Genomic DNA, 59,206 nt, shown 5'->3' on the forward strand with positions numbered 1-59,206 from the left:
TTGAAATCATAGACTATATTGCTTTGTTGAAAAGCAGGAAGAACATCTTTGCGCGTTGCAGGAAGCAATTGTTTGGTGGTAAACACAACATTAGTTTTTACGTTATCGTAACAGCGATTTACAGCAGAAATCAATTGTTTTTCAAACCGGGAAGAGACGGGGCCCAGCCACGGCAAATGTATATATACGTTTTCCTCAGACCGTGTGTTCGTGTTTTGTGATTTGTTGGGATTGAAATTACTGAGTTTTCTGTCCACAGAACTTTTGATGATGTGTTCGGGGTAGCCGTTATCGATTAGAATTTTGCGGATATATTCTAGCTCCGCGTTTAATTTTACATCCGAACAAATCATCAAGGCTCTGTGCACCAATGTGCCAATCAAATTTAGTTTACGGCGATTCGGGCTAAAAGAATTCCAGCGTATGTAATGCCCTGTAAACGTTGGCTTCCGGTAAACCGAAGTGACAAAGCTAACACCCCGTTTTTCCACCAGAACGTCTAAGAATGGTAACGAGTTAGCACGCTCTTTTTCAAATGTGAATTTTAAAGACGAGTGTAGAGAGTTCAAGTTAACGAAGAAATCATCGAACTCCGTCTCATTTTGACAGATAACGAAGGTGTCGTCGACATAGCGACGGTACATGAATGGAGGCTTGGATTCATCTGCGGCGAAAAGTCTGTTTTCATGGAATCCCACAAATATATTGGCTAAAATCGGGCCAAGAGGGCTACCCATAGCTACACCGTCGGTTTGCATGTAGATGGTATCGTTAAAACTAAACTCAACAGAGCAAGTAGCCGTATTAAGAAGTTCAACGAACACTTTACGCGAGAAGGAAGGTAGTGCTAAATCACCACCACCATATAGCGCGTCCGCACAGATATCAATGGTCTCCTTCAGCGGCACGTTCGTGAAGAGGCTTACGATATCATAAGAACCGAGAAACATATTCGGGTTTGGAAGGTCGGTGGTTTTCATCTCGTGCGCGAATGTAAACGAATCAGCGACGCAATGCGAATCATACATGGAACGCACTGGTTCCAAAACATCGATAAGCCACTTCGCGAGCTTGTGCTGCACCGATCCAATCATAGAAAGAATTGGTCGAACGGGCACATTGGTTTTATGAGTTTTTGGCAGTCCGTACATACGTGGCCTCTGTGCCCCGACCGGTCTGATGACCGGCCTTATTACCCAACGCTTTGGTAACAATGCTAGTCCTGACGGGAAAAATATTGTTAACTTATCGGACTACAAGCTCACGTCCACTGAAGAGTTCGTATTGTCTCATGGTCTCAACTTTTGTTTACCACCTACTACCATCAAAAGTGAAGAGGTATTCGCAGAATTTGAAGTGTTAATGGCTCAACTATATCATCGCAAGGCGAGCTCCGCTGATAATTTGCCTGCCCTCAAAGCAAGATTGAGTGATTTGGCAGATGCCTATTGTGGATATCCTATTGATTCGGAAAATTTTTTAATGACGAAGGAATGTTTTCGTGCAATAAGAGCATTGCGACAGAATCCAGACATTCACATTAGCAAGCCGGATAAGGGCTCTGGGGTTGTAATCCTAAACAAACGGGATTACATACTCAAAATGGAAGCAATCTTGGGTGACCAATCAAAATTCAAGACACTTGGTCCCGCTGCTGAATTCGATAACATCGCCAAGATTGAAAGACGGATACAGCGCCGACTATTCAGCCTCAAGAAAAACGGCTCCATATCACCTGAGGTCTATGCCTCCATCAGACCGGTCGGGGCACAGAGGCCACGTATGTACGGACTGCCAAAAACTCATAAAACCAATGTGCCCGTTCGACCAATTCTTTCTATGATTGGATCGGCGCAGCACAAGCTCGCGAAGTGGCTTATCGATGTTTTGGAACCAGTGCGTTCCATGTATGATTCGCATTGCGTCGCTGATTCGTTTACATTCGCGCACGAGATGAAAACCACCGACCTTCCAAACCCGAATATGTTTCTCGGTTCTTATGATATCGTAAGCCTCTTCACGAACGTGCCGCTGAAGGAGACCATTGATATCTGTGCGGACGCGCTATATGGTGGTGGTGATTTAGCACCACCTTCCTTCTCGCGTAAAGTGTTCGTTGAACTTCTTAATACGGCTACTTGCTCTGTTGTGTTTAGTTTTAACGATGCCATCTACATGCAAACCGACGGTGTATAGCTATGGGTAGCCCTCTTGGCCCGATTTTAGCCAATATATTTGTGGGATTCCATGAAAACAGACTTTTCGCCGCAGATGAAACCAAGCCTCCATTCATGTACCGTCGCTATGTCGACGACACCTTCGTTATCTGTCAAAATGAGACGGAGTTCGATGATTTCTTCGTTAACTTGAACTCTCTACACTCGTCTTTAAAATTCACATTTGAAAAAGAGCGTGCTAACTCGTTACCATTCTTAGACGTTCTGGTGGAAAAACGGGGTGTTAGCTTTGTCACTTCGGTTTACCGGAAGCCAACGTTTACAGGGCATTACATACGCTGGAATTCTTTTAGCCCTAATCGCCGTAAACTAAATTTGATTGGCACATTGGTGCACAGAGCCTTGATGATTTGTTCGGATGTAAAATTAAACGCGGAGCTAGAATATATCCGCAAAATTCTAATCGATAACGGCTACCCCGAACACATCATCAAAAGTTCTGTGGACAGAAAACTCAGTAATTTCAATCCCAACAAATCACAAAACACGAACACACGGTCTGAGGAAAATGTATATATACATTTGCCGTGGCTGGGCCCCATCTCTTCCCGGTTTGAAAAACAATTGATTTCTGCTGTAAATCGCTGTTACGATAACGTAAAAACTAATGTTGTGTTTACCACCAAACAATTGCTTCCTGCAACGCGCAAAGATGTTCTTCCTGCTTTTCAACAAAGCAATATAGTCTATGATTTCAAGGGCCACTGTGATTGTCGGTACGTGGGAAGAACAACTCAGCGCTTGCAGGAACGCATCAAACAACATGTCCCTAGCGTTATTAGATCACGCATATTGGACTCTCGCGAAGACGCAGCCGTAACTGATCTCCGAATACTAGAACGTAATCAGGCCATGGCTATGAACTCTGCCATCGGCAAGCATTTGGCTGAGAATGCAACTTGCGCTAAAAACTATCGCGATGAAAGATTTTCGATATTAGGTAGAGGCCGCACTAATTTCCATCTGTCTGCACTGGAATCGACTTATATTAAAATCCACCGACCGCGCTTGTGTCAGCAGAAGGAATTTGTAGTGAATCTAAAAATTGTCCACTAGCTGCGCTCGCGGTTTGCCTGTATTTCATGTTGTTTGTTTCTATGACGTCATAATTGGTTGTATGCAATGTAGCTAGATGCATGTTTTTGAAATTCTCCATTTGCTGACGATTGCCCTTGAGAAGTGTCAGCTCGAAAAGCTTCGGGTTTTAATATGAATATATTATTAAAATGTATATTAAAGTTCTGTACCCCAAAGAGTCTCTCCATTTTTGATAATATTTCTAATTTCGGAAATTACGTCGCGGGCCACTCAAAACCTTCTCACGGGCCACGGGTTGGCCGGCCCTGAATTACGATGTATATTGTATATACATGACGCAAATTCGCTAGGCGCGACGTTTCATAGGCTAAGTCCCGTATTCAGAGTGACGTCTCGATCTCAAACTCAAGTCGTGCTCAACGGAAATTTCAGGAGAATCTGTAAATAGCCTACCCAGCCAACGCTAAAGCCCCTACGGCTTTGTAACATGATTTCCTTTCTGTCTAATAGGCCTATTCCGGGGTGTATCTCACCGTTGGAATTGTGAATTCAGTTAACACACATGTTCACAGCACAATTTGCACAATATATTCACGTCCAAACCGTCAAAAAAGTTAATGAGTAAGGCCTTGAGTCTGCCCACGGCTTTATTTGGAAAACGCTTGCTCAAACGCCCCATTTCCAGCTCAACTCCAACCTCACACCGTCATTGAATGCCAAAGCCACAACATCCCAACTCGCGAGAGCGCTAAGTACGACTCCAGCCGAACTAAAACCCGTTTTTCGCTTCGCTTTCTGATACCGATTCTTACGCAATGTTGACGCAAAATGAGTTTGAGCTCCGAGTAACGTTTCTTGAATACAGGCCGGACAAGACCGTTTCGTGTTTTATGGGGTTTTGTCGATGTCGCACTGTGTAATTTAGTGAGCAAAAGGCCACCTATGGTTTATCAAGTCTTCTGGGGACTGAATTTATGCTCGCGCAGGTCCACAAATGCGTCGATTTAAAAGTTAAACACTTCTCAAATATCATCTGCTATGGACATAATATAGACCAGAGGTTACATATATGGATTACATCGAACCTTGAGGTAATCAGTCTTTATAGCAACGAAAAGGCTCATAATTTGTTGAACTTGTATACTTCGCTTCGAGGCGCTTCGTCATCGTGGTTAGGGCTATTCAAAAGTAAACGTCGTTTCAAATTTAACCGGCTACTTGATAAAATTGTTCGGTTGCCATCGGTCCCATCGGATGGGTCCAAAGGTAGCCAAGAGTGGATCAATTACATTATTTCATCTCAATTACAAATAAAATTACAATTACTCCTTGCTAAAAATATCAAATTACAATTACAATTACATGAAAAAATGTAATTAATTACATTCAGCCCAATTACAATTACAAATAAATTTCCAACTCTGGATTTGAGAACTACCTGCTGTTATGATGTGACTTCTCAAGTTTTAATTTGTACCTTATTTGGTCAATGGAAAATGCCAGCAGCTTCACAGGGAAATAATCTGGTATTTTACGACCAGGACCATTTGTACACAAGCAAAACACCGAACATTGAAATAGCGCTAATGAAGTAATCATATTTAGTGAATGACTGCTGACAGAACTAATCCGAAATCGACAATCGGCTATGGAAAAACTCATCACCGCGGCTGATGAGCTAACATAAAATTACGAAACTATTAATCTCTTCGAAGCGATTAACGTTATACAGCATCAGGGCAGAAACAGCACTCGTCAGCCCCCCCAAAAACGTTGGTCTTTGCCCCCTCTATATGGTGATGGACCGAACGTCTGCGGGACGCAGCCACCCAGATCCCCCATTGGAATGGCCGTTTTCACTACTACTTGTGTTCGACATTTCATATTGGTAATCAACAGTGAGTTTAGACGTCCTCATCGCACGAACATTTTCTATAATTCATGATTGAATTGGTCAATAATATTGGTCATTGCATATATATTTTGAAAGAAATATTTCATCCTCTCTGACCCCACGTAATCAAATTTACCGTTAGAACTGAGTGAGGTGTTGTCTTAGAAAATGTAGGGCACGTAATTAATAAATAAACATATTCGAGCCGGCCCGTTGATATAATTACTTACTGCCAGTTCAAGAGACCCCAACTGGTTGGTCGTTCGGCATCCCCCTGTCTGTAATGGTTGTGCGTCCGGCTTCTTGATCGGTAGGTCGTGGGTTCGATCCCCGGCCGAGTCAGACCAAAGACGGATAGCATGGAGGAGAAAAAAAACGGGGGTGCAGAGTAGATGACCTTACTATAAAGGCCGTACCGCATCTCGATGTTGCAGGCGAAAAAGAATACCATCTCTCTTTCTCTCTCTCTTTCTCTCTCTCTCTCTCTCTCTTTCTCTCTCTCTCTCCCTCTCTCTCTCTCTCTCTCTCTCTCTCTCTCTCTCTCTCTCTTGAAATCGCCCAAACGTACTAAACTGAAAGACCCACACGATTTCAAATTGGTAATTTTGCTGGTAAGGAACTTTTCTCGGAAGGATGGTATTTTTCCTGTGCTGTTCAGATTTTCGGGACTTAAAAATTAGGCGCCAGCTATTCAGGCAACCATGGAAAATTATAAATGTATGTATATATATCGAAGTTTTCGGTCAATATTAGGTCAGTCCTTTTTGGCCAATGTTTACCCGCTGCCGATGTTTTTGGTACATTTCTCAGAGTCCCATGTTTGCCTATAAGCTTCGTGTCTTGACACACCGTGGCGCAATAATGGCCGATGCCGAAATGCCTATTTATATAAATCATGCATAGTTTTTCATGGGGGAAGAGTACCCAAAAATCAATACACTTAGCAGCATTAAATCGGCATAAATTGGCATGATTTCTTCAAAAATGCTCTATATTTCGAGATCATTAACGACTTAGTTTTGAGCCCTCTTCGAGCTCGGGCTTCCCCCAATTGGGGAGTTTATGGGTGGGGCAGTGTGGCAGCAAATAGCCCAATAATTATTCACACGGCATCGTGGCTCAAGCCCTAAACGGTGCAGTTGGCAAGCTTAAGCTTTTTTCTCGCTTGACACATAAACCTTGAAATTGTCACAATGAATGTGTACTATGTGAATTTGCTCGTGTACCCCAGTTTGATGATCCCTGACCTAGACGATGTAAAGAACAGGCATGTACTGTACAGTTGTACACAGTGAATGAAAAGCAACAGAAGATGACATAAAAGCAAGCGATGGAAAGGAAGTGGCATGTGTAGGAACCCTAATCTTCCACCCGTAACCCTAATATCCCGCACCCACAACACCAACGCGAAAAACAATTATTTTAACGTTTATAAGCTTTGACATGTTGATGGGAAACAGTCATTAGTGTCACGGTGAACACTACGGTTGGCTGTGATCGTAAAACGGAGAAGCGTCAATTGTTTTTTGCTGTGCTTGTCAGGTCTCAATAACAATGTACTGTAATTGAAATTGTAATTAGGCCAAATTTTATCAAATTACAATTACAAATAGAATTACAGAAAATGAAAATGCTTCAATTACAATTACAATTACAATTACATGAAAAAATGTAATAATTACATTCAGCTCCATTACAAATTACAATTACTCCAACTCTGAAGGTACACGACCTGGGGATATTTAATGCTCTCAAACATCTATAATATGTTTCAACTTTTCGTGCTATGTAGGGCAGACCGGAGACAACTGTAACACTTTTTGCAATTTTCATGATTGATTGATGGTTGAGTTCCATTTTAGTTTTTATATCAACTATCGAGTTGCTGGCTTCTTTAAGTAAAATTTCCATGAGTAAACACGCAATGTTGGAAAATGCAAAAAGTGTTACAGTTGTCCTCGGTCTGCCCTACACAGCAAGAAAAGTTGAAACATATGAATGTTTGAGAGTACGTAATAAAGGACCCCAGGTCGTGTACCTTTGGACCCATCCGATGGGACCGATGACAACCTTACAATTTTATCAAGTAGCCGGTAAAATTTGAAGAAACGTTTATTTTTGAATAGCCCTATAGCCACGATCACGAAACGCCTCGAAGCGAAGTATACAAGTTGCAACGAATTATGTGCCTTTTCGTTGCTATAAAGACTGATTACCTCAGGGTTCGATGTAATCCATGTAACCTCTGGTCTATATTATGTCCATAGCAGATGATATTTGAGAATTGTTCAACTTTTACATCAACGCATTTGTGGACCTGCGCGAGCATAAATTCAGTCCCCCAAAGACTTGATAAACCATAGGTGGCCTTTTGCTCACTAAATTACACAGTGCGACATCGACAAAACCCCAGAAGCCACGAAACGGTCTTGTCCGGCCCGTATTCAAGAAACGTTACTCGGAGCTCAAACTCATTTTGCGTCAACATTGCGTAAGAATCGGTATCAGAAAGCGAAGCGAAGAACGGGTTTTAGTTCGGCTGGAGTCGTACTTAGCGCTCTCGCGAGTTGGGCTTTTGTGGCTTTTTTGGCATTCAATGACGGTGTGAGGTTGGAGTTGAGCTGGAAATGGGGCGTTTGAGCAAGCGTTTTCCAAATAAAGTCGTGGGCAGACTCAAGGCCTTACTCATAAACTTTTTGAACCCCGGAATATTAAACAGAAAGGAAATCATGTTACAAAGCCGTAGGTGCTTTTGCGTTGGCTGGGTAGGCTATTTCCAGATTCTCCTGAAGTTTCCGTTGAGCACGACTTGGGTTTGAGATCGAGACGTCTCTCTGAATACGGGCCTTAGCCTCTGAAACGTCGCGCCTAGCGAATTTGCGTCATGTATATACAATATACATCGTAATTGATCAGACGCCGGGTGCCAAAAGCGATGTTAACAGCGCTTTAATAACTCCATTAATAATTATTGGGACTGTCTCAAAGCTATGTGAATAATTTTGATCATACGAAGACTTGACTTGATCTATATTCGCGATTACGAGACAAAGTGTCGTTCAACATATGCGACCTTGCGTTTGCGCTCGCAGAGAGGCCGTCGACTATGAAACATAGGCACAATATGATTGACGCATATTGGTCGAAGCTTTCGATATCGATAAGTCCAGGCGCCGAATAGTCCATTCCTTGCAAACTGAGCCCAGCGATATACAACAGGCCCGTAATATAGTCAAGTGACAATGTTATTGACCTATGACCGCTTCGCGCGGCTAGTGGCCCGCGCAATAGTTCGTCAATCAAATGTGGCCCTTTGGCTAAAAAGGTTGGCCACCCCTGTCGTAATTGATCAGACGGCGAGTGCCAAAAGCGATGTTAACAGCGCTTTAATAACTCCATTAATAATTATTGGGACTGTCTCAATGTGAATAATTTTGATCATACGAAGAATTTGACGTAAGCAGGGGCATTTTGTTTTTTGATAGGCTCATGTGAATATGTTAATCGAGCGAACATTGGCAGGACGTAGGCTACACGTCTAAAGCTGTCAACATGAAGACCCAGCTGAGAATATCACTACCGAAAATTTCCTCGTCTCAGAATTTATTCACGATGACGATTATGCATTTACGAGCATTATTATAATCAGTGGGTGACGCTGGCATACATTTAAAGGCCAGTCACTTGGTTGATCCAGCTTCTCGCTTCCGGGAACGCGATTCTTGCGTAAACGGCAGGCGTAGTTGTGCTGCAGCTGCTGCTACCCCAGGAAACGGCACCGATCAGAGTCCATACTCCGTTAACTTGTTGTACGAGAGGACCGCCGGAATCACCCTGAAAACCACAGATGATAAAATCAGACAGAACAGCGGAGAAACGATTTATTGCTTTACCATGCAAGAAGTAGCACCGTCACCTCCAGCGCATTGCATTGAGTCGTCGATTCTCTGTTGGTTGGGGAGTACAGTCCAAACCGAGTTACAAGTCTTGGAGGCCACCAGTGGCAACTGGGTGTATTGGAGATTGTTCGGGATAGTATTGGGGTCTACGAAAAAACACAAGATCGCATGTATTAGATAGACTTTCCCTTAATTACAACAATATATCTGGTCAATATTATGTCGTCTATTCGTGGCATTCATTCACCAGCTTATTGAGTGGTATCGGATTGTCGGTATTCATACGCTAGAGTGGGGGGTAGAGAAAGTTTGGAATTTGGTATATGCTATAGGCTACTCACTGCTTCCACCGTTGATGTATCCCCATCCGCTGGTCACGGCAGTGCCCGTGAACGTTTGGCCTGATGAAGCCAAAGCGACGGCAGCAACCTAACATACACAAATTCATCAGGTTTCTGTGATGTTTTCATTTTTATAACTGTTTTGTGACAGTTACCGTAGATCCGGCGGTTGCCCTAAACGCAAGTTTGATGACGGCGTAATCGTTGCTGATTGTATTCGAGTTGTAGTCGGGGTTGGTGGTGAATGTACCAGAGATCGTCTCGAGTGGGTTGCTGATCGTGGTGCTTCCGATGGCAACATTTACGTTGTTGAGTCTATAGATATATGTTCACACTGAAGGATTCCAGGCAAGGTAAATAGGTGGCTGTGTTGAGTATTTCTGTTGGCCTACTTCAAGTTTTGAATTTTTACTTATTAGCCAAAGACATGTTAGTTGCACATGCCTTCGAAATGCGATGTGTGAGTATATCCGCCACAGTAAATTCGCAGGTCAAACTTACGTGCAGTGAGCGGCCGTCATGACCCAATCCATGGAAATCAGAGATCCTCCGCAGAAATGGCTGTTTCCGAGGGACCTACGAAGTGACACCTGGAAAGAATTCAAAAGTTTGCGAATGTCATCACCGGACAGAGATTGTGACAGTGTTACTTACTTGCCAGGGATAAGCTCCCGAGGCAGCGTTTGATCCACCAACGATTCGGTTTGCTGGGGAAGCTGTAAATAACAATTTTGTCCAGAAATGCCACGGCATATTGTTTCAATATCGCATTCTTACCTGCTGCTACGGCAGCGAGAGCGAGGATCATAAGAAATCTCATCTTTTCTTCTAGGTTATCTCGAGATTGAGCTTGAAGAGGATATGAGCATTTGACTTCGACTTCGCGATATTTATACCATGTCGGGCTCATTTTGACTCGTTCGATCCTATTTTTGGCATAGAGATATCGCTTCGTGGGAAGTCGCACGTGCATGAGATTTCCGCATGTGATGGTATCCTTTGATAAAGGAGAGTTGATAAAATTTTTACTTTACATCCCCATATCGTTCGGGTCAACAATAATACGCACGCATCAAATTGCAAGAAAACGAAATCAACTGGTAAAGACGATAGCAATATTTCTCCGTCACATCAAGAATTGCCTAAAAAGTATTTAATCCTTCGCAAAAGCTACATTGAAATTTTGACAGAATGTTTTTCTTAAAAACTCCGCCATCCTGGTGTTGGTCAGGTTATCAAAGATTCTAACCTTCGGTCTGTATAGTTACTTCTTTTGGTCTTGTCTGCTTGCTTGGTGATTTGAACTACTCGCTCTCTGGATTTGGGAACATGCCGAGGCCGCTGATGCTAGGAACAGGATCACACATAAAAATTAATACATGTGCGTCAAGTAGTCATTGATGAGACTGAAGTGCAAGTTAAAATGTTGCAGTAAATAACTATAGTCAATCTCTTGCTGGAATAGCGATTCCGAAAGCATGCCAACGCTAGTTCAAGTGGAAGTGGCGAACGAAAACTTATAAAATTACTCAAGTGACTAGGCCGACGAATTCAGGATTCGGACTTTGTATATAGTCCATTTGAACAAATAGGCCTGCTACTCGAGTAGTGGGCCTATGTCTTTACTGAGCCTGCACACGTCCGCATACCAAACGTAAATATTATAGGCTTAGATATCATTCTTAGTATTTGCTAGCCCCATGTTATACACGTCGGCAGGCTCGTCATAGAGCAGGATATTTAGTTGGCATGTGAAAATGACAGATGTGTGTACCAATACCTACCTCATCACAACGATTTTTTCGATAAAATATATTTATAAATGACATAGTCTTTCCGTAGGCCAAGATATCTCAAATGACGCAATAGTCGAGAACCAATATTTGTATTTATACATTGATAAAATGGATCAGCCCTTATCATTTCTGCTTGCTATATAGCATGGATAGTGAGCGTTCATGATGACATAGCAGTAATTATGCAACTTCAAAGTTATCGAATATTGTTCTACTATTACCTACAAGTATCCGTACAAGAAGTTTTCATTACTACTCACGTAAACGTAATGAAGGGTAGCTCATGTGTGAAATGTCGTTGGTTAATTGCTGTCCTAAACTAACCTATTTCGTATAATAAATATTTGTGATAAGTAGGGCAAGTTTTTGCAACTTTTGCAACTTTTTTTTACAGCTTCCGAACTACTCAGAAGTTGTGTAGTATGGTGTTTTAAGCTGTTTGGAGGAATCCTATAGAACAACTTTTTGCAACTTTTCTCCATTTCTTCAGGTACCAATTTTCAACTTTATCGATATTTTATGCAACTTGCTTCGATTTTGATGTAAATTTTTGCAAGTTTTTTCGATTCTGTAGGCAACTAACGTTTTACTGGAAATATTCGGCACTATACGTAAATTTAGCCTGCAAATTATTAATATATCGCTTGATTATTAGCCTGCAAATTAATAATATATCGCTTGATTATTTCACTGTCGTTTAAATTTGAGGTCCTGTCTGATTTGACGTACATTATATATTTTCACTAGATCAATTTTTGCAGGCTATTGATTCTGTTGAAGTCGCCAACATTGAGTTGTGTTACAGTGCCTTGGATACGGAACAATTCGAGTAGGCTATCTCATACTCTAATAATTTCAAAGGACTTGCCCATAAATGCAACTTTTTAGTGCAACTTTTGTGCAAATTAAATGCAACTTTTTACTGTAGTTTCTGTGAAAAATAAGTGCTACTTTCCACGGATTTGACTGCAACAAAAACTTCCCCTAGTAATGATTGTATGTCTGCCACGACACCCGCTTTCGAATCAGGCTTGTGATTACGTAATAATTATAGTTCGCAAATATTAATTCACTACGGCTTGTGAGAGACAAAACTATTGTCAAAGCTACGAATAGGGGTCCGTCTTAAGTCAAACATGTTTTTACAATCTACAAAGGCTAGGGAGCCACTGCCCCGGAACTTGCTATTTGGTTCATTTGAATTATTCCACTTCCGAAAAATTAACCATTGATCAATATTATTAATACTGTCAAATATGATTGGGTGACTCCGGCCTTGAAGACTTCGGTCATATCGGATCTCCCTGTCCATACCGTGTAAAATATTGTTAAGAAAATATATATCAAAATATGTGCTATCAGAGGTGAATGTTTGTGGACATTGCCTATTTTATATTTCATGGTTGACGAATAAAAGAATTCTCTCTCTTCTGTCTCTCGCAAAGCTAATTCACAATCCGGATGTCGCATTAGCCGGGTACGAGTTTGATTTGGGTGCTATGACATCACAAGCGATCAGTCACGCCCGTTACGTTGTTGGCTGCTCCGCTGGGACCTGGGACTTGTAAATTAGAGATGGGCTTAACCGATATTTTGCAGTAGCAGTTACGAACTGCTACTTTCGAAATCTTAACTGTGATTTTTAACTGTTACTTTTTAGCAGTTAAATTGGGGTAAAGCCTACGTCACAATTGACCGCTATTTAGTCGAAAAAGTGGAAATGTATTAGTTCACTTCTAAACTCGCCGATATCAAACCTCAACTTTAAACTAACAATTGATTATGATTGAAACATAATCATACGGAGTCGTCTAGCCTCATCTTACTATTACGCTTGCAGAAAATTCTTTCATGGAGTAAGTATATTTACAGAAGCGCCCACCTTATGCCCTTCATGACAAACATGGATTTAATTTAGCAACCGAAGATGTTCAGTCAAATTGGGTAGTGGTTGAGGATAAGCCCTGTTATTGTCACGACTCACGAGTGTGATGTGGTTTTCTGGTTGAGACTGTACTGCAGTGACACTCATTTCTCGAACGATGAAACAAACCAGAGAACTACCGGGATAAATGTATTGAATGTCAAGGCTATGTGCTAAGTGCTATTCTGTTAACTGTGATTCGGGTTAGCAGGTAACTGCTACTGCTACTTGAAAAGCTTAACTGTTACTTTTTAACAGGCTGCTATTTTTTTCACATCTCTATTGTAAATACAGTGCAGTGCCCTGATCCGAAGGAGTGCAATTATGCCGTTGTTATAATGTATCACATCTGAGTCAGGAATAGTAAACACTATCAATTCCAAATGTCGAAGAGGCTACTTTTAGCCGTACTCTTTCTTGCCGTCGCATATGCATCAACAAACGGTACCGATACTGGTAAGTGTACTGTAGGGTTCAGTCACGATTACCGATATCTCTGTACTTCTTTTCAACATATTTTGTAGAGTGATGAATCGAGTCGCCGTCTTAGTTCGTGAAAGCTCATGTACAGTTTTCGAAATGTGCTGGCAAATAATAGTTGTATTGCTGCCATTGCATGATCTGGTGACACACGTCACACTCACACTGTACCGGTATCCCTTAGCCTACTTACTGTATGACTCGAGGCCGTATAGTCTGGTGCAAGTTTGACAGCAGAGATTTGGCGCTCTGCGGAGTGGAAAACTATATTCAAAGTGGTTTTAATTGAAATTTTCTTTGATAGAGTACTGTACTGATTCCAAATGCATTAGTAGCCTAATATTTTGGTCTGAACATGGCATTCACATTGGAATGCACCAAGATGTTGCATAGGTTACCCATTGTCTGGCAAAGATCTGACTAATCAGAGTTAAGCGGTTCTCTCATGGCTCCGAATTTGTCTACATTAGGGGTGCCAAACTCAAAGTGGGTCGCGGGCCGGGTTCAAGCCTACAAAACGGCCGCGGGCCGGACCAGTCAACTGATTTCAACATGTTACATCGTGCCTCCCCTTTTCACTTGAATACTTTATTATCAAGCATAAAAATAATAATACATGGCTCATAGGGGTTTTATGCTTGCAAGTCGCAATACACTACTTCGCGAACAATGGAATTGGCTTAAATACTATGATTGAACGGTGGAATACAGTTGAGAAACAATAAAAGTGTGGTGCTAACGACGATCTAAGTTGGCATATTTATATGCTCCCTTTGCTATAGCCGTAATCTGGCGGTAGCCAACGTATACGTTGTGTGGAATACAAGATATTTACCTGTAAACATGGACTTTGGAATTTGGATTATTGTCATTAAATCGCAAGTCGGGTATCTCCTAAGTCCGGGGAACTATTGGGTGGAAAGTGACATAGCAATGTTAACTTAGATATTTGAATTATATATTTTCTAGCCAATATATATTTCCCATGTAAACTGCATATAGCCGTTCCGAATTGGCGTTTTCGCTGTTGTGAATAATTACTTGTTAGTCCATTTTTCCATAAAACTATGAAGTCAGTGTGCACTTTTGCCTTTTCGAATTGGAGTGTGTAAAACCATAACACCATAGTCGGGTGGTTGTAATGTGGCCTATGAACATGCTCTACATTTGCTGTCTTGAGGGATTATTTAATGGAAGTATTTCCTGCAAAAAAATCTCAACATTTGTTAGAAATGTGCTGAATAATGTAACAATTTTACAATCTACTCAGAATAGCTTCGCGGGCCGCATCCGAGCCGTTTGTTTGATACCCCTGGTCTACATCATATAAAGTATGATGTCGAATGGTATTATATAATTACCGGACTGTAGCATGGTAACTGGTTTTGAAGAGTACAAATATGTTGCTCAACAAATTGAAGAGAGTATTAGATCCAAGGACAAAGGGGGGGGGGGGGGGGTGAGGGCAGTGCAGAATGGAGTCATTGCCATACCTCGGATCTTACCCCCAGAAATCATCGTCGCGGTTATGATCTCCCACTTTGATGTGTATTCAAATAGAGCGATGGCTGGTAATTTGATATGTGCATGGCACTTTATAGACATCGCTTAAAGCTGGTGAACTGTTGTGCGAATGAAATTGCATCTTTGTTTCTCCTCGAGTTGCTATAGTATACATGTGGGACTGGAGCTTATACAGGCGTTCATCAAATACATAAATTCAACAACACCAAGAAGTTTGTCTGATACATGTATGACAGGAGTTTATGCATGCAACCCATATAAATGGATGCTATCTTGGTAAATTAGAAATATTTTCGAACCTCCTCTTTTTTCAGCCCTCTTTCTTCTCCGCTGGGCAAATGCCTGCTTGATAGGCCCGTATTAAGAAACCTTACTCAGTGCTCAAACTCATTTTGCGTCAACATTGCGTAAGAATCGGTATTCAGAAAGCGAAGCGAGAGTTTCAGTTCGACTGGAGTCGAACTTGGCGCTCATTCGAGTTGTACTTTTGTGGCTATGGTTTTCAATAACGATATGAGGTTGGAGTCGATCTCAAAATGCGACGTTTGAGCAAGCGTTTTCCGAGTCAAACTGTGGGCAGACTCAAGGCCTTACTTATGCCCTTTTTAACGGTTTGTCCGTGAATATTTTGTGGAAATTATGCTGTGAGCATGTTTGGTGCCTGAATTCACAATTTTAACTGTAATATAGAGCATTGTTATAAGAAGGAAATCAGCATGTTCTAGCGCCAGATGGCTTCATCGTTGGCTGCGTAGGCTATTCCCAAATCGGCGGACATTTTTCATCAGAAAGGTTTCCAATGGATTCGCAATAGCAGTTAATTCCTCACAACGCTCTGTTTTATCATATAACTATAAAACTTAGCATAAGGATATGTAAAGACGAATGGAGGATGAATGTTACTGTAAAACCACAAACAAGCTGTTGTCTAAAAAAGCGAATGTGCAGCGATGCGTACAAATGCAATACACGATGGTAGATGACCTGGCGCTTTATGAATGTACGCAATGTTAGATCATCGCAATACCGTTCATTTAAACGGTCCGTCCCCGTGTATGGCGGAAATATCAACAACACGGTACCATTACCTTTACCCATCATCAGTAATCCAATAAATACCGTAGCTTGTGCTTATGCCTGAAGACTTCAAGATGAAGTCAGATGTTTCATCATTTGAAAATATTTGCTGTGGCTTCTACAGTATGTCAAATAGTCAAATTGTTATTGAGCGGTGTTATTTCGCCTATACATCCAGCTTATAATCCTAATATAATATGTTGACGTAATTAAAGGCAATACTAGGCAACCAACATCACATCTAGGGTTGGATTATCCGGATAACGGTTAACCGCAGGTTTTTTTATTATCCGATATCCGGATATAAATCTGCCGGTTAACCGGATAAAATAGTATCGTTAATATTGCATTTTACACTTTTAGGAAGCTTCAATAAGTCGTATTATCAGTGTTGCGCGCGGCCAATCAGCGAGAAGCGTGTCGCCAATTAGCAAGATACGTCAATGCAGTGTGTAACGCGACGCAATTTCCCGCTGAGAAGATCGCCAAATTAGGTCATTGATTGCTGCGAACTCGGCTATCGTTGCTGGCCTGATTTTTCGAGTCTTCAACAAGCCTATAGTTCCGCTGGTAGAATCACATATCTGCAATAGGCTCTGTGGACTTTATACCATCACTGGTCCACATAATCGCATCTGCATTGGCTTGGTGCTCATGATATTATCGCTGGCCTACACAATCGCATCTGCAATAGGCATGGTACGAACGATATCATCGCTGGCGTAGCCATCGAGTCTCGGGCCTGGCATGCGTTGGCTCCTATCTCTTGGTGGCTTGGAGACAATATGCCACTAAGACTATTATGATCCGCGATTGTGATTAATGAGTGACATCGCGAAACTGAATGACATCGAATGTTCGCATTTCGCAAACATGTTCGTGCGTGCAAGCGTAATTGATTTCCGCTGATACTAAATTCGAAAAAAAAATCGAAACCCCCTCGTTTTATTTAAAACACCCCTTGTTTTATTTCAAACACCCACCCCCCTTATTTTTCGGCTGGCTACGGGCCTGATCATGTGAATTTCCCATGGAGGAATTAGAGCAAGCTATCATGTCGGCCTCAATTCCAGTATCAGCTACTCGTCCTTGCAGTACTGGACACCTAAACAGAAGAATGGGCAAAAAGGAAGCGCTGCTTACTATATTCAGCCCACTTTGTGGAAGCAGAAAGGGCATTTAATACGTGTGGACTCTTTGTTACAAATCTCCGGTCCCGGCTACAGGATACCACTATTGATGTAGTGATCTTTATAAGAAGGGAGTTGCAGAAGCAGTGAACATTAAATTTGCGTGATTTTTCTCGTATTTGCTCGTACTGCGCGTGTACTTATAAATCTACCATAACACTGTGTAATGATTTTGCGATCCATTTTTCATGCAGACCCTCGTGAAATCTCACTTAGCATTCATTATCCGGTTAACCGGTTAGCTAAATTTCAAATATCCGGATATATCCGTTATCCGGATAGTGAAAATTATTGATATCCGAACTAACCCTAATCACATCTAAACCCACAGATTGCCAGATCGCGAGCAATTAACAAAATCGCAGACGTCTGCAAGCAGTCATCAGCTGTCAAATCTAATGAGTGAAGACTCAAAACTGAGCAACGCTCGAAATCCTAACCAAATACCAAACGCTCTCCCGAATCGAGCTGGACTCATCCTTTGCTCCGTCGAGCACGACTTTAGTTTGAGATAGAGACGTTTCTCTGAATACGGGCCTCAGTGTCATAATTTCCTCACCATATACGAGTGACGACTGTAATTGATGATAATAAATGCTTGTCGGTCGATCTCTAATACTAATTATTTGGCATTTACTCGGCTTATTTGTGATGTCATCGATCTCGCATACCTACGGAAAATTAGCCGTCGCCCAGGCTTCTCCTTAGCCAACAATGAGTGAGGCAAATTAATCCTTGCCTCACCTGGATACGCTTTCTCTGCCCTGTCATTGTACGTAGCAAAACCAGATTTTACATTCACTGGTCAATTTTAGCGGATTCTGGTTCTCTGATATTAATAATATTTAGCTTTTCGGAATCAGTGCGACAATAGCATTCGATTAACAGCAGTTATTATTAATTGCTGTTTATGATGAATTGCGCATCACAGGTGAGGCTTGGTCCATCTGTTCCTCACCTTTGTTCTTGCAATTTATTTGTGAACAACAAATATGCAAATCCGGTGCTTTTGGATGTAAAAATGTTGGAAATTTAGTCATTCATGAACATAGAACGTAGAAAATACCCATAATTATTCGTGTTATAATCATGTATCCTGTTTTCTTTTGCCCTTTTTAGTTTATCTAATTGAAAAGTCGATATATATATATATAATCATTGAAGGTTTTCACACTTTTCTTTTACTCATCCTGACGACAGGTGAGGCACTGCTATAGTGGCGGTGGTCTGTAAAAACATAGGCGCCGAGTTACGGGGTGGCGCAGCCACCCCATGACATAATTATTATGTGGCGGCCACCCCATACAAAATGCTTAAACGCCCGGCGTCTGTGCTGTCAGTTAGCGAGTCTGTGATTATCGCGTAAATGCCAACTATTTACTATTAACCGATACGCGGGCGAATAATTGAATACGCAGCTTAAACTAGTGCTTAAAACACCACAATAAATTGTTACTCGTGATTAGTAATCATACAATCGAAGCGACCTCGTTTACGACGTCGATTTCGACACGCATGCTGTGAGAAACATGAGCTCTCTCTACCGGACGAGCGAATTCACGTACTACTTCTCATATTCTCATATTCGTTTACAACATAATTCTTGAGTTAGTTTCGTGATAGTCTTTTTAATTGGAGCGCGAAATAGGACAGTGTTTGTGTATGCCTGCGAATTGAAAGAAATTCCTGCGCAAAGTGAGCATATTCAGTGCAAACAATTGCCGCGATGTCAGACTCGGAATCCCATTGTGCTATGCGCAAGTTGAGGAATTTCTGATTCGATGCGCGCTTTATCGTTTGCTATCATCTCTAGGCTACTAATTCTTGTCTGCTTTAAACACTCGTATTCCCTCGGAGACACTTGTCAGTGTTTGATTTGTTATTAATACTGCACATTGTGCAGTGCACGGCGTTGAATTACGTTGTCAAATATTGATGCAACAAGAGATTCTCGGTGGCGGAAATTCTGAATTTATTCGATTAGTTTGAGCGGGACCTTCTATGTTTCAATAAACTTCGTTTCTGGGCGGAGTCTATCGGGCGCAACCATGTCGCGGATCGAATTTCAAAACATCGGGATTTGTATTTCTCTTGATAAGGTTGCGGCATGCGCCCATATTGCTCTTGCTGCAATAACACCTATATAATTAAAATCACACCATTTCACTATAGAAATTTCTATAATTTCACGATCAAATTCGACTGGCTAATCGGGACTTGCGTAGGCCGTAGGCTTCGACGGATATTAACCAGCGCGTTGTCGGTATTAAAACCCTAGGTGCGTAGCCCGTGAGTTTTTCATTTAAAACTAGAAATCCAGTCCTTTTGAAATGCCAATTCACCAATTTGTATTATCGATGCTGCGTACTGCAAATAGCGAGAATCATTTGTATGCGAAATGGGTCATTGATATCTCATGTGCACTATCGGCGGTGGTTTGATTTAGCGCGTCCGCATGCAGGCCTACTACCGTCCGCAGATACAGTTTCGCCAAACAGTAACAATCTCTGAGTGTAATATTGTTTGTGTTTATGTAGGCTTACCATATTTTGGAAATCTAAAACGAGGACACTTTTTCAGAAATTTGAGACTTGCAAAACCGGAGAAGAATTCTCAAAAACCGGTGAATTTTTCTCACTTATCTTTCCGTTCAGAGCTCAAAAATAACTTTTTTCTCTCCGCATTGCTAGGTGGATGACTAAAAAAAAAAAAAAAAAGGTCAACTTTTCGCGCAGAGCTAAAATCACCGTTTTTCACTCCGAAATACCCGCCGGTGCGTCACTTCTGTGGTAATTTACGGCATATCACTCGCAATTTACTCTAAATCTGACCTAACTTTTCAAAAAAGAGGACAAGATCTCAAAAAAGAGGACAAAAGGGCGTCCTCCGAGGACACTTTCAAAAAAGTCAAAAAAGAGGACAAATCCTCTTAAAAGAGGACGTATGGTAACCCTAGTTTATGTATCTTTTTGATTAAAACTTATGTCCCCGTCTGAACAAATTGTGCTCGTTGCCATTGCCGAATCTGGGTTATGACTACCGCACCCTGTATTTGTAATTATTGCAGGTTTGCGGCATGTCTGCAATTTCGTTATCAGTGCAACCTTGCTGGCCGATTGTACAGTCCGATAAAATTGATCACTACTAGTATTTCGCGCAGCGTACTGATGCTGATTTCACCAAACTAACGATCCTTATTAGATGTATAAATTCGACCTCTTTGTTAGAAACGTGGATTTCATCCGCGCACTCTGAGAAACACAACCTCCTATCGTGATTTTACGTTCACCTTCTACAAATTAAAGCGCATTATTTGCATCGATGACGGCCGCAAGCCGAGTTTAAAATATTTTGTGAACCATATTTGTGATAAATATTCTCGTAGCGCAAAGTTGAACAGTGTTTTATGATGTTTGCCTGCTAGTTGGAATTTATTCCAGTGCCCATATTATTAATCCGATTATGCTTTGCGAACGTAAATCGGGAAATGCAGCAATGCAGTCAAAATCGATGTTTTAATCAGCAACCAATTGTTGCGATGCGAGCTACTCAATACTAATGTATAAAAACATATTGTGATGGCGGTAAGGGATAATTACTGATTGGCCGCGCGCGTTTGTAATCATCATTCTTGCCTTCTTTCGTGTTCCAGAATTGCCGCGCCGAATCTCGCTAATTGGCCCCGAGTAACACTGATAACACGACTTGTTTAATTGCAACTGAATATTAGCGTCAGAATGGTCATTTCTAAAGGACGAGATTTTGCGTTTCAAAAGGAGGGGGTTTCGACACCCCCTGGCTACGCGCCCGCCGCCACCCCATGCAAAAATAAAAGTCGGCGCCTATGTGTAAAAAAATCCAACTTTTTTGGAGTGTTCAAACTAGGCTTTGCGTACTCGCAGTACTTATTCAATGCTTCTACTTCTACTCAATAATTTCCAGTTTTAGGCAAAAATATGCCTATAATACTTATGTTTGTATGCATTGGAAAATCGTTACTTCTACTTGTAGTAGAAATTTGCAAAGCTACTCCAAGTAACAGAAGTCATATCGTTGAAACAAACCCCACCGCCACGTATTCATTCGCCGTTCAAGCAAAAATGTGCAATGGTTTGGCTCCAGGCCACCGTACAAGCGGGCAATGCATGACTGATTTTGCTGGTAACTTTTAGGACAGATTTTTTTACATCAACATCCTTGGTTTGCGACAGTAGGCAGTAGTTGGGGCAGTAGTTAACACTCTTTTTTAGCTTGTGGCGCACTAGAAAAATTCAATAATGCACGCGACACACAGAAAAAAGTAGCATTTTGATAAGCGATATTTGCTTGATCGCGTCGCACAGATGCAGATCCAGTGGCGAGTAAAATTATTTCGGGTCTTTGACGCAAATGATGTCAGTTAATCTGCAAACGCATCTGCTGATGGCGGGGACTGAGAAGTTGTGGACTTATAGAACTGCGTTGCCTCTCGACATCATGCCTGGGGTATGTTCAGGCTGCGTTGCCACTTGGACATCATTTCTGGGGTATGTTAGGACGATGTTGCCACTCGGACATCATGTCTGGGGTATGTTTGGACTGCGCTGCCACTCATACATTATGTCTGGGACCGTATGTTGGGACTGCGTTGCCACCGTGGGTTTACGGATTTCTAAGGCAGTGTGGAATATGAAAATGGTTTCCTTAACTCAAAATATTTTCTGTAATGAGGTTTTCTATAAGACACTGGAAGCTAACTGAACACAACGAATTTTTAGAAGTCTGTCAGTTCTAACTAACTCTACTCACATCGGGTCATTTGAATCCTTCCTATCATTTCATTTTACCTTAATGCTGTGTGATTTTGAACTGGATCTAATAATAACTTTACCCCACTTGCTTTCTCATGGAATGTGCTTTCCTTACCAATCCTATGTTAAATTTCATTAACTTCTTCAATCTTTATGTGTAGTTGTGAATGCACGTGGTGCAATACATACCGTACTGCGCGTCACTTGATTGTCAAGTCAAGTATGTAAATTTTATGCTTTCTTTGCAATCATTGAAGTTACTTATCATTTCAGGCGGAATGAAGTTCCTCAAGTCATCAATAGCAAAGGATGTGGGAGATGCATACAAAGTAAATATCACATGTCATTTTGAGGGTACTCCTCGCCCCACGATAAAATGGGTTTGGAAACGGGATGGTGCCGTTACTAAAATCACGACTAGCAACTTCTTTGTTTATAACACAAATACATCGAATGGAACTGTGGAAACATTAATGATAAGCAATCGAGAATTCTTGGGCAACGCTGAAATTGGATGCTACGCTCAGAATCCAAATGAGACTTCTGAGATTGAATTTACACTGCCAAATTCAGGTGAGACTACCTAGTTAGTATCAGACGGAAGGGAATAGAAGCAACAAACGGTTTTACGCAAGTCGGTTATTTTTTTCGACTTTCATTATTTTCAGATTTGATTTTTGGAGAAAGGCACACCTACCAGTTGGTGAATCAGACACACTCAAGCCATCAATCTTCGTATTTCAATGTTTGCTCAAATATGTCGAAAAACATGCTGCAGATATCAGATAATTATACGCAAAACTTGATTGCCAAACAATTGAGCGTTTGGAATCTAGAAAGTGATGGTATGATTTTGAATCTCATTTTGTAATGGTATAATCTTTTGTGATAATTTCCACGATTTAACCATTGCTGAACAAATTTTGTTTTCATCACTGTGCTCACGCTGCGTAGCCTTGTATTACAAGTTTGGGATGTGTTATCAACGTGCCATTTCCAACTGAGATTTCAAAGTTCCACATTAGGAAAATTATACAATATTTCACATAAAATATAAGGGCTATTGAACTCACTCACATCATTAATTTCATTACTATTTTTATCGATTCAAGATACTGCAAGTATTGCAATATAGTTTTTGAAAGGAATCACTTGATTCATTGTACTCAAAACTATATTTAGATCCGAGTACTCAATTCTTTCTTCCAAACTCTACTAATTTGTGTATTATGTAAATTCCCTTTTCTAGTTATTTTCTACAACGTAGAAATTCGTTGATTTTCATGTTTGGTCATTGGTCAATCATAGTGTATCATCACCTTTGCTTGTATAATATAGCAAATCGTCATTGAAACCAAATCCCATTATGATCACAAACACTACCCTGTGTACAAGTGGATGGAATTCGTCAATGCCGGATTCTTCCATAGAATGTGTGTGATATGATTTCTTGTTATGAATCCTTCTATCTGTAAGACATTTGTTTCTTTGTCAAACGTAAAATTTGACTGAAGGTGACGATAATACCTGTAAAAGTTTCGTTTATCGTCACCTCCATGACAATGTGTAGCACGCACAGGTAGGGATGGTGTGAACCTGAGGTTCACGTTCGCGTTCTGTGTGTGAACCTAGGAAATTTAGAGGTTCGCGTTCACAACAGAACCTTGATAGGTTCTGCACTGTGAACCTTTTGGTAAATTGTAATTTTCACTCCAATATAAGATCTTTGGCTCAAATTTATTGCATTTCAACTGCGGGCCACTCCATGCATGGTGCTGGCAGCATAGAAAATCAACACTAAACGAGCATGCACCATGCACCTCGACAACCTTAAAAGTTTTACTTGCTTTGTTGCAAAAATTTTCTCGAAATATCCAGCTTTCCGCTTGTGAATATTTAGTGACTCTCTGCTGTGAGCTTGACCCGCAATCGATATACGTAGTCAGCGAATGATGCTTATTCAACCAATCAATGACATTGATATCGTCTTCTGATGTAAAAAATCGAACGGTCGTACTGGGTCAATCTTGACTTCATATCTTTACTGTATCAATAAAACCAAATCCGTGGGATTTAAGTTGCTTGCTACTGCTGCATAACTTGTTGTTTGTGGTATCGGTAGCGAGTATAGAACCCAGTTGTACACTCTGCTCAAAATCAATGTAGCAATACTCAGACTTCGAGCACATTGTCCGGTCTGGCTAGGACCGTTAAGGCGCAAGCTTATATTCCTTGGTAAGTTCTCGTCGAAATTGCTGGCAAAGCGACGGACTGTACCGATTTTATGCAATTATTATATCCTTTGATTACCGCAGTTGATACTTTTAGCGACGTTTAAAACGCCGATATGTACTTCAGCATTGTGGCATTATGTGGGCTGAATCTTCGCTAGGTATCGTGTAAATTAATATAGGGCATAGTCTGTCACTTCATTGAAAGAAAGGGTTGGAATTAGCAATATGACGTCACGTGACGTCACGAGGTTCACGTTCGTGTTCACACAGAACCTTTCAAAAAGGTTCGCGTTCACACGAACCTGAACCTTTCAGAGGTTCACACCATCCCTACGCACAGGCACATGTACACTGGTACAGTATTAGGAAAAATCAACTCTCACTACGTCATCATAATTGTTATTACTATATACTCAAATTCCATGACAATGTGTAGCACGCACAGGCACATGTACACTGGTACAGTATTAGGAAAAATCAACTCTCACTACGTCATCATAATTGTTATTACTATATACTCAAATTCCATGACAATGTGTAGCACGCACACTCGCACAGGCACATTTACACTGGTACAGTATTAGGAAAAATCAACTCTCACTACGTCATCATAATTGTTGTTACTACTACTCAAACCAAGTAGCATGTACGTCAGGGGTGGCCATCCTTTTTGCTATTCACGGTTGTATTTCGTTTACACATGGCTACGGCTACATTCCACAGGATGGTCGTAATGAACTAGCTTGATGCTAAATACCCTTGTTAAACTTTCCATGTCCCTTTCCTGTGAATTCCGGACTAATCTATTCATTCATATCGACTTACTGTACGCGCTGAAATCGCGACTGGTCATATTATGGGATTGGTTATTGACAAATTATAAATAATGATGCATCTTTGGGTACGGGCCAATTGTTATTAGTCACTTTGTTGTATGCTGTTATTTCTTGACCTCTCATCAGGATTGTCGCTACAGTGGAAAGATATTGGAATAGCCCAAACGTACCAGAAACAAATTTCTTTCGTAAGGAGCACGCGATTCCGAGTTGGTTTTCTATATGGGATCATCATTTTCCTCTGCTGCTCGCATCTGTACTGTGGTGCTCAGATTGCAAAGGGCGCTATCACATTAAAATCAAAAATGAAGTCGGATTGAATCGCACCTAGCACGAAGAAAATTTCAAGATTAATTAACATCTCTCAAAAATTGGGGAGTCAATTCGTAAATTAAGTTTGCATGTTGACAGCCGCCTACATATAGGCGTTCTGATTGAATTATGTGTCGCGCAAATTTCCTGGCCGCAGGTAGAGCAGTAATGCCGGTATGAAATCCAATTGAATATTATGTATTTCTCAGGGTTGTAACCAAGTCACAAGGTCTCGAGTCACAAGTCAATCTCACTTTTATAGGTTTGACTCGAGTCAAGTTGAATCATTTTCAATTCATCACCGAGTCAAGTTCAAGTCACGGGTAGAGTGCCGAGTCCGGGTCATAGTGTTTTGACTCGAGTCCAAGTCATTGTGTTGACTGTTCAGTTCCAAGTTCATGTCATGTGACACCCGCTTTTTACAACTCTGCTTGGTGATATCGAATGCTTCGCATTCATAACATACTAATTTTCATAACTTTCAACAGTTTCTGGTAGCATTTTCAAGTAATAATAGTGTGATGACTTTACTATTTTTCGAAAGTACAATGAAATGCCTGTGTTGGTAGACCCATCTCGAGTCATATGACTTGGTCTGAGTCATGTGCAATGTCTCGAGTACAAGTCGAGTCAATACACAAATTGACTCGAGTCGAGTCATTTTTCATACTTAAGAAAATGACTCAAGTCAAGTCGAGTCCCAAAACAATCAAGACTCGAGTCAGACTCAAGTCGAGTTATGATTCGAGTCATTACAACCCTGATTTTTCTTTCATCATTTCAGTTCTTATCGACTTGGAAAGGCGTACTGTTAATGGAACAATGCTATGGGTTCTCAGTAATGGATCAACAGTCTGCAATGTCTCTGGCAATGGGGATAGGTAATGGGTTTATCTTCATGACTGTATATATACTTCAATTCTTGATACTGTACATTCTGACATGACTGTGATTGTAACATGACAGCTTAACTATGACTTATGGAATCTTATGTCTCATTAAACTTTTGAATATAGTTCAGGGGTTTCAAACATACTGTCCGCGGGCCGCATCCGGCCTGTCAACGATTTCATCCGGCCTGCGAAGCAATATAGAGTATGCTTATATGATCCAGCACGTGTAAAAAATGTTAAGATTTTTTGTAGGAGATAGTTCCATTGAATAATCCTTCTGGACAGCAAATGTCGAGCATGTTCATAGGCCACATTATAGCCACCCAACTTCGGTGCATGTTTTCACTCTTGTTACCACTGGGAATGAGTCGGTGACATTGACATGCAATTTCGAGAAGGCAAAAAGTGCACACTGAGGTCAGAGTGATATGGAAATATGGAACAAAATGTAGTTATTCATAGAAGCGAAGTGGTCAATGCGAGACTGTTATATCCAGTTCATATATATTAGAATATATTAGTTACACAAAAATATTATTCAAATATCTGTGGTTGCACTGCTTTGTCATTTCCGACTCAAAAAGTTATCGGAAACCCGAACCGTGATTTAATAATAATAAAACCAAATTTCAACATCTGCGTTTATGGTTAAATATCTCGCAATCCTCACGCTGGGCTGACGCCAGATTACCACTAAAGCAGTGATTCCCAACCTTTTTCCACTCGCGTACCATTTCGAGGTTTTCTGGGATGCTCGCGTACCACCTACATAAGTTCCGCCATTTATGACGTCATATTCAGGTATCTGACCTATGCGAGATGTAATAACAAATTCTATTAAACTAGGCATTATCTGCCAGAGTTGATGGGATGCATGGCACTGTTTTTTCGCCACCAGTCACAAGAAGAACAGCATAATGAAATAACAAAAGTCAATATATTGAATGTGATGGTTGAATTTGCTCATTTTAACAAGCTGGTCGATGCGTGGCTCACAGCGCATCGAAAGTCATGTATAGGCGCAACAAGTCGGTTTCGTTTCTTCGACTTGATAGTCATCAGGGATGAAAATCCTTGCTAGCACTCCCACGTGAAAGTGGAAATTAGCAGCGGGGGAATAGCGTGAGAAGGTAGCGTCGAGTATGAGGAGTCCATGCTAAGCCAGCAGTTTATTGGAGAACAATATTAGAGTTTCGTCTAAGCTCTCTGGTCATCCTGTATAATTATGAGTTCCTCTTTCTCTCCGTTTGAGTGGTTTTTATGCAAGTATGTACATAAAATATCAATAATTTCACAACGAAAATCTTGCTCTCCAGTCCCGACAGGCAGGTCGGCTGGATCAACAGAGAATGGATCGGTCATGTAGGCACAACATATCACAGTGGTGAGAAAAAAGAAGTACCTTATCACGGACGTACCATCAGGGCACTTCGTCCCCCCCAAACGTTCGTCTTGCCCCCCCCCCCATAGGTTGATAAACCAAACTTCTGGGGAACTTCCCCCCGGAACCCCTTTGGATATCCGCTCTTTGCTGCTACTTGTCATCTAGATTGGGTGTTCGTACAGTGAGTCAGCTATTCTCGCCCAGACACGCTAAGGGCGAAAAATTTCAATAATTAATGATTGAATTGGTCAATATGATCGGGAATTGCATATATATTGCTATCAATTTTTATCTTCTCTCTGCTCCTGAATCAGATTTACCGGTAGAGCTGAGTGAGGTGTGTTCGAAAAGGTAGGGCCCCTCAATAAAAATTTAACATCTTCGGGCGTATACCCGTTGGCAGGAACAAAACAGCACTTCGTCAGGCCCCCTAAAAATAACATGGGTCTTGGGGTCCCATAGGGTGATAAACCGCCCCCCCCCCCATCACGGTGTTCGCTTTTGCCACGAAATTCGCTATACTGTACTGTTCGATAATTCATGATAAAATCGGTCAATAAGATCGGGAGTTGCACATATATTGCTATCAATTTCTTGTCCTCTCTGTCCGATTTACCGGTAAAGCTGAGGGAGGAGTCTTGGAAACTGTAGAGCCCGCAAATAATAATTAAACATCTTCAGACGGGCTGACTTGTTGGTATGACTTCGTTACATAATGTTATTTCGTGGCCTCGTGTCTACCATATCAAAACTATAGAATCACCCAAACGTACTAAACTAAAAGACGCTCACGATTTTAAATTGTTATTTTCCTGCGGGATGGCACTTTTCTTCTGAGGTTCAGATTGCCAAGAAAGGAACATTTGGCGCCAGTCATTTAGGCACCTATGGACAATTAAACCTTCATGTATTTTGTATATATAACGAAGTTTTCGGTCAGCGTAAGGCCAGTTCTTTTCGGCCAAGGTTTTCTCGCTGCCGATCGTTCTGGAACACTTCTTGGAGTCGCATGTAACATGTCCTAAATCGTTATATATCTTGGTGCGTCGTGGCGTGGTAATGACCAACGCCGATATGTCAATTTCTATAAATTTTGCGTTGGTTTTCTTGGGAGAACAGTAACAAATAATTAATAAATTCGGCAACTTAAAATCAACTCCAAACTAATAACTCTCTTCAGTCAAAAAAAAAGAAATCTACTCGCGTACCACCTGGAAGACCTTCGCGTACCACTAGTGGTACGCGTACCACAGGTTGGGAACCACTGCACTAAAGGAATCATAGCAATGTGCCAACTTATATCGTCGTTAGCGCCACTGTTTTAGAGGGTCATAACCAGGGCAGTCAAAATTTTTTTGCAATCTGCATTTCGTTTGTATCGTAGATGTTTGCACTGTCGATGAACCATAGCCTATATAAAGGCTATTGATGAACTTATCATTTGACAGTTTACAGCTTGTAGCCTACTTTATAGGCATACCGTTGTAGACGGCCCATTGTCTGCTCATTGCGAATCATAAACGGTCAAATGAAACAAATATGGTGACATGGTGTTATGCTGAACATACCGCAATATCCTAACTGGAGCAAGGCTGCGCGGGCATTGGTTCTTGTATCAAGAAGCGTACGATGAAAAATTGTGATGTAGACAACGTTGTCAGAATGAAGCAACACAATGTGTCACCAGCAGTGTACGGACAACTTCAGTGTTGACAGCCAACAACTGCTGCTGTTGAACGTTCTTTCTATATTCTTGACAAGCTACATAGTAAGGACAGAAACTTTCGACCCGAGAATGTAGGAAAGTATCTTTCGTTGTACTACAACAAATTTTAATTATTTCTACCGTAATGCGTGATGTAACTACTGAATTCATAGGTCCAAATTTCGTTAAATAAGTTTTTTCAGGCCAAACTACATCGTAAGGACAGACAGTTTCAACCAGAAATTAAGATAAGTAATACAATTCTAACATGTGCGAAAATACCAAATTTGCATACATGAGGTCAAAATTTTGTCAAAAATTAAGTTTTTCGTGGTAAAAAATGTCCAAACTTTGATATATAGGTCAAAATCATCCATTTTTTAGGTTGAAAAAATTCGCCCTAGTGATGATACGCCCATGTTTTGACCGTCATTGGTAAACTATATTTGGCCCGTGGCCTGGACGAGTTTGACACCCCTGATCTAACAATGCATATCACTGAACTGAATTATGTCACTTTAATGATTTTTCACTCACTCGGACACAACATATAAAAGGTTCACAGCATGGGGAGATTCTGAACCTTCGTCGTTGAGCGGTGATTGTGTCGTTTTGAAGAAAAAAATTGGTTGGCTGTGGGCTGTCGCCAATTGCTCGCAGCCGGGACCATACATATGCCAGAGTTCAGGTACGCAAGGCTAGTTACGATCTCACACGCTTAAATAGTCTGAATAATCATCAAATTTATGGCTGTGACATTAGGGCTATTAAAAAAAACTTTTTCTTCAGATTTTACTGGCTATGTGATAAAATTGTTAGGTTGGTGGAAACAACGCTGCACACCAACTTATGCCCAATTCCAACCAGTAGAAGCAAGGTTCTTGCAGTAGAAAGTTTTGAATATATCAAAGGACCAATCAAAGGCCATAAATTCTGCAATTGGCAAACACTTGTTGGATAATCCCGCCTGTGCGAAAAATTATCGAGACGACAGATTTCGCATGCTCGGAAAGGGTCGCTCACACTTTCATTTGTGCGCCTTGGAGTCGACTTTTATCAAAATACACCAGCCAAGGCTGTGTCAACAAAAAGAGTTCGTGTATCATCTAAAAATAGTACATTGAACGCTCTCGTATTCGACATTTCGTGCTGGTGACGTCATATTTTGTGTTACGATTGTTGATATACGCTGTTCTTTCGAATTCTCTACTAGTTGCTGACGATTACCCCTGACGAGTGTCAGCCGAAAATATTCGGGTTCATTTTAATATGAATATGCTATTCAATAAAAAATAGAAAAATAAAATTTCAAAATTTTTCGGTCAACCCTATAAAATTGTTCGGCTGTCAGTAGAGATGATGCACACCGAATTTGGCTCAATTCCGACCTCTAGAAGCGAAGTTATTTGAATAAAATAGTATCCAAGGTGGCTAACTTGATTATTAACTGTAAAATGATGGAATTAGAAATTTTTCTACTGCAATAACTTCGCTTCTACTGCAAGAACCTCGCTTCTACTGGTTGGAATTGAGCCAAAGTTGGTGCGCAGCGTTGTTATCACCAACCTAACAATTTTATCACATAGCCAGTGAAATCTGAATAGCCCCACTGTGACATCATTTGGTGATACGACTGTTGATATACAAAGTTCTTTTGAAATCTCTACTAGTTGCCCACGATTACCTAAAATATTTGAGTTTATTTCAATATGAATATATTATTCAATTGTACAGTGTCGCATGTATTTGGAAAGGTTTGTGTGTCAACCCTACTCAACTACAATTAGTACACTGCTTACCCCGTGACAAATTGCAAAGACGAGTAGTATTATGCAACACATTTTTTCAGTTGTTGGACCAATGAAGGACTTCCGAGCTGTTGTTGAGGAATGTGAAAGTGAGGTGGCCGTGAGTTTTGTTCCCGGAGACCGAGTGGATTCAGTTACCCACCTGTAAGACACTAGGCTAGCCGGTTGACATAGCTTTCTGTACATTTTTTCTGAAATTCTGCAGTATTGAAGTTGTTGACAACAGGACGAAGGAAACGTTACATCAGAAGCATATCTTGCCAAGTGACTGGAACAACGATACAGTTTCTCAGTCTTTCAACGTCCTAAAGGGATCAACGTATGATATACAGGTATACATTCCTGTTTGACGACTCTTGTTTGAATGAAATAAACTCTTGATAATGTCATAATAGTTTGCATTGTCGATGTAGCTAACATGCTTCCTTCTAATTTAGTCTTGTAAGTCAAGTTTTTGATGCAGGTCACAGTATGCCCGAACTGCCCGAATTCTTATCGCTCTTCGGTGCAAGCAACGACCGATACCCATGCTCTTCCTCAAACTCGCACCCTATCAGATTTTCGCATAACTCACAATGGAAGTGAGTGCATTTTGAATTGGGATGTCAATCAGACAGGAGTTATCGGCTTTCAGGTTAGTTCAGGGTAACTGTGGTTTGGGATTTCTACTTGGCTTTCTGTTTTCACAGCCTGCTAGAGTTTACTTCAGTTTTGAAATGTGTGACTACTGATGCGTCAATTGCAATTTTTTTATTGTGAAAATCGACCGACACCTCTCAACCATATTGTTAATGATGAAATTGTGGATCTGTACCGTTCTAACTGCGGATTGAGATCCATTATTACACTTGATAATATCAATTCACACACACACACACACACATAGCAGAGTATATTACAGCAGACCTGTTCGTACATCGAGTTAAGTATCATACTACCATGAAAGGATTCGGATCAATACCAATTATACCCAAAAACATTAACTCCAACAAACCAGAGAAACCAGAACACTTTGAAAATGAGTCATCCTCACTCATGCTGGGAGACTAAGGTTTAGTTATCAAAGTTCCAGAATATATCAAATAGTAGTACAGTAAACAACGAACACACGATATGTACAATATCTACAACAGTGTAGCAATGTCTCGAGTAATATGACAATCATCATATTCAACCGTTAACATCAATATCAACTGTCAAAATTTCATGGCGCATTTACACCGCTTACGCAAAATGACTATTGGCACTACAAGCTGTTGCCATTTACGATAATATATACAACTGTTATATAGAGGATATTTCACCCAGTCATTTTACAAAATCCTAATAAGTCAGTAGTGCCGAGTAGAAGTAAAAATAACAACGACCAGTTTAGGTAGCAATGTCACTACAAATTGGTGCAATTTACGAAAATATATTCAGTTGTGGTGCAATTAGCATCCAAAGTCTAAAAACTGTCCAATAGACGTGGCTTTAGTCAAAGAGGGGTGCTTGATTGAAAAACTACTCCAATTGGTTTCGATTCCTTCCTGTCTTCTCATTTTACCACAACCTGGGTGAAAACCTTGAAATGGTGAAATTAGTAATAAACGGAACATGGTATCACAGATTGTAGCAACAGAAAGCCCAAGGCTGACAGGGTGGGTAAAGACCAGAGAATGGACAATCCGTCTTCCCCGAAGTAACAGAAGTCATATCATTGAAACGAACCCCATCGGCATGTATTCATTCACCGTCCAAGCTGAAACATGTAGTGGTTTGGCTCCAGGGAATCGTACAAGCGAACAATGCATAACTGATGCGGCAGGTAACATTTAGGACGGATATTTTTTGTATCAGCATCCTAGACCCTAATAGCTGTTTACTCCCTGTTATCTATTACATTTACTAGGTCAAGTAAAATCACGGCACTCGAATGATATGGGAATCCCCCTCCCCCATTTTTACCAGATATTTGTAGCTCTCAAAATGAACATATCGTCACAGTGGTATCAAAGTAGCTTATGTCCAGTTCTCAAATTTTGAAGGTCGATTTTTAAAACTTGAGAAAAATCGAGTTTTTGAAAAATTTTCAAATCTTTTTTTCACCCATATCTAGGCCACGGTTATGTCTGTCTCATTAATTCGAAGTTAATTGGGGCCAATATATGGCTGAAAGAAGATGAAAAATCAATTTTGGCAATGATATATGCAAGGAATGAGTTACTGTATAGAAAAATAGAGCTAGTATACGTTTTTAAGGAACGAGGCCTGGAAAACTGACTGAAAACAACGAATTTCTGAAAGTAGTTCAATACTGAACAACCGTACCGTAGGTGCATGACTGAGAGACTTGACCCGACCAAATCATTAGAATCCTTCCTATCTTTTCATCTTATAGCAATGTTTGTGGGATTTTTAACTGACTGTATTAAGCTCTTCACCCTACTTATCTTACTTACTTTGTTATCATTCCAGAAAGTATGAAATTTCTCAAGTCATCAATAGCAAGGGATGCTGAAGATGGCTACAAAATAAATATCACATGTCGTTTTGAGAGCACTCCTCGCCCCACAATAAAATGGGTTTGGAGACAAGATGGTGCTCTTACTAACATCACAGCGTCTCTAAACATGAATAGCAACTTCTTTGTTTATAACACAAATACTTCGAGTGAGACTGTGGGAACTTTAATGATAAGAAACCGAGAGTTCTTGGGCAACGCTGAAATTGGATGTTACGCGCAGAATCCTTTCGAGACGTCTGAGATCAAATTTACACAGCCAAATTCAGGTGAGACTAGCTAGACATGCTTACTTTCTCTGTTGTAACCCTACATGAAGCTCTTTATATTGATGTGACTTGCTGCTTCCAGTTTCCCAGATTACCCGCACATATGTCGTCTGGCTTCTCAATCACTATACGTTGTGGGTTTGAGCCTAGCCTGTTCAGACCAAATTTACTTGTAAAACTGGTCTCCATATCTTCTCCGCTCGGGACTCCTAGATATTACGGCAAAGAAAATAGAACTGATTTGATAACCTTACTGTTCTTTCATATCTCCATCATCCTAGCACCTCAATTGTACGGATAAAAATATATTAACACCCTTCGTTCGCTTTCCTGTTCTTGTAGATTGGTATTTCTCAACTGGTGGTGCACAGAGTCGTTCCAAGTGGTAGGTCATAAGTTTCCAGTAGTGCCCAATATTGTAGAAGTCATGTGAAGTATTGCAAGAAATTTGGTGTACGCTATAATATCCGCAACGAGTCTTTGTTTATTTGGTGTCCGGACGGCATTTTGAGATTGCTACGAACCTGTGTAACACAACCAGACTACTACTAGACAGGAGTGACTTGGTGTAGACCAGGAGCTAGGTCATGTGTTGTCAATTTTAGTGATACGCATTTTAAGCTAGCATTCTAGCATTGAGCAAAGCATGTTTCTGGATCTCAACTGGTTAGGAATTCTATGGCTTACAAATCAGCTCGTCATTTTAGGAATAGAAAGTTGAAGGTATTGCTAAGTAAGGTAAGGCATTGCCGGAAAGATATCAAACATAGCTACTGTAGTAATTTGGATAGTATTTTCATTCGCTCAAGATGCACAAATACGAATATTTTCGGTTTATTTCAATATGAAGATATTATTAAATTGTATGCCAACTTTAAATGTTTACAGATTTGATTTTTGGAGAAAGCCACACCTACCAATTGGTGAATAAGACACGCACAAGCAATCAATCTTCTTACTCCAATGTTTGCTCAAATATGAGTAAAAACATGCTGCAGATACCAGATTACTATACGCAAAACTTGATCTCTCAACAATTGAGCATTCGGAATCTGGAAAGTGACGGTAAGATTTTAAATCTCATTTGGTATCGGAATATTGTATGTATGTGAACAATAGAATAGCATAGCATGATTTATTGGGCTGGGCAATATTGTGTCCTTGTATGATCCGATTCCGAGTTCAGTACCACTCATAATGTCACATACAGTGAGAAAGATTTCCCAAGTTTAAATACGTACCTATTGTGCGACCACATATAGTATTTACTAATGTAATCTACGATATGATTTATGTGGCTCAATCGCTACTAAACAGAAATGGTGTTTTTGTGAACATACTCGCATTGTGTAGCCTTCTATGGCATGTTTGGAATGTGTTGTCAACTTGTCATTGGCAACTGAGTTTTCCATGTTCGCAGATTAGGAAAAGCATCGATACAATATTTCCAATAATTAATATATTAGTTGTATTAGGAAGACTTCAACTCTCTCATCACATCATCATTTTTACTACCACCTACTCATCTATTACTGTTACTACTGACATCAAGTAACATATATACTCGCAGGTATGGTGTCCAATCGAATATTTCATTGTTCCGCTACCATTTCAGTACTTATCGACTTGAAGAAGCATATTGTTAATGGAACAGTGTCATGGGTTCTCAGTGGTGCATCTCCAGTCAGTGATCAATATGGCAATGGGGATAGGTAATCGACTTTTATCTTCATAACTGTGTACTTCAATTGTGCATACTGAGCATTCTGACATACCTGTCACAAATGAACTATAACTTGTGGTATCTACCTATGTTTCTGTAGAGTTGATCAACTGATTCCGGTCACTGCCCGCAAAAGTCAACCGTCTCTTCACTTCGGAATCTAGTGTAAAATGATTTAGTCGACACGGAAATTTTGCTTCGAGTCACGAGTCAAAATTCAGATGGCTGAAACGCCGAGTCAATTAAAATCAAGTCATGAAGAACAGTGCAACCAAAGCAAACATTGTGTATTTTGAGATAATGATTCAATTTATATCTTTCGCATGTGGTTCGGTCACTATGGTAGATATGTAATACGATCGATTGATGTGACTATGATATTCGTGTGATGAGATTACTCATTTCTTATTTGGATGCTGATTTTCTCTTGAAGTGAAAAATATAGTTTTGACCACATCACATGAGTAAATGGCTTTGATTCAAGTATTCGAGCATCAATCATTATGACGTCAAATCAGTATGAAAGATGCGGAAAGTTCAAATATGTACCTTTTATGCGACCACAAAGTATATAGTTATAATGGCGTCTGCTACAACATATTAAAGTTTATCTGGTAACTTTTCAACCATGCCTATTTCATTGGACTTTGTGACAATGCTTCATGACTTCGCTGATATGTCATTTCCACTAACGTGCATAGCTTTGTAGTTCATGTTTTGTATGCTACAATACGACCGATCGACATCACAGTGGAACATTTTTGCCTGTGGGTTGGATGAGTCTGACAGCCCTGATCTAAAAATGCTTATCAATCTTTCACTGAATTGAACTGAAGTTCTGTTACCTAACTTGTCACTCACTCGGACACAACTTGTAAAAGGTTCACAGCGTGGGGAGAGTCTGAACCTTCGTCGTCAAGCGGTGATTGTGTCGTTTTGAAGAAGAGCATCGGTTGGTTGTGGGCCGTCGCCAGTTGCTCGCAGCCAGGACCGTACATATGCCAGAGTTCAGGTACGCAGGGCTTTTCACAAAAACTGGGTATACCATCAGAGAAAGATTTTAAGACAGCATTGGATGTTAGGGGAGAGTAGGCCAAGATGAGACACTTTTCTGAAATTTCGACGCCACTCGAAGAGTAATGCCTTCTGAGGATTAATTTTGGTACCGATGGAAAGCCTGTGATCTGTACTATATATGACCATGTCTTGAGTTATATTGAACGACATACTTATGGATTTCTTGGCCCTCAAAAATCCTTGCTCAAATGTCTCAACTTACCCCCGGGTGAGGGTAAGACGAGACACACTGTGTTCCAGATGAGACACCGAGCAATTCTTTCTCATGACACCAATTCATCCCAAATGATTAATCAACTAGTAGCATCATGAATAACATATAATAATCATGATCACTTTTAAAAAGAATTATTACATCATATACAAATTTGAATGACATCAAAAACCAATTATCCATGGGAAACAGCAAAAATAGGAGTTTTGTTATTGTTTTGTCTTGTAGTGTTACATTTGTAGATAAATAATCTATTATGTCTGCCTTGAACAGTAAATTTTGAAAATACACTGCTCCAGTAATGTTGTTTTATAATATGAAATACTATGATAGTTATGACCGACCTTACAAACATAAATTCGCATAACTTACACAGACTATGAAAATGTAGTTTTTGGCATTTTTCTGCCCAACCTCAAATCTGTTCGCCTTGCTAATATGGTAGGACTATAGAATGACATCATGGGAACGACATAGTTGAAGGAATCTGTCCATCAGAAAATTTTTCTATGAAAAAATTAGATGTCTCATCTTTCCCCGTGTCTCATCTTGGCCTCCTCTCCCCTATTTGTTGTAGTAAATTGGAGAAAGAGCAGTTTCTACATTTGTCCTATATTTATAGCTTGTTGTTGCTCTCGCACCACTATGGGAAGTGCTGCAGTGCAATAGACAACTGTATTTACCTAAGAAATGCTATATTGTATTGCCAGCTCAGATCTGTATCCCGCCAAACAAGATCTTGTTCACCGCTTGACAGAAAAACTAAATGGGATTTTGTGTTTGCCAATTTCCTGTAGCGGCTGTGACATCAGACTTTTGGCCTCCATCCTAAATCACTATGCTGATTAACAAGTCAGCAGTTGTATTGATCCGTCAATTTCGCAAAAACCATGCTATTACATTGTATATTGAAGCGTGATCGAGAGTTGTGGACATGTTCTTTTAGTATGGCAAGTATTTGGAAATTTTTGTGTGCCCCACACTACAATTTGTACATTTTTACTGCTTACCTCCTGACAAATTGCAACTACGACTAATAATATTCATCGGATTTGTTAAATTTTCAGTCGTAGGGCCAATGAAGGACTTCCGTGCCGTTGTTGAGGAATGTGAAAGTGAGGTTGACATGAATTTTGTTCCCGGGGACCGATTGGACTCAATTACTCACCTGTACGATGCAAGGATCGTTGATTGACATAGCTTTCTATACATTAAACTTTGTAATTCTGCAGTGTTGAAGTTGTTGACAACAGGACAGGGGAAATATTACATCGCAAGCATATCTTGCCAAGTGACTGGAACAACAATGCTGTTTTTCAGGCTTTCAAGGTCTCCAACGGATCAACGTATGACGTAAAGGTAGGTAAAGTAGGCAGTAATAGCCTACTCTTAGTCTGTATTGTTGATAATGTCTTTTGCGGGCGTGAGCTATGTTCAATTGTTCATTTTCCATGTAGGGAGTATGCTTCGTTATAATTTAGAGATGTAAGTGAAGTTTTCGATGCAGGTCACAGTATGCCCAAACTGTCCGACTTCTTATCGCACGGCATTGCAAGCAACGACCGATACCTATGTTGGTCCTGAAACTCGCGCCCTCTCAGATTTCCGTCTAACTCACAATGGAAGTGAGTGCATTCTGAATTGGGATGTCAATCAGACGGGAGTTGTCGGCTTTCAGGTTAGTAGCGAGCAATAGGGAAGAGTGACATGGCTACATTTACAACTACTGTATTTATTTTGACTGTACCTTGTTTTGTGAGTGCAGATAGAAAGAAATATGAAATTTGTGTGGTCAATGTACAGTACATGTCTCCTATTTACGTAGGGTGGGTGTTACTTTGAAAGACAGCTCCATGCTTCGAGTCATTTCAATTTCTCCATTTCATTTTATCTCAACCTTTAGATGTTTGGAAATGATGTAATTAGTGATACATTGAACTGAGTGTGGTATCACAGATTCTCGCAACGGAGAGTCCAAGGTTGATAGGGGAAAGTTCATTGAAGAACAGAGAATTGACAATCCGTCTTCCCCGAAGTCGCAGAACTCATATCGTAGAAACAAACCCCAATAGCATGTATTCATTTACCGCCCAAGCAAAAACGTGCAATGGTTTGGCTCCGGGGAACCGTGCAAGCGAGCAATGCGTAACTGATGTTGCAGGTAACTTTAATGAAGGTCATCAAAGTGGAGAGAAATTTTTTTTTATCTTTCGGTACGACGTCTAGCTCCCGAAGTGGTTTCTGTTCCTCTTCTGATGTCAAGAGACAGGGAAAACAAGGAGCTAGTACCTATCGGGATAGCTATTCCTGATCAACGCAGCGGACCCGTCAGGTATGGTGTCATTTCATGTGAGTTATTTCTGTGTTTGGAAAGTTATAGATTTATGCATGCTGCAACACGTGTACGCTAGGGTTGTTCAAAAATAACTTTTTTTCCAAATCTCACTCGCCTAGTGACTAAATCGTCAGGTTGTCCAAGAAAACGATGCATGCCAAATTTGACTCAATTCCAACCAGTAAAGGCCGGGCAATCTTGAATTGAAATTTTTAATTTATTATTAAAAATTAAAAAAAAAATCTCAAATTTTTTTGCAAACCCCACGAAATTGCTGAGCTGTCTTCAAAGACGATGCAAAACAAATTTGAGTCAATTCCGACTAGTAGAAGCGGAACTATTTGAGTTTTTCGTTGATAATCCCCTGATCAAGGATAATCCGAGAATTATCAACGAAAAACTCGAATAACTCTGCTTCTACAAGTCAGAATTGACTCAAATTTATTTTGCATCGTCTTTGGAGACAGCTCAACAATTTCATGGGGTTGACAGAAAAATTTGAGAATTTTTTTTTTTCTTAATTTTTAATAATAAATTAAAAATTTCAATTCAAGATTGCACGGCCTTTACTGGTTGGAATTGAGTCAAATTTGGCGTGCATCGTTTTCTTGGACAACCTGACGATTTAGTCACTAGGCGAGTGAGATTTGGGAAAAAAAGTTATTTTTGAACAACCCTAGTGTACGCATAGTTCCATGTCATATCAACAACAAAAACATAGTTTGGTCTCAATCAAGTTTCAGATTTTGCTACAATTTGGCTCAAGACATTGTGAAGTATATCTGAATATGTCTCAATTTATTTTAAAGCAATTACATAACTAGTATAACAAGAAGTTTCTGCTCATTCGATCACTTGGTTACGCGGTTTATGACGGTTACTGTCACAGGTAAAGTAAATGTAATTGAAATCCATGATTGTGTGACCGGTGCAAGGTCATTTTTTGAAATATGATAACTTTGCGATCGCCTTCTGCGTCCCAACCCTGACAAAAACTGTTTTAATTATTGCACACGTAAACTACGTTTGATCGACTTATGTGCTATGCCCAGACTATTATTTGCCGGCGTGTCTGTACTACCAATTGAATGCTTCAGAGAATATTGTATTACATCATTTCAGGTAGCTATTCGTATTGTCGTGTTTACTGACCGAGGTGCAAGCTCGGTTAAAAATAATTCTTAATTCTTTTTGGAATCGTTTAAATTGAATATGTATATTGTATATCATATGCGCTTCACTTTTCTTTTTTCTAGCTGCCTTTTTGTTATTGTTAACTTGAACTCAGCCTCCGCAAACGCAAGCAGGACTTACGACTTAGAGGAAATGAAAGAGCTTGCCAGGAAATCGACATCGTCTGAAAACTTGTTGCCCGGTGACGATTATCTTGCCGTAGCTATACCTAGGTGACCTTTGGTTATGTTTTTCTCCTCCTCCTTCACTTAGAATGTCAATTTACCGATTAAAATGGCTTTGACTCGATCTATCGCGGATAATGCTTTCACGCATAGGCTATACTCACCATATCTGAAAACACGAATCCACATAGATTGAGTTGAAGTAAGATTTTGGGCAAAATCAATGATAATTATAGATAGAGAGAACTGAAATATGAGACTGCTTCACTGGGAGTATTGATATAGTTTTTAAAGCTTACAGATGTGTACTGTGCAGATGCTGCCTTTCTAGTTTATTTCATGTCCAGACATGGTAATGGCTGTATAGTGATTCAAATAAATGATGTGAAGCCTTGGAACGCGCCTTAAACTATATTCCATATATTTTGAATATCAACTGAATATATCGAGGTTATCGGTGAAGCTGCTTGTTATCAGTATTGACTCAGAAATGCGATATCAGCCGTGCACTAGAAGCCATCGTAATGACATCTGCTGGAAATCACATAATATTTTAGAACCGACTTCAGCGATACGGGTACCTCAACGTCTGTCATACCGTGGCAGTTGGGCGACGATAGCACAACGCAGTGCGACGCCTCGAACGTTGATGACACGTCAAACAACGGCATACAAAAGCGAGACTTGTCTGCAGAAGTATTGACAGCGCGAAATAAACGAATAGCTGAGGGGAGGAGTTACAGGTAGGAACGTTGCGATGGAAATTGCAGTCTTAGTCTTCTGCCGTGCTCAGTGGCAGTCACTGGTAGGCTTGCTATACGTCCTCTTTTAGGAGGATTTTGTCCTGTTTTCTCAAGAAAAGTGAATGTTCCTCTGAGGACGTTGAAAAATGGGCATATTTCCTTTTTTTCGCATTTCCAGTTAATTGCTTAAACTTTCAACGAAACTAATGGCAGACGTCATGTTTATTTCCTAAAAGTTCTGCAAACTACTTTCAAACTTTTCTTAATTTCATTTCCTTTTTTCCACTTGAAGTAGTTTTGTCATGACTTAGAAATTTCTAATTCTACTTGTAAGTAGAAATTTACGACGTTACTGCGGCTTCTACTTGAGTACGGAAACCATCTACCTTATTTGTACTTTGCAAATAACAATCAATAACATGAATGTGAGTGCTTTCGCAAGACCACTTTAGTCAATAAACGTCCGAACGTATTGTTCAGTTGAGTTTGAATTTTACGCTGGTCTTTGAGTATGTTTCTCTTCCGAGTGACAGTGCAATCATGACAGCAACCAGAACTTAACATTCTTGCCATGCTCAAACCATGCTAAGCATACTGTTCAACTGCTCTCGTCAGTAACTATTAAAAGACGAACAATTTCTCGTAGAGATAGCCGTAGACTGATTTTACTCATGCTATAAATATGTTAAGCTTCAATCATTCAATGTAACACGTAACCTGAAGGTGTGTTTTTCACTGAGGTGGTCAAAGAAGTCAAGAATTCTACTCAAGTACGAGCAGAAGTAGTGCATTTGAAGCATCCCAGGATTTGTTGTCTTTGAAGGCTACTCAAGAAATTGAGTAGTTTTGTATAGCAGTCATCAATGCGCTCTCATGGAATTGGCCTGGAAACTGGCATATACGGACGGTTCATAAAGCTGGGTTTCACGGATACTACATTTACGCTTTGCGCGATTAGGAAGACAACTTAAAATATTGTAGTTGTATAATTTGAAACGTTTTGCTGGGCACTATTTACAGGGATGAAACTATCATATGGCCGACTATACGGCCTGAAATTATAAATAAACCACGCAACCACAACATAAATTATATTAAGCGACCATCGTGCGAGACATGATAAAAAATTCTGGACTCACTTTGCAAACACAGCCACAGAAAGTCTCTGTCTTGGTCTCTCTCTCTCTCTCATATATTAAAAAATAATAATACTGCTACTTGATAAACTTTGAATTAGCGAAAAGTAAGTCAGTCACAAAATATAACAGTGGAAGTAGCGTAAAATTTTATTTATTCGAGTAAGTACTGCAAGTAGAGGTAGAAATAAACTACTTGTGTACTTCAAAAAAGTAGAAGTACATGGATATTGACCACCTCTGGTTTTTAGTTTTATCGTGGCTGCAACGACACCCGGAGATTCAACTATTCATGTGAAGACCAGCGACCCTGTGATGTTTTCAAGGAAAAGTATTCCTCATGTCGCAGACACTGGCTTGTCGGGTAAATTCAGCATCATGTCGTTGTATATGACCAAAAGATTCTTTCAATATTTGTATTTAGATGGTGCGGTAATAGCGATGGTGGTTCTCCTGTTGATGCTTGGGTCGATTGTGATGTTCGGCATTTCATACGATGAGTGAGTTTTCTGTTCAGCCCAATTTATTACTATGTCACACTATCTAATTTACCTTTAAATTTCAAATTACAATATCCATTAGATCAAGTTGAAAAGCTTGCGGGGAATGGGGTTCCGTAAGCTAGTTTTAGGGCAGGGGTTCTTAAACTATGGGTCGCAAAGCCGAAGGGTATAATTTTGGGTCACGACGACACCAGAGAGATCAAATAAATGTATGTAATAATTGTTGAAGTTCTTGCAACGAAAAATCTATTCGCGCTTAGCACAATTTCCTGTGGATAGTTTGTATATTTTTGAGGTCACTGTCTTGGGTACTATAGCCAATAAGCGAGAACTCAGATTTGGGTCGCAGCCTAAAAAGTTTGAGAACCCCTGTTTTAGGAAATCCAGGAAAGGGCAATTCGCTAAGAAACAACAAAACCAGATTACCATTTAAGGATGACGTCGTGAGTGGGAAGTGTGACTACCTTGTATACTCATTAGTTAGCTTATGTTGAGGATTGAATAGCCTAAATAGAGTTGAGATTGATGTGATGAGCTTCCAGTCATTTGCTTCGAAAATATTGCCAACAAAACTTGAAGGGGTCCGCGATCAAAAAAGTAAAAGAACTCCTACCTCAGCGTGATTAAATTTGTGAATATGAATGTACCTCTCTGTACCATGAGGAACGTATCTTAATGAAAATGAATGATTTTGGCTACCGTAAAAATGAGTGCGTGTGTTTAGACTGAGAAAGAAGTCGCTTGATCGCGATGCAGCTGGAGATATGACAGGTTATCACTCGGATGGGGCCGCGAAGTTAATTGGTGAGCAGTTCGATTCCGCTACGAAGGAAACTATGGATCAGCGACATTGTTGCTCGACTTCGGACCAATTCGATACCGTTATACCTATGAACGATGATGATTTTGATAGTGAAGTAGATGTGATGGTGGATGGACAATATAATGGGAAGGATAATGGCATCGATCAGTTTGGCTCTGCCCCATCTAATCTTGAGAGCGCTGTGGATTATGATAAGCTCAGTTTAAGCAAAGATTCTGTTGGTGGCGCATCTAATGCTAATGCGGATGACCAAAATATTGATGAGAGCACTTTGAATACCTATGTTCCTAAAGTTTTCGGCGATGCGTGTGACGTTGATGATCTTGAATCTAATGTCGATATTGCTGTGAAGTCACCTGATGAACATGAGTTCGACTCAAGTGATGGCGGTCCATCAAATGCCGTGGGTGGCAATGAAGCTGCTGTAATCTCAGATATGAATGTTCAAGATATTGCTTCAAATCTGACTGAACATGGAAATCCATCAGATAGTATAACGGATCAAGAACTTACGGTGCAGCAGCCTAATCCTGCTGCTTCTAAGACGGAGAATCACTCAGATTCTTGATAGTATATCCAATTTTGTTTTGAGATTACAGAAACTGTTTATTCGTTAGAAAAATATATTAGCAATAAATGTTCGCCTGAAAGCACTCTATGTTTGGTCATATTGTGAAGTAAAGACGGGGCACTGAAACCGACTCAGATCTGGGCTTCCGAAGAATCAAACCATGGGTACTTGGAATTTTCTCATTAGGTGAAACGGTTTTTATTGAATTCTCACTGATCTTATGAACTGGCTCACGCTGTTCGGTTATTCGCTCACTAGTGATATCCTTGCAATGATGTAGGCTACTTCAGATTATCCTGTCACAATGGGAGAGAGAGAGAGTCTTTATTTTCATCCAACCAAAATACATAACAAACGGCAGTGATGGTGGTACAGAAAATATGCATGCATAGTATTCGGTATGGTCGAAGCTGATGTGTTGAAACGCGTTGCATGTAAAGTAGGTTTGTCCGTGAGCACATTTACATTGCTGTCTTGCACATTACAGATAAATATTGCTATAGTCCAGTGGTTCTCAACCTTTTTGTCTTCGCGGCCCCCTTTTGAAACAGCAACAAAATGACCGTTCTTCAAAATAATTACTATATGTAGAAATATGGATAGACTTTTATTATTTCGAAGGGAATTCTGCAGCTGTATTTCTTATTTCTTGAGAATTCACGCCTTCGATTTGATGAACGAACGCCGAAAATCCATTTCCACAAAGGTAGCTGGCGGCGAATGTAATATTAACGCCTGACGCTTCCGACGACACATTTGAGCACAATCGCGACATATATCGCACCAAAATTAAGAACTGGATTTTTCAATGAAGTTATCACTTCCACACTTATCATTTCAATATAGCAGCTCATCTTCAAGATAATTATTCTGTAATAGTGGTCATGTAATATGTATATCACGTGAGAAAATAGATTTCGTGATGACGTTTTAACCTATTTTTTTTGAGATAGACTAGAAAAAAAAACTATTTTTAACAAACCTAAACAAAACATCTTTAAACAGCAATATGTTTGTATCAATAGGCTATTGGCAATTTGGCAATTAAAATGAGTTTACACCAGGGTTGTCAAACATGCGGTCCACCCAAGATAATTTTATCCGGCCGCGTTGATTGAAAAATTCTTGTCTCATTCAGCAATTTTGTCGCAAATGTTGATTTGTTTTGAAGATAAATACTTCCGTTAAATATTCCCTTAAGACAGCATATGTCAAGTAAGTTCGTAGGCCACATTGTAATCACCTGACTACGGTGTTTTGGTTTCACACTTGTTACCACTGTAGGAATAAATCGGAAACCTTGACACCCAATTTCGAAAAGGCCAAAAAGTGCGCACTGAGTTGAGTTTTATGGAAAAATGTTCCTGAAAGTAGTTATTCACAAAAGCGAAAACGACAATGCTGGATCGTTATATGAGCTTTACATGGACAATATATTAGCTACACCAAAAATATAATTCAAATATCAGTGCATGGTCGCGCTGCTGTATCATTCCTGACTTAAAAGGTCCGTCCACGCAGACTTGGACAACTAGAAAATTTTCAGCTTTTCTGAATTAGATTAGAGTTAGAGCTCCACAGTTTTTTTCAAATTAGATTAGAATTAGAATTAAAGCTACACAGTTTTTCCAAATTAGATTAGAATTAGAGCTACTAAGCTTTTTCCAAATTAGATTAGAATTAGAGCTATTAAGCTTTTTCCGAATTAGATTAGAATTAGAATTAGAGCTACTTAGTTCGCACAAACTTGAAAATTGAATGAAATTGTATATGGGAAATGAATAACGCAAAATTCAGTTCATATCAAATCACAGTGCGTGGTGCAAAAGGCCGTCAGGCGATAAGCGCCACATAGTTTTGTTTAATAAACAACAACAACAACAGTGCATTCCCATAGCCATGAGAATGGTTAACTTCTGTACACCAAGCTTGGCTCGATTTTTACTATACTTTAATAAAATATTACTTCTTTATGGTAACCATGGACATCGCCCATGTTAGTCAGAACGGCGATGTACTAACGTAAAGTTTTAAAAACTAGAATGCTTTTCGCAGACTACAAGCTACTCTAGCAGGCTATTATTCGTCATAATATCTACTATGACTGCACGGTGTAAGTAAGGCGATGGCGGCTTGGCACTGGATATCCCTGCGCAAGAGGGATATTCTTGTTAACTCACTGCAATACTGCAATATGCCTCGGACAAAGAGGCATTTTCAGGAAAACAATAATTAGATTAGAACTAGAATTAGAGAATATGGAAATTTCACAAATTAGCAGAGGTGGTCAAAGTAGTCAAGAAAGCTACTCAAGTAGAAGTAGAAGTAGCGACGGAAAAATCTACTCAAGTACGAGTAGAAGTACTTCTTCCATAAGCAACCTGAAACTACTTGAAGTAGAAGTAGAATTGACTGATTTTAAATCTACTCAAGTAAGTAAGTAGTTGTGAAAACGATCGTAATTCGTTCACATGGATTGTCAAAAGGTGCAAATTGAGCTATGCGAAAGATGCCGAGCCTGATTCATATTGATGCATACCACGAGCTATCCAATTTTCGACAGCATAAGCATTCGTCCGCATCATGGGATGAAAATGATAGTATTGATATGGAAATGCGATACTATTCCTCTGTTTACTCCAACAGCACGTTTTAGAAAATGTCATGGTATGGCCCCCGCCCCCATATTATAAGGCCTGTAGTTTAGTCGGAGAAGTTGCATAGGATACGGTGTAAACACTTTGCGCGATTAGTGAACGTTAATAAAAAATATGCCGGATCGTAAAAAAGCCATACTGTGTAGCTATATTTCGGGGAATTAATGGCATTAGCCTATCTACATTTGCTTCTATTCTTCAACATGTATGTTATCCAGACAAAAGAACTCATAGTGTATGATACTGGGAGTTGAAAGGGAATATATATACTACTTCTAAAAGCAGAACATGTGTTTCCTGTCTTTAGTCCAGAAAGTTTCGACAATTGGTATGCTAAAACAGCTCTAAAACTAAAAATAAGTCCGAGTCCACTTTTCCAGATTAGGACACGCCATGGATCGCTAGATTACGATATGATAAGTAAATGCTAGATTGCGAAACTTCAGTTTGAAACGTTATGATAAGCCATAATATTATATACTTTGATGAAATATCTGAGATGGCGAAGGTCGACAATGCGGTGTGAATGGAACCACGCCAACCCACTACCTATATTCACCGATACTATCGTGAAACACTACTGGTTAGCCAGCATCCACTGCGCGCGAAGCGCGACGAAAATTTTGAGCTTTACTCAAATTTTATGAAAATTAAATGTTGATGCTCCGTGAAAACAGCCCAGAAATTCGTCAGGCTATCTTCCCGTTTGGACGATTAAACTACTTCTACTTGACAAACTGAAAATAGCGAAAAGTAAGTAAGTAGATCACAAAATATTACGAAGTAGAAGTAGCGAAAATCAGAACTACTTGAGTAAGTACCAGAAAGAGAGGAAAACTACTTGAGTACTTCGAAAAAGTAGAAGTACTTCGTTACTGACCACCTCTGCAAATTAGATTAGAATTAGAGCATAAGAACATTTCACGAATTAGATTAGAATTAGAATTAGATTACCGGCATTTCGCCCTAATTTAGTGAAACTAGACAACTAGAATTGTCTAGTTGTCCAAGTCTGCGTCCACGGAATCTAGAGAAACCTGAATACAACAAATTCCAAAGTCCGCGTTTAAAGTTATATCTCGTGTATTCCTCACAACGCATACACCACACGTCTAACGTCAGATTACGGCTTAAGCAAAGGGAGCTTAGAAATAAGTATACTTGTATCGTCGTTACCGCCACTGTTTTAGCGGCGGTTCATAAGTGAATTCAACTATAGATAACTAACCTACGTAGGTTAGTTATCTACAATTCAACCAGCCAATCATCGTCGTCAATTACATTGTTCGCGAATAAAGGTGTTGCTACTTGCTAGAATAAAATCCCTATGATCCGTGATACAATTGTACTATATAGCTATATATATGCTTGCGGCGCGCGACGTAATTTGAGTTTGACACCCCTAGTTACATAGTTGGACATTCTCATCATACGACCATTCTATTGGTGTGCTTACTGCTTCGTGATTTCCCTAATTTAAAAAAGTTAAATTGGTTATCAATCATTTTGCAAATTTATAGAGGTCTCGCGGTCCCCTGAAAATGCTTCGCAGACCCCCGGTTGAGAACCACTGCTATAGTCCATGCCTACTAACATACAAGTATTCGTGAACGTGACAAAAGTGATACACTGTAGATAATATCTCTGGGTGGCGCAACTGAGTCAAGTCTGCGTTTGTTTCGAAGCGACCGGACATTGAATTTTGTCGAAATTCCGGCCTGAGGCAATTGCGACCACGTCAAAATGTTTTGTAACCCGCAGAGTAGCCTATGTCATAGATTGATCAGGCGGTTAATCCCCACATCAAAACTATTGCAGGATCTGATCCTTATTTCAAATCATGAGGCCACTTGGTTGGAAATTGGGAGAGGGTCCCTTAGTGTACCAGTGTCATGCCGAGTCACAAGTAATTTTCTATAAAATTAATCGACCCATGACGCTATGATTCTAGGGATTTATTCTACGATAATTCGTTATTTCATGACTGTCCGGGTCCGCCACTGCAACTCTGCATGATAGCATTCTCAGTATGAAATCAAATTTTTGCTCGATGCCCATATGCGTGAGAGGCTAGATACGAGTCTATACGTGTCGGGTCCAGACGTACACTCTCCTCATCGAATCATTGCTATACTTTGGCTACCGAAATAGGCTACCGTGCATATCGGTGGTGGCAAGTCGCAGGTAGTTTCCGCTTACGTGCAGTAACTACTAGGCATGCTCGAGAGATTTTGTTTCTAGGTGAGTTTCAACTCAAATTCATATGGAACTTTACTTACTTAAAGTGTTCATGTTCATATTGTACTTATACTGCGAAAAGAAGGCATAGTTGACACAGCTCACAAAGCGACACTTCTACTTGAGTTGAAAATCTGAAAAGACGTCTAGGCAGTATATTGGGCGGCTACCAATATAATTTTTCCAAGAATTTGCATTGCCAAATATGGTAACCTAAATTTATTCGAGATATTATTTTTTGACAATATAAGTTCTGAATTTACCTGCTACAACGAAAGCTCTATTTTGAAATTTGAAATACAACCTCTGGTTTTATTCTGTTTTGCGTTGCTGCGCCACGGCATAAAGCTATAGGGACATTCTTAATTGAAATTTGAATATGATAGAATGTGAAAGAATATGTGCTTCGCAGTGGTGGCCCTTCGACCAGCGGGGCCCGGGCGACCGCCCACCTCGCCCACCCCAAAAGCCACCACTGGTGCTTCGTCTGTACCAGGGATATATAGAACTCCGGGATGGCTGACTTCATTTTGGCCTTTACCTAAGTAGGTCCAGAAAGTTACCTGCAATCTGCCTCGAAATATCCACTTTTCTGCAAGCTAGCGATACAGATTTTTCTAGAATAACGATCCTCAACCTTTTGCGGAATAGTTAGTAAGCTAGACATTATTCCCTTATCACAACCTTACTGCTGTATAGCCAACCTAGTAGAGTATGACACTGCTGTATAGCCAACCAAGTAAACTATGACAACTCTGAATTTCAGTAAATCATGAATGTGTTCAATTTCTACACATCATATAATTTGCATCAGGCGATAAATAACAGGGTGAATAACGAATAATATCAGTGTCTTCTACCTATTTACAAGCCATTGTCGGAAACCTTGCAGCTGGAAAGGGGGGGGGGGGGGGGTAATATGATTGATTAAATTAGCCATTTCAATGAGCGTTAATCGACAATTACCATGGAGTATAGGGTTGCATTTAAAACAAACATGTTTAAAACCAGGCCCTTGTACAAAACATACTTTTTTAAGCCATGACGTCAAGAATATTCAATAGTGACGTCATATTGGATTGACATTGACAATTGAAAATATAGTGTAAATATAGCTCCTTTGACGAAATATCTGTGCTATTGCTGTTGAACCGACTATTTTGAGGGTTCCAGCCATCCCATATCGATATTAGTCGGCTATATCGTGTGGTAATCGTCCGTAGGCTCATACAACACGTATTTTGGGAAGTATTTACACAATTATGGCATAATTTTACAACTTAAAAAGAATTTTTTTCAAAAGGCATTTGTTTAAAACACTGTTTAAAGCATGTTTTAAACATAGTGTTTGTTTGTTTTAAATGCACCTCTACCATGGAGGCTTTCCAATAACGAAAAGATAGCACGGCCTGTAAGGAGTTTAAGGACTCGAAATTGTGATAGCAGCATTGTCAGCTTCTATGTCACTCAATGAAAGTTGATCAAGAAATCAACACACCATTGATACTTCTCTTCAGGTTCAAATGTAGCCAGGGTAGCAGTTTGGTACATATCATTATCAATTTAAGAAGCATTCGGTAGACCCAGTTGTTGAATTCAGCTGATATTTTGTTCACCGAGAAATAGTTTCATGACCGCAGTGAAGAAATTACCACCATGGCTTAACGGTACATCATGAATGGGCCTCCTGAAGCATTTCATGCCATTTATCAGTTAAGAAATATTCAGTATCATTGTCTTGCAGATTTTCCGATAGAGCGATAGATGATTCCATGTCAAAAAATCATCTCGGTGAGGAGGCACGAGATCCAAATATCCAGATCGTGGCCATCTTTGCCAAGATTTCAATGGAATGTGCCCAGTATAATATATCGGGATATCCACTGTTGACGTGATGCAAATGCTGGAACATCGCGTTTGTTTATCCGGAATCTGCAACAAAAATGAACAAATGATGTTTTTAGAGACACAAATTAACATTAAGAATACATATAGATGTATGCAGACTTGGTCAGTAATGAAGAACTTCTACTTCATTGCAGTACTCTAGTAGGTGTTGCCTATTTTCGAAGATACATCTTCTAATTTTGAAGCAGCCATCTCCAAACTTAAGTACCTTGCATGCATTTCACTTTCTACAGCTACATGAGGAAGTTTAAATACCAGTACGCTCGGGAATACAACTGTTACTTGAGTAGCAATACAGACTACTTTAACCACATCAGGATTAATGTAAATCCCTCATTTATAATAACGTATCACTAGAATCAGCCAAACTTACCTTGGGCCAACTGAGGAGAAGTCCATGCGTTATTGCGACGATTTGACTAAACCATGCAAATTGAAAGCAATCTTCAGAGTTTTCTCTTCCTCCATCGTACAGGCCTATAGCCTATAGGCTATAAGTGTTTATATGGTAAAGACAGGCCGTATCTCAGAGTCGTATCGTGTCCTGACGATTGTGTTGGCTTATCCATTAAAGGGAGTCGGCATCTTCATGGCTTCAGTAAGAGCAAAAGGTCAACAAATGCTGTGGCCATATACTGGGAGTCAGCCATTGGCAGTTCACACTCAGTGCACTTCCGTTGAAGTATAATTCCAGTACTGTAGCATTGAGGTGCCGTTCCTTAACAAACATAAGCCTGCCTTGTTTTACCAGACATGTAACTGATGAATAGTATCTGTAGCAAGAGATTGGATTCAACAGTTGTTATGGACACTTACAACTGCAACGACCTTGACATGTTGTGTTTGTATTAGATTCAAATGTTAGGTTATCCTTAATTGAAATGCCTCTTGAATCTTGCACACCGGTGGTGTACTCAGAGGCTCCAATTCTTACTAGGAATAATCCAGCAATGATCTGGAATAACGGTAAGCCTGCAATACCAGAACTAGCATATTCACACATTAATCTATAGTACAAGATCTTAACTGACGAAGTCCCTCCTAACGGTCGCCTTAATGTTGACACGGCACAGTGCAAATGTACACTTGTACTTGTACAATGTACAGCCTTGGATGGTGACATACATTCGCATAACATACCGCAAGGCATGATCAAAATCATACTGCGGATATCAATGTTAACGTTGGAAATTATTCTACATTTTGTTATCTTCTCACGATTATCAGCGCAGCAAAACATGTTACATAAGATACTACAGAAGCAGAGATATTCCGAAGGCACTACAGAAGCAGAGATATTCCGAAGGCGAGTAAATGACCGTACCGGTATACCGGTAAATTGCTGCTGAAGGAATAGGGCTAATACCGCAAAGTTTCAGACTACCTGAACATCTCATAACCCAGTTAACCTCTAGCTTTATATAATAACATAAACATGGATATTATATGCCTCTACCGCTCTCAAAAACTTAAAATTACACACAGATGAAGCGGCTGAACGGAACGTGCATCAAAACTGAATGCGCGAATCTGGACCCACTTAGGTAATACCGCGATGACGCAATTGACGCAGTCAGCCATCCCGGAGTTCTATATATCCCTGGTCTGTACCTGTAAAAGTGCTGAACAATTATGTTCGTCAAGGCGTAAAAATTCCCCGCGTTAATCCCATGACAGGCATCGCGTGCGTTACGTCCGGTGACAACCTATGATCAGGATAGCAATAAGATCATGAATTACCACTCCCAAAGATTCGTCCATTTCGTATCTTTTCGGTAATATGATCTGAAGTATTCAACCCAACCTGGAAAATATCGCTAAATGCGAACCTGCATTTCCTAGACATTTCTAGAATTCTGTTTGCTTCTATCGATATGTAACAAGTTTCGAATGTTATCTAATAAATGTTCATCGTTAGGCCGTGCACCGAACCGCTAACGATGAGTCATACGTAATACAAACCATCAAAGTTATAACACAAACGAGAAAAAGGAGTAGGCCTAATACTAATTTATCATCCACAAAGAAATCCAAACGTCAGTTTCATGATTGGGTGGACTTCGTCAGTTAAATCAAGGGCTCCCAACCTCTTTTAATCCCATTTGATAATTTGAAGAAAAAAATCCGCCTATTTTTAATCCTTGCAAAAAAAGGAAAAACATCATTTTAATTTAAAAACTGGCTCTACATTTATAGTGGACTAAATTTAGAGTTGATAAATTTTTAAAAATCCTCTTTTTTCAATTTTTTGTCATGGCTTCCAGAAAAGGGCTTATGCCCCCAGGTTGGGAACCCGTGATTTAAACATAGTAGCAGTAGCAGAGTTGGACAACAATTTTCACCTTTCGAAATTAGGCTACAATTAGAATTATAAATATAAAGATTTTTCCCAAATTAGATTAGATTTAGAATTGTATCTACACAATATTTTCCGAATTTGACTAGAATTAGAATTACTAAATTCTCAAAACAAATACAACAAAAATCAACTTCAGTTCATATCGTATCGGAGCTCCTTCTTATAAGCATGAAAATGGCAAATGTCTGCACATCAATCTTGGGTCGTTTCGCACGATGCAGTTCTCCTGTATAGCATTTAGGCTACTCGGGAAACCAGAAATTATAATAAATTAACATTAGAGAATAGAAACATTTCACAAATTCTATTAGAATTAGATTACCGGCATTTCGCTTTAATTAGTCTTATTGAACCACTAGAAGTATCTAGTTGTCCAGGTATGAGCAGTAGAGAATTATGAGTATATGGATTCACCTGAGACAAGTACGCGCGCTGCTTCTTTACCTAACTAACTCTGGTTGCCGTGCGTTATACACGAACGAGCCGCAATAGGTGACGGCGAACGCTGAATAGTTCATTTATTTCTATCGGCTTACTATGCATTTGTTTCCTTGTCGCGCGATGCGCCAAAATGTATATTAAAGCTAAGAAAACATATTCTTAATAATATTGGTACTTGCATAGGCCTATATTATTGTAAACCTTTTATCCTCTCTCAGCCAACGTGCCAGATTTATCGACAGAGCTGATGACATCTAAAATTATGGGCTTGGAATGGTTCATCTAAGCCAGTGGTTCCAAAACTTTTTGGATGTCGGAACCGCATTTCGAACTTCTGAGTACGGATGGAGCCGCTTGAAAACACTGAAGTAGGCCTAGGCTACTTATAACTAATATTGAAAGGTAGGCCTATAGCTAGCCTACCTCTGGATCTCATCATTTTTGTTGCATATTTAGAGGTCAATTAGAGACGCAAGAAGGCTACCTTGGAGCCGCAGCCGCATGCGGCTCCGTGAGCCGCATTTGGGAACCACTGATCACTAGGGCAAATTTTTGTTGCACTAAAGTCACGAGAAAGTTGCATTTAATTTTAACAAAAGTTGAAGTAAAAAGTTGCATTTATAATTTTGTTGAATTGTTGGGATATGAGATACTCGAAAGGCTCGGCTCTATTACCGCAAAAAATTCCAAACAACATCGCGATAACCCCTTTGCCCTAAAACAAAACTGATCACTAGGGCAAATTTTTGTTGCACTAAAGTCACGAGAAAGTTGCATTTAATTTTAACAAAAGTTGAAGTAAAAAGTTGCATTTATAATTTTGTTGAATTGTTGGGATATGAGATACTCGAAAGGCTCGGCTCTATTACCGCAAAAAATTCCAAACAACATCGCGATAACCCCTTTGCCCTAAAACAAGTAGAATAACACACCCCAAACCCCCTAGGTCCGCAAACTTGACCCAAGGCATTACAGAAAAACTCACTCATGGCGACCTTAACAAAATCAATAGCCCGAAGAAAGGGACCCAGTGAAAATGTAATTTTCGGCGGTCTCGCCTGGACGTTCGGAAACTATTTCAAATTTAAACGACAGAATTAATAAAGCTATCTATTTATATATTATTCGGGCACCGTCGTGCTTGGCAGGGGGAGTCGAACTTCTTTCCATTGTGTCATAGATATCAGTGAGATGCAGCAAACCAATCATATAGCTCTTTGTTATGCAAATCGAAGAGAGTAGAACCATACTAGAAATAGTTTATAGTATGTTTTTAAATCACTGCTTTACGTTTTTACACAATATTTGATAAAAGTTGCAGTAAAGATTGGCTATGACAAATAGAGAAAAGTTGCAAAATGTTGCACTATTAAATCCCTCCAAACAGCTTAAAGCACCGTAGTACATAGATTCCGAGTATCTACGAAGCTGTCGGAAGCTGTAAAAAAGTTGCAAAAGTTGCAAGAACTTGCCCTACTGATCACTAATCACTGATACGCCGTATCTGTAAGACACCAGTAGATTACGCACCCAAACGACTACAAGCGCTGCCTACAGTACACCGCTCCCTCATAATTGCGCATAAACTTTGACCGGAGCCTGTTATATTATTTATTTGCATTTTTGACGTATCAAAATAAAGAAACCTACTGAATTTGAATCGCGCGAAGCGGGAAGAAATTTTTAATTGATTAAATTTACCGAAAATTATTCAACTGCATGTGTTGATTTACGAAATAATTTTGGGGCCCTTGGCGCTTTGTTGTTATGGAATTTGGGTGCTATAGTTACGGTTTTGGATTCACTGTATTTTTCATTTTTCATTATCACCGTTTGTTGATATTTATTACATACAGGAGTATATGTAATACTGATATTATATTTGGACCAAATGACTTGATGGCGTAACGGTAGCATCGGTGGCCAATGCACGCGGACATCATTTCACCGAAATATTTTCGCTTATTTTTGGAAATGAACTTCGGTGTGTCTGTCTAGACACGAATGTCCAGTGGACTCTGTGGCCCCATTTGTTGACCAAAATTACCCCTTTTGTAAGGATAAGAAGTGATTTAATCGTTGTGATTGCGAAATGTTACATTTTACTAGTAGGCTAATAGCCTATATAAATATATGATATCGTTCAGGTAAACTATATTGCTAATATACCTACCAGATATAACCGGTTCCATATTCAATAGTACCATCTGGGAGCAAATCTGGTGATGAAATTGTACGGAGAGATGACGCAACAAGTCTCGGACCAATGATGTCACACTTTTGTAGCATCCCCTCATACACGACAGAAAAGGAAAGAGCCACCTAATACATTGCATCACTCGAAAGGAATTTAAAATATCACTTTGAACCGCGGGATGGGATCGATGCCTAACGATAACGCTTGTAAATTCTAGTAACGCTCGTGACTTCTATAGTGTGTTTGCTCTGCGATCGTGTTTTAAGCATGTTTAATGGAGAATTGCTCACGCGATCTGGGTAATATATTATGTTCCTAATTCCCAATACAATGAAACAAAAATGCCCGGTCATCGTTACACCGTCGTGTAGTCGAATTAACGGGGGTTAGATTTCGTCGTTTACTGCATGCACGTGCGGCTCTGAAACAGACGAGGCTTTTTACAACACCAAGTGTTGCGACAAGGGTTACCATTGCCGACTCGGGGATATCCAGCACTAGTTCTCTGGCGAAGAAGGCCGTCTGCAAAATCAGTACTTGCGTTGAAATCAATCATTACTTCAGTAGCATTCACCGTGAGATTCTTTCTCTTCCAAAATAAGTTCGAAAGGTTTTAAACTATACTATAATGTCAAACTTTTAGCCATGGCGGGGAATTTAAGTATGTAAACAGTAACATCACCATGAAGCATGTGCAGTGCAACGTGCACGAGCAGTTGTTCACCTCTAAAATTATTATCTACTATGCCATATCGTCTTATTTCTATTACCTATTTATACGTCAGGCAACACCGTGTAATATAAATGGCAGCTAAGCGAATAATCGAGGGTATTTTGTCATGATATATTATCCGTACGACATGAAATAACAAATAAATAAAAATTTAAATATTGTTTCATGCAATCACCCCTCCCCCTTATATTCAGTCACAACAGAAAACATTCATTCGAATCACCCACGGATGGATGGGCTTATCGGTACCAGCTGGAATATAATGAATTTTTGAAAATATATGTGTAACATGAATATTTACGTGAAAATTTCCGATATGTTTATACTGTATTCCAGCTGCAATTCGCTTTCGATTCAACGACATTTTCAATTAACCTTTTTCCAAACTGAGTTGTATGATTACAATTATATTTATATATAGCTATAGTATTTATATGCAATGTTTTATGGGGCAACTACACCAATACCTTATGTCTAGTCGAAAGGGGTTTTATGCTGACGCCTCAATGATAAAAAAAATCCCCAGTCAAATTATGACCAATACGATGACTTACATCATCCGAACAGATTTGTAACCGTGTTTACACGGATATTAAATATATATTTGTCAAATTAAGTGTCTCAAATTATTTTTGCCTACAAATTTTTTAGTAAATGTTGACTCATTTCAACACCGGTAAATCAAAAGTCAAACAAGCAATGAGTAAGGATTTTTTGACAGTTATATTTTTACATCAATTGAGCTCACCTTTGGAGTCGACGTTATCAACGTAATTTGTTTTAACTGTATTTTTCTGACTCACGTCGAGTCTATACGTCGCGGAATGTAGCTCCATCATGTTCTCGGCTTGAACTCATTTCAAGTGTTAACTTAACATTATCAAAACGTGAATTTACACGAAACGCTTTGTTCTGAAGTCCTCAGTCAAGACACGTTAGCAATCTATTGAGACCTTAAAATAATTGATCTTTGAACAGGAATGTGACGTGGATACCGTAGAGTGGACATTGATAGCGCTTCATAGAGCCCCGTTTTACAAAGGCAACAAACTAATTCTAACTTGTCGCGTGTAACAACCTCCTTTTGACGTTGTTCGCAACGGTCAAGATCTTTGAATGGGTAAATTCTCCTGTTTCCAAGATATACTATAACGTGCCTACTTGCTTTCAAATACTTTGAAGTATCGATACCAGCGCATTATCCAAGATTATGCTTGTTGCAACTGCTACCCCCGAAATCCATTGCAATGCATATATCGTAACACACATGGCTATTACGATCCATCAGTCCCTATGCTATTTGATTAAGAGATCAGGTTTAGGCTCACATTCGAGTTGTTCTATTTCCTGGAATGAATGCATTATAATCCAGCAGTCGGGTTGTATTGTCGTGTTCATTATACAGATTCGTGCAATATTAGGTATTGCCGGTTATAAGCCAATACATGTCGAATATAATAACAGCCGGTGCGTCCCGCCCCCGCAGGTTTCCGATTTAAAATTTGTTTTCGATTTCGTTTAATCGTTGGCGCCCTCATTTCCACCCGTGTGTGGTCCTATCTCCGATGTGAAATGAATCCATGTGAAGAAAAGGTTTATTCAGTATTTGTCGTTACTATGATTGGCAGACATCACATACATGAGCTGGCGCTAGGAAAACTACGCTCTTTTCCGATCTGCAGATGAGTTTCGATAATAATATATTTCCAACTGTCCAGTTCTCCCGTCCTGGGCTATGGGAAAATAGATTTCCAGATTTTCCGGCTCCCATAACATATAGTCATGTACTTCTGCACTAGGAATGAAAATATATTCTACCACCTGTATTGTAGCGATGTGAAAATTATTTTGATAGCAATCTGCATACTATATTTGATAACATTGATACAGACACACGATAAAATAGCAACCGTTCCTAAATCTGTTAAACCGGATATAGAATAAAACTATAGCGCGGGTGTACGAATCTATCCGCGCATAAGTATAGTTATTTTTCTTTCCCCAAATGAGCCATTGTGAATAACATATCATTTAATATTATGAGCATTGAATAAAT

At 39.8% G+C, this 59,206-nt stretch overlaps 2 protein-coding genes across 2 annotated transcripts; one reads left to right on the forward strand and one right to left on the reverse strand.

The window, feature by feature from the left end:
- Positions 1-8,755: 8,755 nt before the first annotated feature.
- LOC145441904 (chymotrypsinogen A-like) lies at positions 8,756-10,334 on the reverse strand. The gene is made up of 7 exons (XM_080319854.1): positions 10,187-10,334; positions 10,064-10,125; positions 9,911-9,999; positions 9,565-9,724; positions 9,410-9,497; positions 9,063-9,214; positions 8,756-9,003 (listed from the first exon to the last, which is right to left on the reverse strand). Exons 1-7 carry the CDS (start codon positions 10,317-10,319, stop codon positions 8,839-8,841), a joined length of 849 nt encoding a protein of 282 aa, XP_080175980.1. The 5' UTR covers positions 10,320-10,334; the 3' UTR covers positions 8,756-8,838.
- A 3,083-nt stretch (positions 10,335-13,417) lies between these two features.
- LOC145441912 (uncharacterized) lies at positions 13,418-44,699 on the forward strand. The gene is made up of 23 exons (XM_080319863.1): positions 13,418-13,585; positions 22,464-22,763; positions 22,859-23,035; positions 26,357-26,453; positions 30,112-30,242; positions 31,404-31,506; positions 31,568-31,694; positions 31,826-31,996; positions 32,971-33,169; positions 33,820-34,134; positions 35,023-35,199; positions 35,750-35,846; positions 36,739-36,869; positions 38,216-38,318; positions 38,381-38,507; positions 38,656-38,826; positions 39,105-39,309; positions 39,375-39,480; positions 40,740-40,889; positions 41,399-41,584; positions 42,972-43,084; positions 43,145-43,220; positions 43,948-44,699. Exons 1-23 carry the CDS (start codon positions 13,513-13,515, stop codon positions 44,612-44,614), a joined length of 4,002 nt encoding a protein of 1,333 aa, XP_080175989.1. The 5' UTR covers positions 13,418-13,512; the 3' UTR covers positions 44,615-44,699.
- The last annotated feature ends 14,507 nt before the right edge of the window (positions 44,700-59,206 follow it).

Source organism: Botryllus schlosseri, chromosome 6 (assembly GCF_051294905.1).
Source record: "Botryllus schlosseri isolate E-star chromosome 6, Bs_hap1, whole genome shotgun sequence".
Lineage (NCBI taxonomy): Eukaryota > Metazoa > Chordata > Ascidiacea > Stolidobranchia > Styelidae > Botryllus > Botryllus schlosseri.

Bases quoted from the DNA above. Each gene is read 5' to 3' on its own strand.
- LOC145441912 (XM_080319863.1), top strand. From the start codon at position 13,513: ATGTCGAAGAGGCTACTTTTAGCCGTACTCTTTCTTGCCGTCGCATAT. The intron at 22,764-22,858 runs GTGAGACTACCT...CATTATTTTCAG, and splicing joins ATTTACACTGCCAAATTCAG to ATTTGATTTTTGGAGAAAGG. The intron at 36,870-38,215 runs GTACGCAGGGCT...TTAAATTTTCAG, and splicing joins GTACATATGCCAGAGTTCAG to TCGTAGGGCCAATGAAGGAC.
- LOC145441904 (XM_080319854.1), bottom strand. From the start codon at position 10,319: ATGAGCCCGACATGGTATAAATATCGCGAAGTCGAAGTCAAATGCTCA. The intron at 9,725-9,910 runs GTAAGTTTGACC...ATATATCTATAG, and splicing joins ATGACGGCCGCTCACTGCAC to ACTCAACAACGTAAATGTTG. The intron at 9,215-9,409 runs GTGAGTAGCCTA...GTTTTTTCGTAG, and splicing joins ATACATCAACGGTGGAAGCA to ACCCCAATACTATCCCGAAC.